At 42.9% G+C, this 72089-nt stretch overlaps 2 protein-coding genes across 2 annotated transcripts; one reads left to right on the top strand and one right to left on the bottom strand.

Moving 5' to 3' along the window:
* Nucleotides 1-45204: 45204 nt before the first annotated feature.
* On the bottom strand, nt 45205-48152 carry FOXD1 (forkhead box D1). Its single transcript, XM_021531799.3, has one exon. The coding sequence runs from the start codon at nt 48150-48152 to the stop codon at nt 46890-46892; it is 1263 nt and encodes a 420-aa protein (XP_021387474.1). The 3' UTR covers nt 45205-46889.
* Nucleotides 48153-57731: 9579 nt separating this feature from the next.
* BTF3 (basic transcription factor 3) lies at nt 57732-65050 on the top strand. The gene is made up of 6 exons (XM_021531803.2): nt 57732-57844; nt 58084-58152; nt 61272-61385; nt 61585-61786; nt 64188-64244; nt 64695-65050. Exons 2-6 carry the CDS (start codon nt 58084-58086, stop codon nt 64739-64741), a joined length of 489 nt encoding a protein of 162 aa, XP_021387478.1. The 5' UTR covers nt 57732-57844; the 3' UTR covers nt 64742-65050.
* The last annotated feature ends 7039 nt before the right edge of the window (nt 65051-72089 follow it).

Here is a 72089-nt window from a genome sequence, read left to right as displayed (position 1 = left end):
GTTCAAAGCACAGGGAGCCAGGCTCCAAGCCTGGCAGTCACACTCCTTTTTCAGAGAAGATAAAAGCAGCAGAGGAGAGTTACAGCACAACCACAGCATCTCAGCTGTTAAACAGTACTCAAACAAAATGTGTTTCTGGTTAGTTTAAGGAAGGATAAACAAGATTTAATATCTGGCAATGAACACAAGTTGGTTTTTTTCTTGCCCTATTAATGATATTTGGATTCATTCAGATTCATGTAGCTCCCACTCACGTAAGACTCTGTTCCATTTCCTAATTTTCCATCTTTTTTATTTCCTAAAACATGAGTTGTTGAGCTAATGAATTAAAACACTCTGAGGTTTGGTTTTGGCTCTGTGTGCATCTGTGCTCTTTTACTACCATAATTCAATGTGACAAGTTTATTGTCCAAACAAACACTAGCACCTATTGTAGAACTATAATAAAAAAAGAAAGATTGCCTTAAGCAGCACATTTTCTTCAGAGAAGACCAAATACTACCTATTGACATTTTGTTTTCCTCACATCATGCTCTTCTTTTCATTCCATAGTGGTCACTAAACATGCAAGTCTGTAGGCAAAGTGGGCTAGATTAGTCTTTAAGGATCAGCCTCTGCAATGAGCTGGATCAGATGGAATTCATTCTTCTTATTAGCTTTCAGCTGATACTTATGAGCCTGAACTCAGGACTTCGTTTGTGCAAGGCACATTAAACACTATGAATGCAACCCCTGCCCCAAGGAGCTTGCAGCTCAAAAAGACAAATATGCAAAGATAAGACAGATAAAAAAAGAGCCCAGGACTTTGCAAAAACCAAAGTCAAGACCAGCCTTTGCTAAATCAATGTGCAAAAAGCCAACTCAAATGAGAGGTCGATTTGTCCACAAGAACCAACTTAAATGTTTCTATACAAATCAGCCACATCCAGTACAAGGCTAGCCCTCCAGATGAATGCCTGTCCAGAAAAACACAAACCCCCACAGATCTACAGCTAAGTAAATAAACTACAGTGACTGAAAATAAAATGTGAAACACTCTGTTTTTCAGGGCTCACAAAACAAGATTTTAATGATGCATATGGTCCTTATTTTACCCATAATGGTTCTTTGATATATAGTGGCAAGACTTTAATTCATTGATGGAATAACATGTTCATGTAACCCATTCTATTGCTAATGAAATAATCAAGCCTTCTCTCCTTGTATCTCTTTGAAAGACTATATACAATAGCAGGTCTTGGAATATTTTACCAGCAGAGGAATGACACAAGAGTAACACACGCAGAAATTAGAGGCGTCTGTCACAACTTGTTCCCTGCTTAAAAAAAATAATTTACAAAATTGGTATTTCTGCAGAGAAATGGTAATTAATTGTGGGTCTGAGTCAGCACAGGTAACAAGGCAGTTACCCACAACAGATGACTCCTTTAGGAAAAAAAGTTCTCTCTTGTAAGCTATTCACACTGGTAGTGCAAGTGCCCTGTCAAGGCAGGCTTCCTGCTGAAGCAGGGATGTTTGGCATGGGCCAGGGCTGGTGCTAAGTGCTTTGAAAAAGCATTTGCTCCTGCTCCCTTCAGTCCTCTCCTTCCTGAAGCACAGCAAAGGTGTGAATTGAGGTCTCCAGGACTTGCTTCCCTTGCTCTCCTCCTCAGTCTTGCTGTGGCAGAACCAACCTGAGCCTAGTCAGGTCCTGTCCTTCACCTGTGGCCTCAATTTTGCCTGCACTACTGAGAAGCGTCAGGCTGCCTTTCAAGGATGAGCAGGGGAAAATCTAGATGGGGTGGAAACACCAGTCTCTTTCAAAATAGTTATTTCCATGCAGAGGAGTGTTCAAGAATCTGACTGAGAGGAATTAGTGCATTTCACCCTATTATTAAGGACTCTCAAATTTCTGTTACTTTTTACTTTTGTGAAAAAGCCCTGTGTCATCAAGTGGCAATTTTCTTAAAATATTAGATACAATTTATTACATTCATCAATGCCTAGTGAATAGGTGAATGTAAGAAATTTTATTGCCTTCAGCATCCAAGCAGGCTGCATTAAGCACTGGAGGAACCAATCTGACACTAATGTCATGTTTTATGATATTTTGTTCAAAATGGTTACACAAATACAGCAGGCCTCTGTTCAGGGCATCTTTGGCACTGTTCAAAGAATCTATATTTCACTCAGCTTTCATGCCTGATTTAAATTAATTACTGCTCAGGCAAGGGACAGGAAACAGACACAGGTATACACAATGCATGTGTTACATATGCATAATTTCCCCAATGGAAATAGAGTGGTGAGGGTTGCAATTTTCAAAGCTGCCCACTTAGCCTACTTTTTCTGCCCCAATCTAACTAAAGAGGCTGCACAACCACAGCTGTTTGTTACAGTGAGATACTTGTGTAATCAGAGCAGGAGGAGGCAAGCCCCCTCTCACATCCCTAGAAAATTCATACTCATCCCATGCTCCAGCAGACAGACCAAGAGATTCCACTTCCAGCCCTCCAGGACACTGTGGTGGAGCAGACCCCCACCTGCAGCATGCAAATGATGGGGATCCAGGGCCTGGAAGGGAGCAGTAGCTAATTAAATTTTTCAGCAGGAATAAAATTTGGCAGATCTACATACAAGGCTAAAATGCCTGATTAAGTTTAGGAGTGCAAGGGAAGTAAAAGCCTAATCTTGTCTGCATTGGTAAGGACCAGCATGGCACTCAGCTCAGTGTTTATTTACTGTATGTGAAATAAAAAACAACTAAAAAGATAAATTATTCTTATTTTGTTTTGCTACTAGATTAAAAAAAAGAAAGTCATTAAATATGAGGTGTTTATTAAATTTGTCAATCACTAAGAGAAACAAAAGCATACCTTTCCCTAATAAAACGCCTTAGCTGAAGCATTTAGCATTGTGTTTTAGTAGACCTATGTATACCTCCTTATTTCCAGGCATTGAGTGAGGACAAAGACAAATTTTTCAAATGCAGCAATTTCCCTAGTGGAAGTTTGCTATCAAGACTTACAGCTAACATGTTGAAATATATTAATAGGGTTTAAGGCTTCCATTTATCTTCATTAAAACCAGTTTGAGTCTGATAGCTGACTTGAGGATAATTTTTCATATCAGGAATGAGAAGACAGAGGTTTCACCCCAGCTCTTCAGCTGATTTAAACAGTGATTTCAGACAATTCCCATCAGTTTGGAACACAAAAAGCAAACTTAATAGCACATATCTCTCTCCAAAGTAGCCTGATGTATCTTTAAGAAAACCTGTGAAGGAATAAGAGTATTGTAGGTGAGCTAATTTCTCTTGTCTGATGATTAAGAATCTGAGCAGATGGACTTTCATATCATTAATTCCATCCTGTAAGTTTTGAACTCTGTGAAACTTTCTGCAGCTCTTTAAAATATAAATATTTTTGTAAAAAAATTGTATATTGCTGTTTTTAATAAAATAAATGCTTTTCAAAACATATGTAAGTCAGTACAATAATGAAAAATTTAATTCCAAAAACTGCCTTGCAAATCATACCTTTCCTGTGTGAAAATAAATTAATTATATATCCTCACAGTGTTATGCATACAGGCAGAACAGTGCAGCGTAATCCTGCTGGATAAAGGTGTAGAAGAGGAATGATGTCCTTGTGGCTCCATCTTTTCCCCTTCATTCCCTGCTGTGTTCCTGGGACCATTTGGAATGTCTAGGTGGGAAAGCAGCCAGAAGAAAAACACAGCACAGGACACCACAAAGCCCTGGGATCAAGCTGAGCTGCCACAGGTAGTGGTGTGGGTTTGGGGGCCGTGCTGGGAGAAAGTTGCCTCCATGACCAGCTTTAAGCACTGCAGTTCTCTGCTTGGTCCTTAACAAAGTGGAAAGACCATGCAGTTCTTTTTTCAGCTCACAAATAGTCCATGGATAAATGAGGCTGGGAAACAGGCACCCAGCAGAGATCATAAATAAATACCTTGTCCTAAAACTCTGAATTTGTGATCTTTTTTGGAAGAGGGAAACAGGATATTGCATTTTGTTCTTCAAGTACTCTGCCAGAGTACCACAGTGCACACAAACACTGCACAATCCTGCTGTAATTTCTGTGCTGTAGATAACACCCCAACTGCAGACTTTACTGTTTCAACGCCGTTTTTGTGCTCAGCAAATCCTGCAAGACTTATTACATCTTACAGGAACATCAAGCAAATTAAGACTGGGATAAAAGTGTCTTGAAATGGTTGAAGTGAAAGGGATTTAAATTTTCTTTCTCCAGTTGGAAGGGAGCTCTTGGAACAATACACTTCTTAGGGTCTTGAAAATTTTCAGGGTCTCTGTTTTTTCTCCATAAAATGGATATAATGATACATACTTCCCTTGGTAAATGTTGTGAAATCAACACATGAAAATGCCATATGGAACTTGGGTGTTTTTATTGGTAGTATTACTGCTGTTGTTCATGCATTTGCTCTGAAACTAAAGTTACTGTGGAAGGACATCAACCAAAAAAATCTTACTACAAAAACACAAATGTGTGAATAAACACCATAAAGAAAATTCACATGCTCTCAGTTAAGCAAAATACCTCACAGAATTAGGTCAGATGCCTCAGACAACACTTGCAAAATTCAGGCCCCAATTTTTATTAATTAACCCTTTAAACAAAAGTTGATTTTGATTTCAAATTTTTTCAGTAAAACTGTGAAAGAAGCCAAAACATCTTCCCAGGGATTATGTCAAGCAGTAGTTTTGAACAGGTTTGGGGCAATATTCAATGAACTGTGACTAATCATTTTCATCTTATCGCCTACAGAGTCATTGCATTGGAATGATGTTTGGCTAATTTTCCAAAGGACACGTTTACTATGGATTGTTCTACATCGCTGTCAGGAATGACAGTGAGCCAAAACATACTCTGCCAAGGGAAGTGTTTGGTTGATGAAATTATAAATAAGTCATCAAACAAAAGTCTGTTAAAATGAATCATCATTAAATGTTTCTCTAAATACAGTGTTTAATATCAAACTCCAAAATAGGAACTGCAAGACTGTCTTTCCCTACCTCATTCACAGATCTCCTCTTTGAACACATAATGAGAATATTAAGTTAGTTAATTTAAGCTATATGTGCATGCAAGCACATGCAGAGAAGCAAAGACTGTGATATGTTTTACATAAAGCAGGCCATTGTGCACTGATTATAATGTGTAAAGAGGAAATATGTTTATACCACAATCTATTCTAAACTCAAATAGGCAGCAGTACACTGTGTTTATAAATACAAATGCAAAACCTATGTTAAGATAATGTTAAGGGTCTGGATTCTAACCACAAAACCCAGGAAATTCAGAGCAAACCTTGAAAGTTTGGGTCTGATTCTGATTTCCATGTAACCCCAGTACCTTTAGCAAAGTATCTACAGGAGAAAACAAAAATTTCAGTCTGAGGCTCTGTAAGGATGGCAGGGCTTGTGCAAGGTATTATGAGATTTAAGACTGAAGGCCAGGCACAAGAAAACATAGCTAGCTGTGACAGTGTCCCCCAGGGCCTCTGTTAGCCTAATGAAGTGTGTTTATGCATATTGAGTGTGTGTGCAAGAGGGGAAAGATAGAAATGTGCAGTTTTGACAAGCACATCCTCAAAACTCTCTTTTAAGAGAGTTGTTGAAGACACAAGACACATATCAATTTTACAGTAAGCTTGGAGCAAGCTGAATATTATCAGTCTTTTGTTATGCATAATTTACAGCATTACATTACCACAGTTTAAGGGTACTATAACAAAGGAGCACAGCCAGGGATGTCCCCATTGAGACACACAACTGAAATATTAATCAAAAGACTTCAGTGAGGAAGGAGGAGGAAATCATCTAAGTCTGTGTGGTCCTGTGTGATGTTCCTGTGCACAGCCAATAAAAGAAAATCTGATAAGGGCTGGAACAAGGTTGGATTATTCCAGGTAGATAAGGAAGGGACATGGCAATGAAAAACGGTTGATCTGGTGTTAACCTCTAACAACTGGAGCAGATGCTGAGTCTTCCTTATCAGCAGAAGTGAACTAACACTTTGGATGGTAATGCTGGGATAATAAGGATCTCCTGTTGTTACAGCATATTTCATATTTTACCTTTCTGCAGCTTTCCATATATACAAATTTTGATGTATACATTCTTTAGTAAAAATGGCTTTGAGTATCTTATTTTCCCTAGCAATAAGGCTGGTGTTTTGATAAATATAGCAAAGCCTTCCCTGAAACATAATCTTCCATGAGTGTCTTCTAGAAAATTAATTGTGGAGTTCATGGACACCTGTAGAGCAATCCACTTATTTAGAGGGGACTGGTGGGTGGTTAAAAAAGTCACCATGTTACAGTGTGTTATGTCTCTCCGTAAATGCTCACCCCAGACTTGGGCCAAACTTGGAAGTCACAATGAGGTTCCTGAGAGAGCCCTGAGAGGGTTGTTAGGTGGAATTTAGGCACTAAAATGAGCAAGCCACAAAAGCATATCCAACTGCTTTGCTCTTAAGAACCTACAGATATCTGTAAATGGAGCAGCTATGTAGCACAGACCCTGTAAGCTCTGCTCACATGGTGTCAAAAGCCTCCACTTTGAATGGCCTTAATCTGCCTAAAAGTAAAAATAGACCTCCACCTTTCTTATAACAGCTGATGTTTGGTGAACCTCCTAAGGAAGAAGAGAGACAGGCTGCACAGTGTCCATGCCCTGCAAGGCATCCAGTGCTCTCCTACCAACTGCCCCAGAGACTCACAGCCATTCCTTGGATTGGAGCTTCCTTGTGGGCTGGAACACAAACAGCACCATCAGAGAGAAACAAAACAGTGCCCATATCCAACGTCTTATTAGTAACAGTGGCAAAACTGACTCCCAGATCACACACAGGAAGGACAAGGTGGCTAACGTGGAAATAGATATGCACTAATAGACCCAGAGAGAAGAACTGACAGTCTTCATAAAAAGGCTGTCCATCTCACTTGAAACAAAAGAAAAGGAAGTCCAATGCACAGACTCCTCAGAGAAAGTGAGGAAAGAAAGTATGATAAAATAATGGCGGATGCTGGTAGAGTCACAAAAAACATCAAGAAGAGTGGAATATACCTAGAGGAAATGTTTCAATAATGGTTAAGTTTGCTTAGATGTATAACATTTTCAAGGGAAGTACAAAAGGGGACTCATGTTAATGAGTTTCTGTTCCCAGTTAATGAAAATTATACTTCTGATGTTTCCCCTGGTTTTCCATACTATTCATTGAATGATTTTTAATGAGGCACCACTTCAGCTGCAAGAACATTGATCATCTTTCCATGAACATTGACACACTTAATGCAATCAAGGATCATTGCTTTACTAGCTAGTACTAAAGCTCATTACTGTAAAAAGCCAGAAAAAATATGTGTGTGTGTTGTTTGCTGTTAATTCATAGTTTATTTAAACCAGTACTTTTTTTCAGATTAGCTTATTCATGACCTCTGTATCATAAGTTAAAACAGTAAGCACTTTAAAAAAAGCTCTAAAAGTCATCTTAAATATGTAAGGAGATGAAAATAATCTGACTCTAGTCCCAGTTGACATATTCTATTGAAAAACAGGCATCAACTCTACTAAAGAAGTCTTCCATGGGCAAAAAGACTGAGAGAAAACTCAGGATCAGACCATTGTTCCTACTCCAAAGGCAACAAAGAAAATTCCAGGAAACTTGTTCTTTATTAAAAAGCCATAAAGAAACATACTGTACAAATAAATGTGCCAGATGAGAGCACTTCTATATATGGCTGGATCTAGAAGACAAATTCAGAGATAAATCCTGCCTCCAGCTAAAAACACCAGCACAGACCATCACAAAAGCAAAGCGAAGATCTCCAGTAAATTATATCGTCCTTTGCCAGCCAACTTGAGACACTAACACAAATTTGAACCTCAGTAAGACAGAAATCATCCCAAAGGAATAATATTTTTGTTGTCCTGTGAGAACAACATATTGAACAGTTGCATACTGCAACTGTTGTTAACGTGTTTTGGGGGCTCCATACAGAATTTCTGTTGCATCTAGATGGAGTTGTCTCCTAAAGTGTGTACTCAAGTATTGAATTTTTGTAATATTCTCCTCCTACAGAGGACATGGAACCAAATCCAAGGAATTCTTCATCTCTTTCAATTCTTGATCCTCTTGAAAGAGGTCTTGATGTTAATTATAAATTTTTATTTCTCTTAGCAGCTTTTTTCTGACAAAGATTAGATAAACAGGGTTAGGCTAACAGATTAGTAGATGGGTTCAACCCAGAGATGAGCAAGTCAGACATTCATCACAATGTTCATCATCCTGTGCTGAAAGGTGCCCTCAAGGCCACAGTCCACAAGTTATGGAGATGGCTGCCTGACATCATGTTGGTTGTGATTTTCAGACTTTATTCCATTTGTTGCCATGCTGATAGAAATCTTTAATAACTCTATTAGGGTTTGCTATGTTAGTGGGACTGCCTAGATTTGCATCTCTGGAAAGTGAGCTCTGCTCCTGTTCCATGGGGCCTTACTTGCTAGACAGTGAGAGAGCATGTTCAGACTCCTCATCTATTTACTGTCTGCTCCTGATAAAAAAGTGGCAACTAGTCAACTACACATAGAAAAAGCAAGATAATTTAAAATAATTAATAAAATTGTTTGCATAAGAAATTATTACACCTTAAAATCAGACTCAAAACTTCTAAAAAAAGTATTTATTATGAGTTTGGAGTTTTGATGGACTTTTGTTAGTATTACAGCCACATAACAAAACATCTAAATCCTTATCAACTCTATATTTTTTTGTTTGCTTCATAGTAATTGTTTAAAGCATGTCTCACAAACTGTTTGAGGAGAATTAAGTTTTTTGTATATATAATTTTATGGTAAAACTGCTTTGGAGTTTCTGTGTGATATCCTAGACTGCCTTTCTGAAGAGAAATATCATGGATTTTCTTCACTGATAATCCACCTGGTGATTTATATTTTATGATTATAGGTCATAATACACTTTTGTTGCAAGTGTCAGGCATTTCAGAATGCATGAATGCCATCAAGGCAGCTTATGAACCAAAGGACATAGAGGTACCATGGTGTTAAAATCCTAGTTTAGGTTCAAGATAAACTCATACTGTTTAAATTGGATAAAAAAATCAGAAATTAACACATGAATCTCACTGGAATCACCAAGACAGAGGAACAACGTGGAACTGAGACAGCATTGAAGGAATATTAGATGCATTTAAAAAAAAAGAACAACTACAGGGCCTTGTCTCTTCCTGAAACCAAAAATAATCCACAATAGATTCAAGCCTATCTGAATCAGGGAACTAGACTAAGGACAGAAAGCAAGAAGGGGCAAAGACCACATAACCATATGGATAAATCTGGAAAATACGTTCAGAAAGAAGAAATTAAAGAAGAAGTAGAAAATAAAGAAAAAATAAGAGAATTAAAGAGAAAAAGAGAGAGATGTATCTGTAGGACTTCAGAGGTCTGGGAGACTGAGAAAAAGAGGGTAAGATTTTTCTCCCAGGGAACAAGACAAATTTTAAAGGTATGTTTTGTCCAAGGGGATAGGAAGCATGCCTTAGTTTTTGCATAGCATTTTGCTCAGAACTTGTAGCATCTCCCACAAAATCCTGCAGATATTTCTAAAATCCCAGAGTTCTATTTGTTCTCTGGGCTTATCTAAACTTTGAACTTTGCCCAGGCTAATCACTATAGTGCCACTTGCAGGTTATGACTCATAGGTATCGTTCCATGAGCAGCTAGTGGGTGACTATGAAACCTTTGCTGTGATACATCAAAATTCTATTACACTGAGTGACAGGAAGTCTGAGAGTTCAAAACGTCACTCACAGTCAATGATACAAGCAGCCATTCTCAAGATACTGATGTGCTTAAAATAATTGTAGATGTAAGACCAGCTGCCAGATGTTGTGCTTTGAATTATAATTTTATACAGAAATTGCTCATATCAAGCCATATATTATTCATAATTTGAAATATTTTTTTTACAAATTTGTGTGGTTAATTTTTTTTCTGTCTTTCAAAGGAAGACTGAGAGGCTCGTTTTTATATCTGAAAACATACCCAAAGCTTGTGAAGGAAGTCCCTGTCTTCAAGCAATATAGTGTTGTATTCTCTCCCATTTTCCACAGTGGTTCAGTCTTTTCTTTTTGATGTGGTCTCTGGCACCTGAAAAGCAAGTAAGCCCAGCCCAAATGTTCCAGCATTTCAATACCTCCAGGCACCATCTTAGTACCTACAGCTGAAAGTGGGTCTGGGGAATAGGCAGGGGAGTATGAGGGACACCCCGAATTACATTCCTGCACATCCTGACTTCCAATTCTGAAACCAACAACAGAGCAGTTAACCAGAAATCTTTACCACCAGAGTCAAATAACATCCAAAAAACTAGGATTTACGCACATGTCAGAGACTGATTGCAGCTTGTCAGACACTCCAAGCTAAGTGATTTTAGAGCAATTTCTTCAATTACCAGTCTTTTTGTTTGTGTGGACCACCATGAGGAGACACTCAAAAATCTCATGACTCCAGTAAGGACTTGGCAAACCATACATACTTGCATATATACATATATGAGCAGGCACAAACATGCACAAGAGAAAAACTACTATAATGCCTGAAATTTCCTGCTTTATTGACTGAATTACTTTTTTCAGACTGGTTAAACAGACACTGTGCTGGGTGGTTAGTGATTATCATTTTTCTGCAGTGTTAGGGTACTTGACATTTTCATTCCCCAGTGACTTCAGTTAAAAACAAATAGGTCTACCTGCAGTCCACATCTGATTGCCAGATGGTCTTTTTGCCTATGGAGCTCCCATCTCCAAGTGAATTCAAATGACCTCACGCATACATCTTCAAACATTGCTATCTGACCACAAAAATGTATGGAAAACGCAACATCTGTACATGTCCACATCTTAAATCCCTGTTGTTTTAGAAAATATATTGCTTGTCACCCTAAAGTCTAAAGCCCGTTAATGATCTTCAGGAGGAGATGTAAATGGTAGCCTATGAATTTAGTGGTTGTTTGTTGTATTAAAATGTTTAATTTCAAGTAAAGGTCAAAAGATAGAAAGCTACTCATATGAGTCTACTGAAGCAAACAAATATATCCCCATTAAGTACTTCAAATGATCCCCAATGCACAGCAGTGTCACTGTATATCTTTACATTTTGCGTATTATTATGCAGTTGATGTGTCCAAACAGTTAAAATAAACTTGAGATATTATGAAACCATCACTAAAATTTCAGAGCTGTTTTTACCTGTGTAACAAAGGTTTACCAAGCCACACAACCTGTAAGATTCAAATTGGTTCAAGGGGATACCTTGTCATATCAACATCACTGTACACGTAAACCCAACGAGAGGGTAAACACAGGTCCACTCAAATGACTGGATGAAAAAACAGATGGAATATCACAACCATTTTCCAAACTGCAACAGACTTCTAGGCCAATTAAATATGGTTAGCTTTGAATAGGAGAGTAAATAGTTTTCTTTGCTGTTACATGTAAAAAAAAATTTCCTTGGGGCATAAAAACCCAGTTCATTTTTGGAAACTTGCTAAAATTAATCAACCCTGTGTGAACTTTTAACCAAAACTAAACAACACATTAAAAAAATAGAAATATATAGCAGAATATCAGAAAACAGAAGTTAGACAAAAGAGATTTTGAGTTGTATGGTACTCCTACATTAGTAAGAGCTTTTTCTCAAGATGACTTAACTAATCAATATGGGAAAACATTTGCATTTTTTGCATAGCAGAGTATGAAGTTGAGGATAAAAAGGGTTGTTTTATTATTACTACACTCTTTTAAGCTTAAATACAGTCATGAGAAAACAGGCTGAGGTATTTTTTTATTGCATAGCCAGTGTGCAGCATTTAGATTTTTTTTTTTTTTTTTTTTTTTTTTTTTTTTAGTTTTAAAAGGGAGGAAATCACATTTGAAATCCTTCAAATAGCAAACCACCCCAAAGCTCAGGCATCCCAAGTTTCCAGCACTGATACATAGTTAGCTCCTTTGAAGGGAGAGCCTTCATCACACAGCAAAGTCAATAATGGCCATCAGGACATAAAGAAAACATTGGAGAAATTCAGTTAATCTATCCTAGTAGACGAGGTCATGACAGGACCACGTGCATAAATAGCAGAGGTATTATTTTCAGATGTAGATGTTCTAAACAGGAATGGAACAGCTGGGAAAAGGTTTCCTTCTAAGTCCCCCAAATAAATGGCAGTTTTTGGCTAGGGAGAGTGTGAGCTGGGATGCCATCCTTTTCTATCACTGTCAGCTCAAGGGAAAGTGGGAGCAAACCTCACACCAAAAACACAAAGAAAATCTCTTCTACTACACCTGAGGGGCAGTAGTGCATAATGGCAGAAAGAAATGAGAGAAACTGTTTTTGTACTCGTATTTGTTTTCATTCTTACTCACTTTTTTGCCCTGAAGAAGACTTATTGAATATTCAGCCTGCAGTTTGCAGTGTGGCTTTGTGATACTGAATTTAGATGGGTTCCTTCAGCCTGTGCAAATGAGAACTGACCGTTTGTCCTGCACTTTAAATCCTTGATAGTAGGGATTAACCACTTACTCTCTAAGTAATAAATGCAGTCAGACTAATGTCCCAGAGGGTTTTTCAGTCATTCTGTGTCATCTGACATTTAAAAGTGATTGGGCTTAAATTCCCTTCATATTCTGGACTTGTAGCAGTAACCCACAACCAAAGCATTTCCGTTCCCTTGAAGCCACTATTGCAAACACTTTTTGCACCGCTTGTCACATGTGAAAAGAGGATGATATAATTGAGCCTGCTTTTAAAAAAAATCAAACTGACATAATATTGCTAGTAACTTGACAGCTTTATATAAAGCCTTCCCCTGAAAACCCAAGCTGATCACACTGTTGAAGACAAGCAAAGGTTAGGGAGAAGGTTTAGGCTCTAGGACTCCTAGACTCAGCCTTTCAGAGGTTTGGTCATATTTAGCTTGCCCTTTGACATGACCCTGGCTTAAACAATAGCTTTGTGGATATGCTAAATGGCCACATCTTGCCAGTTGCTGCCAAATTAATGAGCCCATGTCATTTTTAGTTTACAGTTCAGTCATAAAGCAGCCAAGTGGAAAATGAGGCAGGGACCGTTAAGGAGTGTCACGCAAATTTTCAAAGGGTATAGTCCCTAATTCCTCACTGCCCCTTTTAGAAGTCTCTAATCATTGTTCACTTTTCTCCCCTTGATTTTTTCAGATCCTCTAAAGATCCCCCTTACTGGACAAAAGAAGCTGGTCAGGGAAACTAGGTACTGGTGACTCCATGCAGAAGAGTTGAGGTGGAGTAAAATGAGACCTGCACTCATGATTTGCACGAAAGTTTAACCAATCTGAGTGGTCACCTGAATTCACCAGCTCCCACCGGAGGCATACATGCATGAGTGTTGCATAGTTATGCAGAGCATAAGTGTTTAATAGCTTGAAGGGACAGAAGCAAAAGGAAGCTTTCACGTTAAAAGAGATTGTTTTAAAAATGCCAGAAAAATGCTTGGAGAGAAGAAAAAAACCATAATTTTCTACTGTCTTACATTATTTACAGGCAGGGAAATTTAAACCAATGAAACCTAACATCTCATCTGCACTTCTAGAGCTCTTTTCTTATTCTCTGGCTTAATCAAAAACGCAAAACTCAGTTCAGAATTGCAAAGCTTTCTGCCTCAATCCTACGAGGATGCATATGTTGTACAAGTGGTTTTACATGCTTTCAACCTGAAATCACACAAATCTTGCCAGCTTTCTAGTATGACTTTAGAATTTTGAGCAGCTCCTCCCTGTCTCACTTAGCTCCTAGCTGTGGTTTACCTCCTCATGACAGCTGTAACCGGCAAATTTCCTCATTCTTAATCCGTCTTCTTCCATATCTTTTGTCCCTGTTTCTCACTAGCTGTGGACTTCATTCTTCTATTCCACAGCCTGGGCTTCGACCTTGGAAGTGTCTCAGCTTCTCAAAACTCAACTGTTGTATTTTCTTATATGTGGCCTTGCCTGGATGCACGGGATTCTCTCCTTTGCAATTGTCAGGGATCAACGTTCATATTATCCCCAGGCAGCCTCCATGGTTCCCTATTCAACTCAAATTTGTCTTTGTTGTTTTAAAATCCTGCCTCAGACATGCCTCAGGATTTTTCATACAATTTGTCTCCCTCTCTTCCTCTTCTTGCTCTTCCTGATTGCCTAGCACTTGGTTTCCTGTGTCCCTCCAGGAGCTATGTGTATTCCTTGAAATTTTTACTAGGACTATTCAATTGAACAAAAAATGGTTTGGTTTCATGCTGCATCCACACCCTTTTGGTTCAAGTATAGAGGGTGAATTTGCTAGCAAGAGTATTTGCAGACACAGCAAATTTGAAGAATAGGTCAGAATATTCTTGGAGTATGAATGGAAGTATTTGCAAAGAAAGTCAGTTCTTCCAATTGGGAAGCAGAGCGATTGTCACATGACCTCTGTGCCCATCCAAAATTTGAAACACATTTCACATTTTAAAGACAGAATTTTCTCACGGAACCTCTTGCAAACCATTTACAGACCCTTGGTTAGATTGTGGTGCTGCACCACATGCCCTAAATAGAGAGCAGTTCAAGGCCACACAGGAAGAGCCAAAGAGATTGAGCCTGTCTAAGAAATAGTTCTTCCCCACAGTTGCTCTCTATGCGTGGAGGTGAACAGTTGATAATAGCTGGTAGGAACAGAAATATTTAGGAATACAAAAATCAGTCCTCAGAATACCCCTAGTTGTCTTGGGGTACATTTCAAGTCATCCTTCTCTCAACCTGAGCAAGCTTGTCCCAAAGGCAGGTATGATCTTGCTCTCCTGCTCCATCCAGAAGCCTGTTCCAGCACCACACCCATCTTAATTTAAGGAAACCTCTCCAAGTTCCCAGCCTAGCCTTGCTCCTAGCTATTTCAGACACCTGTGTTTTTCTGATAAGAACACCATTAAGCTGTCATTAAGCTATTTTTTCTCTTAAATGCTAGCCCATGTGGTTGCTTAAGCAGCATGCAGAGCCTGTCTCAGACTGAGTCATTGGACTAAATGCTGTTGAGCAATTTTAGTTTTCTCTTGTAAAATCAGCTCTTGTTCCCCTAAATGCATTCCAGGTCAGCCCTTCTTCATTTCTATTCCTATTTGAATCCTCTTGTCTGAAACATGGGTGCTCAGATAGGAACATTTTATTTCAAGAATCTCACAGGTATCTGAGAGATTAGCATCAGTTCCTTTTTACCTAGTGAAAATGCCTCTTTTGTCACACACAGTAACCACACTTGACTTATTCATTTTTATACCATGACCATATCTATTTTGTATTCCTGTTATTTTCAAATGAAAATCTTATTTTTTATAGCAAAATCCATGATAACTAGCAGTAAATGCATGATCTCAAAATTTGCAGTAATGACTGTTAATTTCTATTCCTTCAAACCCAATGTAATTCAGGTTTTCATGTTACAAATTCTGGCTCACTGCCATACCCTCTCCTTTTGTGCTGATAACAAAACATTTCTATGCTTTCTAGGAAGTCACCTTCTCTACCATTAATTAAATTCTTAAAAAGTTTTAACTCTAGATTAATCTTTTAAGAGCTCTTTCAGTAACTCTTAGCCAATGAAATGTTCCTTCAGTTGTCTTGTTGATCTTACACAAGTTCCAGTATCTTCTTTACATAAACTGCTAATTTCTCATGTAAGACTATGTGATATGTTTTACCAAAACTGAGATAAAAGAGATCATTCTTATTTCTTTGTTTAACAATGTAGTTAACAAGGAAAAAGTCATTATCTTAGTCTTGTTTGTTTCACCTTTTTCTAACTCAAATCCTATTTTTCACTAACTTTCATGTGTGTAACTCATTTTTGTCCTAGAACTGGCACAGTACTGAGGTCAGACCAAAAGGACTAGCTTTCCTGGTTAGCACTTTCCTGTTTCCTAAAACAGTATGTACAACATTTACTGTCTTCTAAGCAAATGCTAGCAGATTTGATTTAACTCATTTATTCAGGATCCCATCACCACAAATTGCAGTTTCATCTTTCAGTTCATTAAGGACTCAGGAAAAAGTTATCCCTTTCCAAACACGTTGTGCTCTCTATATCATGCTACTTCTCAGAGATTGCAAATTTCCATGTCCATTCCCTCATTCTTAATTGTCTGCCCTGTTCCCCTGTCAAGAAAAAGATTCCACAGAAATGAAGGGAAAACTTGTAGTTTCTCAGACCCCATTTAGACTATTTGGAGGATCCACACCCCTTACTCCTTAGCCATACATGGTCATCTATTTTTTTTTCTTTCTCATCTTATTTGCTCCCCTTTCACTTTCTTTTACATTGTCATTTACCTCAGCTGTTTTTCTCCACCCCTGTACTTCTGGTGCTGGTACTTACCTCCTCACTGCCTCTTTAAAGCTGGCACAGGACCTGAGCACAATGTGCCAACCTCATTCGATAAAATGTGTCCCAATATCTGTGACCTGGCACTATCCTCTCATCTTCCTGGTTTTTCCAACACTTTCAGGCACTGGTAAAGTAGAGCATAACTCCTGCAAGCCCATGCTCTTCAAGGAAGAGACCTTTGATTATTTAACAATATTGCACAACTGTGAACACAATCACAAGCTTCCTTCAGTGGCTGCCTTCAAAAGATGCCTAAGCAATGCACAAACTTGAGACAAATTAGATTGGCTGCATGAGCTATATCCTGAGAGAAGAAGAGAGACAAACAATTTGTATGAATAAAACAGTAGTTAGTTATTCACTCTGGTGTGCAAGAGGTCTTTTTCTCCCTTTACCTTTCTTTCTTCTTCTTTCTAGCTTCATTTTTCTTCAGCTCCACATTTCTCCATCACTATTAATGTTCCCTAGATTTTCCTACAGCTTTTACAAAGTATCTTAGAACACCAACTCAGATGCTTCATTCTGAAGTCATGAAGCTGTAAGGCTCTGCCACTTGCTGCAAGATATCAGTCCAAAGCCATGACAGGAAAGTGCTGGTACTGGCTTCAGTTAACCTCTCCAGTGAGGTGCAGGGAATAGTGGTCTCACTTGAATCCTTCACAGCAGTTAATTTCTCCAGACCTGTCATAGTCCATAGAGAGAAATGGGGGCAAGGAAGATCAGAGTTGGGCTGCTCAGAAGACAGACAAACTGGCTTTAGAAAGGTGTCCAGGAACAACAAAAGAGGTACTGTGATAGTATCTACCCCAAATAATTTTGATTTTATTTGGAGCAGGGGAATTTAGATCTACTACTGAGGTACCAGCTTTCTGTGTACTGCTACTGCTGTCGTGTCCTACAGAGAAACCTTCTCCCATCAGTGGCTAAACTTGTTAAAGGGATGAGCACATGTTCTGTTGGCTCTTCCTGCACCACAGCAGAAAGAGCAGTGGAGAGCTGTAACTCCTTAAACAGCTTGAGAGTCGCCAGAAGAGGAAAAGAAAACCACAAACCCAAAAATACAACCAGATCTGTGTTACAAAATCCTTAGTGAAAGACTGACATTTGTTTCATTTGAAGCCATAGACCTCGCTCCTACTGAAGACATTATTCACAATACAGGCCTGTAACCCTGACCAAACTCTTCTTTCTGTGCAGCTGAATTTTTAGATTATGCTGATATCCAGTAGGATGCAAAACTTGGTTTAAGCAGTTACAGATTAAGTATTTGAAAGGCGGATGCATTTCTAATGGCAAAAGCTCATATGCAAAGTCACTGAAGAACTGTTTATTATATTCTAATCTCTCATTTGGTGGGTCTTTTATCCCTTACCTTCTGACCTTGAGCACTCTGCACAGCAGTTCTGAAGCAGCCCCAATTAGTTACTTAGAACATAGGCTGACATTGTCAAATGTCTTGGCATTTACAGACATTCAGCCATAACTTGAGCAGCTAGATTTGCTTTAATCCCATAAAAAGTAGTCAGGAACAACTGTGCCAGATTATCAACTGAAACAAACTAGCTCTGCATCACTGGGCTCAGTGATGTTGTGCTCATTGAATCCTTTGAAGCATTTGTCCTCAATATATCCTAGAGAAACAGTCTTTCATAAAAATAATCAATGCAAAACAGTGTTGTCATTGGAAAGCCTGGAACTGATGCACATTAGAATTACTCAAGTTCTTTGGTGTGATATTTAAATACCAGTGTTTGAATGCCAGGGAACTACAGGCCAAAGAAACTGTTTCAAGTTGGCTTTGGTAAGCACGGGGTTTTTCTGTAAAGTACATTAGTCAGAAAAATTCAGTCAAGAGTAATATGTAAGATTATTAGCTCTTGTGCAGGGATTTTCTCATTTGTGTTGGCTCTTCAAACACTTTGGAAGCTGTATTGAGCAAAATGCTAAACAGCTAAAGATGGTTGTGCTGGAGGCAGGCTTTTTTCCATGCCTTCTTCACTGTGCATCCGCTTGCTATTGGAATCCCACAAGAAACAAATTCCATTCTTACAATCATAGTTTTGGGAAAGCAGTTCTGCAAAAGGGAGGGAAAATATTATGATGAAGCCTCCTTTTTCCAGCTTTCTTAGTATTAGAGACAATGGACCCCGTGGTGTCTCATATAGTTAAACAAGGGAAGGGACACAGCAGTAATGAATAGCATTGTCATGCTAAAATAATGTTTCTAATGCTAGGATTCCAAGTTGTGAAATGGTCACAGCCTTAAGTTTGCCTCTTGAATATATTGTGAGAAAGCCCCTAATTCCCTGCTTATTAATCCTGTCACTGAAACACATTCATTGATGAATTAGAACATTATGAAAGCAAAAAAAAATCAGTATGTGAGGCCAAATAGGTAGCCCTTACAAAACTAATACCTTGGGCTCATGTAAGTGTGAGCAACCTGCAGGAGCCAGACAGCTCAGGGACCAGCAGAGGTTCTTCAGCATCCTGAGGCTCCCAGTGACCAAAGGACCCACAGCTGGACTGCTTGTAAAAACCACAGAGACTGGAGGACCTTTTGAATACAGAGCAACCTGTGTAGCCTAGCAGGTGAATTATCTAGTTGAGTGCCTCACAGATGAGTCTAGTTCACATTAGGTCCTCCACAAATAACCTGGTGGCTGGAGCTTCACATGGGAGTATTGTTTTGTTCCCATATCCTTCCCTAAGAACAAGTTGTAAGATACAAAACTGTGTGGACACTTTAGTCTGACTTGGTAAACCTTGTATTCTTGTGTTCTCATGACTTTATCAGACAGATGGGTTGGAGACTAACTTACTTCAAGTATAACAGGCACACTAGGAAAGACAAGCTATGGCAGACATGTTCTTCCAGGCAGTGAAAGCAAAATTGGGCTAAATTCATCTTCCTGCCTCTGATACTATGGCTCTTCTGCTCTTTCCATTTCATTTTCACACCTCATATCCCAAGTAACTTTGAAATCAAATTCATGCTCACATATGATGAATATATTTAATTGATATTTCCTCTATTTCGGCCCAAGGCCAAACTGCTATTCATAAGCACTTCAACAAATGGGAAGAGGCAACAAATACTTCTCAGTTTGAGCTCCCTCTCCCTCCTTCTACTCCACTGGCAGTCAGCTTTCAGCTTCATTGAACTCCTGAATGGCCTGTAGGTGTCTTTCAGAAGGAAGCTCAAGCAACCACTTTGAACATGGTTTAGGCATAGCAGTGTCTGTGAATTTATTCTCTCCATTACAAGCATTATTTGGCTCTAAACACAAAAGAACTTGGAAGTTACTTTCATCATATTAACTTTATTTCAAATCATTTAGCTCTAGAACTGGATTTATGCCTTCTATACATCAATGTCTCTTGAAGTACAGCTGAAGCCAAAGCTACACTTCAAAGCAAAGTTAAATGTGAATGTGGATGCATAAAAATGTGTGTGGTTTGCCTTTTTTCCCCAACTTTCTCAGCTTACTGTGATGACAACACTAGCACTCCAGTGGCAGGTCGGCATGCTGCAAAGCAGTGGTTCAGAGCAGATATTCTCACCGGGTGTACAGTGAGATTGTACCATCCACTTGCAATATCTGCAGAAAATTCCCCTCCCATCCTGAATAGGAAGCTACATCCTCCTTCAGTACCTTCAGTCTGTGGCTTAGACCTCTGCCTTGCCTTGTTATATTTTTAACCTACCCTCTAGCCTGCTGATGAATTAATGAGTTTTCCAATGAATATTGGACAATTCTGAGCAAGATGCCTTCTGTCATGATTTCACAAACTGCTGGCCAGTCTAACACAGAAATGGAGACTGGAAGTGAAACTGTTGGTGTAAGAGCCTATAAGAAATACAGAGAGAAAGAGATAGAGGGAGACAGAGGGAGAAAGAGTAGATCCTCTCTCCCTGTTTTACTAAGGTCTTCTTTTCCTTTATTTTCATGGATTAAGGAAAAAGAACAGCTGAAAGGTGTTGTTTAAAATTTGTGTTCTATAAACATGAAAAAATCCCTATTTTCTGCACTCTTTCTCTATAGTGACCAGTCCTAGTTACAGATCTGAAATTACTGATTAATATCTTCAACTTGTACAAATGCGCAGTGCACAAATAAGACTGTCAGTGTATTCTGAGCAGAGGAAAGTTAATGATTATCATGTTTATAGCTTGAGTTAAAATGAGAAAGCCATAAAGACAAACTTGTGATAAGGTAGTACCCCTATCTGGTGAACTGTGAGTTTTCTACTGGACCAAGGTCTCCAGTCTCATTACTGAGTCACTTGCACAAACTGCTCATGCTGTTGTTTAACTTAGTAGGACTACATTTGAAAAGTGTCTGTAGGAACACTAGCATAACTCCTTGCTTTGTTCAGCTGCTAATGTGGTAGACCTCCTCTTGGGTGTAACTCTAAAGGAGTGTTATTTTTTCCCTTTTTTCCCTTTGAAAATCCAACTGAATTTATCCAACAAGAAGGCAGCATCTCTAAATTGCAGTATGCAGCAATATATGCACACTGGTGCAAACCAAGTGTTTACTTTGGCTGTGTCATGTTGGAATATATGAGTCTTTCATGAACAGTATGAGAAATGGAAGAACTGCCATAGTCAGAAAGGGACCTTTGTCTTCAGATCCCAGACCTACAACTCTACAACTGCAGTTGTAGTACTCATCTGCTTTGTACTGTCTTACCACAGGTGTAGACTGCTGTTGTTTCTGACCTTTTACATATGCTTATCTAAACAACTGGACAAGTGTATTTTGTTTCAGTAATGTTGTCAAGCCTGTTATTTACCCTGCAGATAGAGCTTCATATAGCAAGAATCTCATGTAAAGCATTTCTGAAGTATAAAAAAGGTTATCCAAAACTTAGCATGATCACTATCCAATTCAAGCCTTGAAACACAGAAGACATTGAAGAGGTAAGATCCATTTTGCCTGCAAGAAAGGAAAGCAGCAGTAAGCTGGATTGTATCTCCTCTATTGCCCTCAACATTATGGCTAACTGATATAGGATGAATGGTTACAGACAGTAAAAGAAAAGAGTGATGAATAGATGTGAAGTTCAGATAAAAGGCGTAATTGCATCACACTTTAGGCAGAAATTAAACCCTGTGGTATTTTTGCAAACATTGGCCTGTGTACAGCAAAAGGATGAAAGTTCTAAACTCTAATTTAGATACTTGAGAGGTCTCAGAATATTGCCAATAGCCAAGAGTTGCTGGTGGAATATTCAGTCTATTTCTGTATGTTAAATCTGGAAAGGAAAAAAATCTCAAGTAGCCTGGAGATAAAATGGAATAAGCAAGCATAACTCTTCATTCAGTAAAACTCTGTAAAACAAAAGGACTGCTTTGGGAGATTATGGATAAGGAGATAGATTAAGCTTTTACATTTTATAAGATAATAAAACAACTATAAAAAATATTTTCTAGTGCTACTTATCACAGTTCTGAGAAACAATAATATATTGACTGCATGAGCACTGTATGGGACTGCACATCGAGCTTGTGCTTTGCTGGTCAACACATTGCAATGAATGTCTGGGTTTAATTACTTTGTTCATGTGTTTATTTGATATTAAGCTACAAGTAAGGCTTGCACTTTAAAATAGGTTTCACACAAAAACTGAGTAGAACTGCATCTATAATTAGAGGATTCCCAATGGTATTGTATTTTTTTTGCTTTTGGCGCAGCTGGGAACTAAAAGTATTTTAATTGGCAGAAGTATCTTAAGTATCTCCAAATGTGAAAGGGTTTATTACCAATTATTATTTTTCAGTTTCTAACTAACTAATGACTCTCCAAAAATAATCAGAAAGATAAATGCTGTCCCCATATTACAAAATCAGCAAAAGTAGAAAGAACAATCCTTGGACTCAACAAACAAGTATGTTTCTCATGATTTGATGAGTAAAACATGACATCAAGCAGCAGTCCAACAAACTCCAGGCATGTGACTCCCAGCCACCTGCTAGGAGCTGGTGTGGGGCTAGTGAATATGCAATTCTTGCTGCCTTTTGTGTTTTGGATTGTCATCGTTGCAGAGATAAATTTGGAGCTCTGCAGAATCCTGTGTGTTGGGTATTGCTAACGCTCAGAAGTGGAATGAGCTTTTAGAAGTGGCGTCACCAGAGTGGCTAAATATCACAGAAAAAGGCCTGTCATAGGGAGAATAAGAAAGTCCACAAGGTAGGCATGAGACATGCACAGTAACCAAATTAGCCAATCCTAAAGCAGCAAATTAAGAAACAAAGAAAAATAAATTGCAAGAAAACATGCTGTGATGGTTCATCTTCCCCCCACAACCCCCACCCCATCCCAGTGCCACATTATAATCTGAGAAATGTCTATTAGACTTTAGCCTTGATGAGCAGTGTGTGGGCTGAGGTTCTCTTGAGTTTATTAGGAACACTGTTCCCAGAAACTTGTGTTTTCTAACAAGCTTCTGGCTTTTTAATGAATAATTTTGGAGACTTATTTTTTCTTGCCTGAATAACAACCCAAGTGGAATAATGTTTTTGTTATCAAACTTTCAAAGTTACCAGCCTGAATTGTGGCCAGGATGGAAAATTACTCTGACTGAAGACCACTGTCATGCAATGCTATAAACAACATTCCAGCATGAGATCCTTTGAGCTTTTCTGGATCACAGCAGATCGCAGAGCAGGGACTCTCAGAGCCAGCAAACTCTTAACTTTGCCATACTCAGAGGACAGCTGAATGACAACGATGGATGACACCAGGAGGCCTCAGGATATCCTTCAGAAAAATGTGAAGATGGGGCAGAAAGATTCCCCAGGGAAAGTTTTGGTATTACACTCTGCAAGGGATGCTCTCAGGACCCTGAGATCTACTTTGATGACCTACCTTGCATGACCTCCTCTTTCTAGTTATCTTTCCAAATTGTGACACATATTTGTTGCTTTACAACTCATAATGGAAGGTAGCTAGCTTGCTGGCAGTAATTTCAGAGGAAATGAGTTCTAACATCAGTGGCATTAACACTGTGTAATCTTCTGATCTCAATAAATTTGGCTCCTTTTGATATGTCCTGTTGCCAGGAAGTTGATCCATCACAGTTCCAAATTTATAAATCTTATTACCAAGATATGCTACTAAATACATATTCATATTTATACATGCAATTATATATTGTTAATTTATATATTAAAAAATATATAAAGTTAGCATAAACTCATATATACAGCAAAGGACAATATACAGCAACACTCAGCCACAGGCATTTGTAAATGTCTGTCTGAACTAATCTCTCTCTCTACATTGCTGTTTCTCTGCCTATGGAGCTAGAGACTGTCTGAAGGAATTATGGAAGAGCCCTGTAATACAAATAATTATCAAAGCAATCTGGCTGAGTAAAACTGTTTAACGGATGGAAAGCTGCTTCACACTGTGCTACATTATGCTTTACCAGTCAAATGCCTCAGTAGTTAATTCATTGAGCTCCACATGGATTAAATAGGCTAGAGTGCACTCATCCTCTCCTTATGCAAAGGGAGAAGATTTGGTTCAAATGTTGATTTGCAACATGTCAAGGAATGTTTTCTTCAATTAAATAATCTCATATTAAAGAGAGGTCCATGCCAGAAAAATAAACAGTACAAATTTTCTACATACACACAGCAGTTACATGCAGGATACAATCTTATGATTTCTGTGAGGCAGCTCTTGAAAGCCAGATATTAATATTTATATCAGAATCACAGGTACAAAAGTATTAGGCAAATTTTGGGTTCAATTACACCTGTATACATTATAGCCAATTCATTTCTAGCTGCTCTACACAAGTTTAGTAATCATAATAGAGAGAAAACCTGTCTTTCAAATTGATGCTCCTTAGTGAAGAAGAACTAATCCACAGACTTTGTTCCACACAAACTTCACTATTAGTACTCCTTTTATGCTGCTGAATTCCTCACAAAAGGTTTTTTTCCCTCTGGTCTGAAACTAATTTATTGGAATAAAAATTGGTAATTACTACTAAAAATAATAGCAAGCATGTCTTCTCTGGTCATTACTACTAAGGAGATCAGAGATACAAAGATAATCACACTCCTAAAATGGATTAAACAAAGCAAGAACTCCATCATTGTCAGACAAAAGAAAGGTACAGAAGAATAAATGTACTGTGTGGTGTTATCCCATCTTCAAGCCCAATAACTAGGGGCTGACCACACACACCCTGAAGTCTGTGTAGTTATGGCAGAGGTGATTTTTGGCCCTCTGACAGGTAGTTTGCTTTAGATAAGCTAGACCTAAGGAATATATTTTCCCAGAGCTTTGTGATGGCATAGCTGAATTATGAATAATTACTGACATCCCATCTGAGAGCCCAAGCAGCACACCATTATGCAGCTCATTGGATCTCCTGGGAAATTGGCATTAAGGCAGCTTTGCTTCTCTCTGCAGTTTTGCTCACCCAGCTGCAGTAGCTGGCATGAAGTGGAAGAAGGCTAGGTTCCTTGCTCTGCTATGACACATGCAGCAATGGAATAGAATAGAGTGACCTAGAGGTGAGAGGACCCAAGAAAGTGGAGAAGCCCACAAAAACTTATGGTCCAGGTTGTCATTTGGTCCCTTCATCAAGCTTTTAGAGAGCACAAGCTATGGTGGAGTTGCTGGATTTTTTCAGAAGGAGGAAATTTTATTTTTGTGGGGACACATTTAAGACTTGAGATAGTGAATCAGCACCTTGTTTCATACTTTTTCTAGGAATAAAGCCATCTATGATTTTCTGTTACTTATAATAAATACAACAAAATAAACAATTCTTAAAAATGTAAACAACCTAAATATCAACTATACCTATTGATTTGTCCTCAATGTCAAAACAGGGGAAAAACATGCCAGAAAAACTGATAATCTACCAGGTACTAGATGTCCACCAACCAAATCTAATAAACTCTGTTGGAAGCTTTAGAAGATGGTAGTCTGACTCACACCCTATTGCTCTGAGCAGAAACTCGAATGTGCTGCAATGTCCTTTGCAGAGTCAGTGACGAGGAAGGCCTGTGATACACTGTGATTTTCTGCTGCTAGCCTTACACCACCTCATCCTTGGTGTGATCCCACTGAGTCCAGATGTCCTGACAGAATAGTATGGCCCTGCTGATCTGATTAGAGACCTCACTCATACCCACTCAGTAAACACAGCCTAGGAAGCAGGCTCAGATATGGTCCCTGATCCATCCATGCATGCATTGACACCAGCTTTGCAGATGTGTTCTAGCACACAGCAAATATTCTCTAGGAAAAAGCCTGATGGTGATGCCCATATGGAGGATGATATATTGTGGCCAGCACTGACATACTGTAGAAATTGATGCTTTACTCCCATATACCCCAGTTCTGGAGTTTGTACTGATGCTTAAATATGGATGGGTAATAAAATACCTTGGACATGGAGTGCAGGAAGAGGCTTACATTCATATGACTAGCTAGAAGTAGTGAAGTGGCCAGGCCATTCTCCAGCAATGAACACAAGTATTAGTGAGAACATCTAATCAATTAAATGACGGCATAATAAAAAATTACTTAATTACAAAATTACAATGGATTTTTAAATTTGGGCTAAAAATCATTTCTAGATGATTTATCTTTTCCTGGCACTGTGAATTTTTTTGTGTTTTAAAAAGGTGTAGAAACTTCTTCATGAGAGAAAACCAAATCCCTGTTGGTGACTGGACTCAAGTAGGTACCACTGTCCTGCACAAGTAATATGTCTGAAGTAATATCTCTCCTTGATTCTGCTTTGCCTCCTATCAGAGGAGGCTTAGCAAAGTCAGTAGGTTTTCTTCTTGTCTTTGATTGGCTGGGGATAAATCTTTACTTTGCCTTCTGTGAACAGGCTTTAATTTGCTCCAGCCTTTGCCACAGAGATTCTGCAAGGACTAAGTGCAGCCTCACATGTAAGATCTAAATAGGATCCCATTAACCCAACTGTGAGTGCAGGCACAGTGAGTGAGATCTTTCACATTAAATTCCTGTTTCACTCCAGATGAGCTGTTGGGTGCAGTAGGTACAGTCCTATGAAGTTCACCACATGTACACACATACACTTTCCGTTTCATTTGCAATGCTGACACTCTGTTCCTACAGTTTGCAGAGACTGGGATTTGTTTCAATGGTTTTAACTGGGCCACTGCTTGTTCTCAGTTTCCTGTTGCTTTGATCATGGTTTTCCAGCTCTCCTCAAGTAAGTTGTATCCTCCAAGGTGGATTTTCTCCTTTCCTGTGCTGGGCCAAAGCATCTAAGTGACCTTTGATTTTTTTTCTTCTTCCCTTTTTTTTTCCCCCTTTGGCTTTTTTTTGTTTTGTTTCTGACTTGCCATATGTGAGATGATTGTGCCCACAGGAATTCCTTTCAGAGTACCTAAGCACAAAAGAAAAACACCCGGCCAGTTCTTTTTCTAGAGCAGTACAAACATTTCCTTAAACCTAAGTGTCTCAGGAGGGGCATTGACAGAAGGCTCCTTTCACCCAGAAAGCTAGCTCTGCGCTGGGCTGCCGGTGAACCCTCAGCCGCCTCCTGCATTTTGACGTCACTGATGGAGCAAAACTTTTGCCAATAAAAGCAGTCAAGTTCTTTGATTCCAACTTTATGACAATAGAAAGGAGGCCAGGGCCAATCATGCTATGGTGGGGTTTATTAATGGAAAAGGGCAGTGGGAGCCAGTAACTCTTTGGCAACTTTGTTCCTTTGACTACTGTCCCCCTGCCTTGCACTTGATGGATGGAAAGCTGCATGCTCTCCTCTTCAGCAATAGCTTTCCCATGCTAATAATCTCCCCAGTAAGATGGCCTGGACTAACAATAGGAACTTGCACAGCTTGGGAAGGGCGAAACAGATCTTAAAACCACCCATGTGATTTGACGGCTGCAAGGAACCATGCTAAGAAAATATCCCTCTACTCTGAACTCATCTTATTAAGGGAATAAATCTGATTTCTTCTTTGAGCTCTCCTCCCCTGTGGTCTGAACTGCTAACCCCTTGGTTTTAATAGATGAGTTATGTCCCTGGACAATGACACAAAAATTTTAGTCCTATTTTCAGCATATCCAAATAAAATGAATTGTGATCTCTCCTCAGAACTATTTCAGAACGCTTCCGTCTGTCACTGCACTAACAAAAGATGGGGTTGGCAGTTTGCTTATCAGGGGCTCATTTTTCCCAGGTTCAGCACAGTTGTGTGCTGAGGAAAGGGATTCTGTCCCTAAATCCCAATTTGTGGAAAGCACAGATAGGCATTGCTTTTCCCGCCTTCCTGTTCTGTCACTAAAATTGCCAGTAAATGCCTGGAACTTGTCCTCCAAAGCAAGAACAATCCCCATTCCACAGACCACTGAAGAGCAACAGGGATAAGGGGACATTTGCTTTAGTGGCCAAGCCACCTTCACAGAGGACAAAAATCAAAGAAGCAAGAGAGGCCAGAGCTCAGCTAGAAGGTAAGAAAGAAGGGGGAAATGCCACTTCACTGGGAAAGAAACTGTGGGGGCCTAAGTGCCTCTTTCTGGTTTCACCAACCACATCACAGAATAAGTTACAGCATGGAAGTTTTAGGAGTTCCTTTCCTCTCCACTTTGTGATCCAAAGCACTCTCAGTGCAGTCAGAACTCACCCAGTCTGAATGGTTATTCATGGACCTTTGCTGGGCACCAACAAGAAATCAAGCACATAAATTATATCCTGAGCAGTGTGCACTTGAACACAGCTCCCAGGGAAGCAATAGCCACAGAGGATATGGCTGAAGAATAATGCAGCACAGTCTAAGATAATGTCAATAAAAATTCTGAAAGAGCACAACTCCATTGGAGCCCATGCTTTAGGACATATTTTGGGTCTGATGATTTTATTGCTGTTCGTAGGGGAAATAAAAAAAAAAAAAAAGGAAGTATTTAATTTGAGCTAAACCTCTCCAACATATGTAGTTATAGAATACATATTTCACAATAATCCTTGCTGAGAGACTTTACAGATAAGAACAGAAAGATTTATTCCTCTCTTTGTCTGACAACTAATGAAACTTCTCTTTCCCCAAAAGTGTACAACTTTAGATAACTAAGTCTCCTCAAAAGTGCATAGAAAATAAAAAAACCTGCTTTGAAATACAATTTATTAATTGGCAGTTGTGAGGGGTGAGGATACTAAGTGTCTAGAGATTTGGAATTTTTATGACCTGGACCCAAATTCATAAGAAAAGTTTGATATATGTATGTTGGGGCAGGGGGTTTACAAAATATGTGAGTGCTAGTGTTCACAATATGTTGTCCAAGTTTTTTATAGTAACTTGAAACCAGAATTTATAGAGTGCTATTAAAATGTCTTGGTTGTATGTGTTAGACCTTGATAGCAGCTGGATTAGCCTTAATTTTTTGTATTTTTTTATAGGATGAAGAAGAATGTGGCTGTGCATCTCAGCATGTGACTGAGTTTATCAAATACAAGTCAGCAGCCAGAACAACAGGAAATTGCATAAGAAAGCCCTACTCCTGGTTTGCAGAAGCACATTGACCTCTCCTTCATGTCACTGGGTTTAATATTCCAACTTCACTGTAAAAGCTTCTTCCTCGAGCCTGGGTTCATAAACGTGTTAGTGGTCCTTGATGTTCCCAGCAGAGGACAGTAAGGAAAACACAGCCCTGAATAGCTCACATTGATTGCAGCAAATACAGAGCAGGAGGGTCAGAACCATTTCCCAGCCCAGAGCCAGTGCTGTAGAACTGAGCAGCTATTCATAGCCACTGGATCCTCTCCAAGCCGTGAGTGTAGACTTTCTTGTATCATCTTTGCAGACAGGAATTGTAGTCCCCAATGCCTCCCGCTTGATTTGGATAGACGGTTTATTTGTTTAGTCCTGTAATGATATTATCCACAGGGCTAGAGCCACACAGGGAGGATTAGGAATTCCTGGGGGAGAAGCCGTGTGTTTATTGCCCTGACAGCCCCGTGTGACACAAGCCAACAGTTATTCGTAGTTGTTCTTTCCGTCTGAAAACTTGGAGCATGCAGCCATGGGGCGAAGGTGTGGATCGATCTCGATCTCGCAAAGGTACAAGGAGAAGAGGCTGCCACAGGGAAAGTGGTAGGATTAGCATGCTAAAAAGTGCTCGACTACCTACAAACAGCTCTACTTATGGATGTATTTAAATGTAAATGACGGCGGGGGGGGGGGGGGGGGACGGACATCAGAGACCTCAAACATCGATAACACTCCCAAACCTGTGCATTTTACTTGCCTTTAAAGAGCATTTATTAAGCCATGCAACTCAGATGCATGCCAGGCAGGCTTTTTTTTTTTTTTTTTTTTTTTTTCTTTAAAGCCCTGCGTTTTTAAAACAAATAAAATAGCATCGGCACAAAAAACTCTTGCAAGAATGTGCATAAACCCAGGGAAAGGGGAAGAGGCGCCAAGGGAAGAAGGTTGTTGGTTTGGGGTTTTCTTCCTATTATTTTTCTTTATAAAAAAATCGTTTCCTATTTTAATAAATATTTAATCATGGAAAGGGAGGGGAAAGGCCAAAAGTAACAAAGAACTGTAGGTTGTTTAGATTGCCTGGGAACTCCCTCTTTGCAGCTGACCATTGCTACATGTAGGTTAATTTCCACATGGAGCTGGAGAAACTCTATCCCCGGTTTGTGAAGTATGGGTCAGCCGAAGCATGTTAATCTGTTTAGCATGTGTGCTTCGTGGAGGTGCCAGACCACCGCCGTGCAAGAGCAGAAGCAGCAGCAACCATAGTCCTTAGGGGTAGTTAATAAAGACTTAAAGGGAAACAAGTTTATAAAGGTTTCAGTTCGTGCATTGTGCCAGCTTTGGACATTACAGGCTTCCAGCCCTGAGGATCAGAAAGCTGAGAAATCCCAGGACTATTTATCGCAGCCCTAGAAGGCAAAGTGCCGGTGACACAGCCTGCGCAGCCGGGGGAAGAGCGGGTAGAGGCGTAGTGCTACTTCTCCCCGTGAAAAAGAGGGCACCAGCTGAGTCTCCCCAACACTCCAGGGGCACCCCGAGCTCCCGTAGCCCTGCATACAAGTGAATTATCACTGCTTTGGTTAGATGGAGATGGTTTTGGAACCTCTGTTTTAATCTGCGCCCTTCCCGATGCAGAGCCTCACACTCAGCTGGAGACTTGAAGAGTCGTACGAGCCACTGAATGAGATAATAGCAAATAAAGCTCCATAGGCTTATTCCTACAACCCCTCACAATGCAGACTAATCAACGTCTCGTCTCTCGCTCGGGGATGAACTGTGAGACATGTGGCGTTGGGGCTGACACGCCGCTTCTCTCTCATCATTTTTTTTTTCCTTAATTTCCTTTGAAATTCTAGACATTTATTAAAGCATTTTTAAATTATCAAAATATTTGCTGATGAGTATTTATTTTGACAAGGGTTTTGGTTTGACTTTCGACTTTCCGTTCAACTATATAGACTGCAGTATTGATTTACTGTAAAACCAAATGTGGTTGAGATTATTCTGCCTCGGAGCTGGATCTCAGTCATTCGGGAGTTTTCCTAGTAGATTAAATGAACAGTCACAGATAGATCTCGTTCCATTTTCCAGCGTGCTATGCCATGTGTTCTTCAGAGCCAAAGGAAGTCGAGTACTGATCGACAGGAAAAATATCCCGCGAACACATACCGTGGTCGTATCCTGGAAACAAGGGCGTTCGTGCAGTCCCGTGGCGTCGCTGTCCTCGCCGTATTTAAAGCGGCCGAGTGGGCGCTGCACGTCGAAGATCAGAAGAAGCCACAGACTAGGACGGGGTTAGTCCCAGCAATCCGGTACCGAATTACTCACCCTGGAAGAGATCTGGAGGGTGCCCTTTCACTGCTGGGTACTCTCGGACCCCAGCTGGAGGAAGGAACCCCCTGTTTGGACAATCTCCGCCCGACAGCGCTTTTCTTGTCTCCAGGCCTTGAGCGCTCGTTTCTGTTGCATATTGCATTGACGGCGAGAAGATCACAAATAAGGGGACAGAGCCAGAAGCAGCTGTGATATAAATGCAGCTGCCTGCAGAAGCGTCTGCCCGCTCTCCCGCTGCCTGGCAGACCGGCTCCCAGCCATCCCTCCAGTAATAACACGCACGTGCACCTTTTCCCTGGTTTTCTTCTTCACTTGTAGGGAACAGTGGCATTGTCACCCTGTGGTGTCTGCTGGCACCGGCTCACCATCGGGTTGGGGTCGGGCTCCTCTCAGTGGATGCTTCTCCCTCCAAGAGATGACACCAAAAGAGCCTTCTGTTAGGTTTTCTGGCCTTTCGTGACGGCTTCAGTAGTTTACTTTCCCCTGAAAGGTGGGGTTTTTTCACTTTCACAATTTGGCGATTTTGTTGGTTGGTTGGTGCGCGGCATTGTTTGTTGTTTTACAGCCCTGCATGCACTTTTCTCATTACGTTTTTTATTAATGCTGGAATAATTGGTCGAAATTTACATCTTCTATGCTGCTACTCCTTGCCCTCGCTGTTACGTGTACCGACGGAAGACACTATGGTCATTTTCACGGGAGGCAGCTCCATGCCTTGAGGTCGCTTCTGAAACCAATCTAACACGTCAATAAAACACACTGACACTGACATCAAGCGTACTTAGGCTGAGATGTGCAGGGGGAAAGTGTCAATTATTTCAGAACAGGACATCCCCTCACAGTTAGTTCTTGTGAACACACGCACGCACAGAGGTGTTTTAAAATTTTTCTAGGGAAAAAAACCTGTGTTCTCTGCTTTCCCCCCTGAAATCTTTTACAGTATGTTATCTGCTTGAGGAGCGCCGGGGGGGTGAGGGGGGGGCGGGAAGTGGGGTAGTACTCCTGGCTTAGCACCGTCGAGTAACGTGAGAAGCCCATCTCTGCTTAGGGTGTTTAATGCTCTGAAGCCCTGTCCTCCTCGAGGGGAAGCAGAGCTCCCCTCAACCATTGCCGCTTGTCCTGAGCAGGCCTGTTCTGGCTCCTCCACGGAGCACGTGGGGAGATTATATTGTCATTTCAAGCCACTAAAATCCTTCTTACTGCTCTAATGACCTACAACCTATTTTCTTTCTCTAAAGGATCCAGTAAAACCTATTCTGTTTGAAGGAGTCGCTGCACATTCTGATCACAGGCCAAGTAAGAGTCCCGCCAGAGGAAGTTTAACAATGAGTTTCAGATAAATGTGTGTATTTTGTTCTTGATATATGCTCCTGGTTGGAAACCCAGGCGTTCCTCGCGCGGCAGCTCTGCTCCTGGTCATCTCTGCTTCTTTTGGAGCAAGGAACTATCACTTTCACTTCGGTCAGTAGTGCCAAACCAGGATAATCGCGATAATTTAATGGCATCTGTTACTCTCAGTAACAGCATCCAGTCGGTCTTGTCAGAGACCAGAAACATGGCATAATTGTGTGCAGATACCAGGCTGGCTTTCCAGTAATAAGGAAAGCTCAGCCGCCTTCGAGCCTTCACTGGCGCGGTCGCAGCTGCAGCGGCGCTGGGACTGTGCGGACCGGGAAGGTCCAAATTCAGAGCCGGGAGGGACAGGCAAAGGGTGACGACGGCTTCTTTGTGCAGAGTGTGTGCTAGGTCGGGGAACTCCGCAGACACGACGGCAGGAGGCCCGGCGCACCCCCACGCCGACGGGAGGGTGCCGTGGGCACGGCCACCCACTCGCGGAGAGTGAGGGGAGAGGGGCACGGAGCCACTTAGCGCTGAAAAGAGTAATTCCGCGGCTGCGAATCTGACGGGGAGGGTTGATGCATTTCAGAGGCGGGGCAGAAGTGCCAGTGCTGGGAGATCCTCCTCCGCCCGTGCTGAGACGAGAGGACGGGAGCCTGGCTCATATGGAAGATACCCGGATCTCTGGGCTTTCGGAACAGCCCGGCAACACCGAAATTTCAAGTGGGAGCACCCGCACGGTGACCATCCCGCTGAGACGCTCCACTCCCTGGCCAACAAGGCTGAAGAAAAAACAAAGAAATCGCAACAAAGCAAACAAAAAATCTGCACAACCCAAAACAGCTATACAAAAGACAAAAAAAAAAAAAAAAAAAAAAAAAAAAAAAAAAAGCCCTGCCAAATAACCCACCTACTTCAAGATCTAGGATTTCTCAGGAAGCAACCTTCCCGAGCCGCTGGAAAGCCATGGCCCGCGGGGCTCCTTGCGGCTGACCCCGCACGGGCGCTACAGGCGGGTCCCACCTCCTCAGATTTACCTGCCGCGGGCAGAGGATTTCCATGGCAGGACGTCGCTGGCTCCATTCCCTCGGCCGGCACGGAGGTGGGGCACGCATGGACCCTGTGGACACGCGTGGGAGCAGGCGATGCCCTCCCGCCGCACTGCCGGCACCAGGCCCACTTGCCGCGGTTTCTGCACGTCTCGGGCCGAAAGGCAGTACAAAATGCAGTACCGCGGGCCAATAACTTCCCCCAGCTCGACGCAGAGCAGGCTTCCCCCTTTAGAAGCTCTCCACGTGTAAAGAGGTATTTCGGTTGTCTCCGAAATAATAAATCCTAACAGCAGACAATAAAATTTACTATCACAGGAGTAACAGAAGCCTAAAATATTCCGAACATATTCCCTGAACAAATAACATAATCCCTGGCACACTAGAACACATGGTTTGCTTCAAACATGTTTCATTTTGTCATCGCATTTAGTGTACAGTATTTCTCTTTGGGTGCAAGAGTGATTGATATCTTTGGAAGAATTGTTTGCAAGAACATGAAAGTTGCCAAAGCAAACACGTTGGAGGGAAGTGTGCAGAAGGGGGAGCAGAAGTATTTGGAGTAGATTTGGATATGGGGAGTTCACACAGAGGTGAGACAGCTAAAACTAGAACAAATAAAAACATTCTGCACACTTCATCTAAATAAATTATATACAAAAATTGCCCTTTTGTAGCCGGCAACAGCACAGTTACCACGCTTCCCTCATGCCCCTATAGAATGTGGGCTGGAAGCCAACTTTCTTCAGCTAATGATTTGTAACTTTTGCTCCACTTGAATGAGTCTATTAATATTTAGATCTCTCCAATTCTGCTCCATACAAGCTGTCAGTATTGTTAAAAAAAATAATCTATTTACCTTCTGTTGTACGGGTCCAGCAGTGACTTGCGTGGCTCCATGATGTACAGTAATATGTTTTTCTTACGCTCCACTGCTCTGGCCAAAGGCAGAACTTCACATATTCTGTCCTGTCTTTTTAAGAAATAATGTTTGACAAAACTCCTTAGATAGCGCAAACTTTGGGGTGTTAATTTAATAACTTCCATTCCTGAAGGACAAATATTTAACTCAATTCTCTTTTTATCTCTTTCTGGCATCAACATCTGGGGAAAGCTGTTGTTCTGACTGGTTGAGATGGCCAGATCACAAGGGTACTTTGGCGGGAGATGACGAGGAGTGCGTGCTTTCCGACATGCAGATCGCTGTCCCTCTGAAATCTCCCTTAGTAAAGCCCCTGACCCTTCGCGCCCCATCATCACCGCGGCAGCGGCCTCCGGGGCCCTGGGAAAGGCCGTCCCGCAGCGGGGCGGGGTGGTGTGGGGCCCCTTGCATCAACCTGCTTCTACCCGAAGCACCCTCTGGAAAAGAAAAAAAAAAAAAAAAAAAAAAAAAAAAAAAAAAAAAGAGAGAGAGAGAGAGAGAGAGAGAAATGTCCACATCTTCCCCGCGGGCGGCTAAGACTATGTACACTTACTTTCCTGCGTGGAATTTTCATTGAGGTCTGGATTTTAGAGAAGCCTAATCCACCTTCTACCCTCAGCCTTCCCTTCTCTCTTCCTCGTTCCCTCCTCAAAAACATCTAATCTTCCACCACTTGCTTTCTTGACCAGCCTGAGGTGAATGGTACGACTGCACAAAATATTTCTGAGGCAAAGGCATAGAGCCCAGAGTAGAAGGAATAGAGGAGTGGATCAGTGTCAGAGCACAGGTTTCAGCTAAACCTCTCATCCCAGAGCTCTGCATCTCTGCTGCTTTTCCACACGTGAATTTATTAAACAAACAAGAAAAAAAGAGAGAAAATCCCAGGGCTAACAAGGAAACTTGCTTCCCACGAGGAAAATAATGTGAAACATGCAAAGACAAACAGCTCAGCCACCTGCTGATTGCAATGGACTACCAGGCACACAGCTGCAGCTACCCTGGGCTCGGACACGAAGCTCTGTCCTCATCTGCTTGTTTTTCAAAAGAGAGAGGTCAGCAGCATCCTTGGGCTCTAGAAATGTGGAGACTGGTCCTGGGAAGATCCTGTACGCTAAAATTAAGAAACTCTAAAACTCAGTGTAACTCAGCAAACTTTCTACTACCTTTCATGCAGTTCTTTGATCCTTGAAGTCTGGGCACTCTTCCTGACTGCATCTTGGGCACCTCTGGACTTGCATTTCGTGATGAAATTCCCTAGATTCTGTGCGTGCTGGAAGGGTGTAGGCAGGGGCACAGCCCATGAGCAGGGGCAAGAGACAAGCCTGCCTTTTGGAGGGAGTGTGTGAGTGCTCTCTTTTGCATCCTCAGTAAGGGGTGAGCGCGGCCCAGCAGCCACGAGAAAGTCTCCTGGTCGTTCCCCAGGGGCAAATTCCTCCCTCTGACGGGGAGCTCTTCCCTCTCAATCCCGCAGGTGGGTCCCAAGGGAGTGTCTCAACCCGCGATCCCCAGTGGAGCACGGGTGAAGTCCTCCGAGAACATTTTATGAAAAGATGCGCTCTCTGCAGCCGAAAAAAATCTATCCTCTGAGATGGACTCACTTTGGAGGGGAAAATAAATAAATAAATAAAGTAGATTCTGTGTCCCTAAGGGGAGTATTTGATCGATTTTGTCCTTGGGACTCGTCCTGTTGAGTTCACTGGAATTAGACATGATACAGCGTGAACAACTCCCCGTATGTTCCTAAGGGAAATATTTGATCAGTTTTGTCCTTGGGACTCGTCCTGTTGAGTTCACTGGAATTAGACATGATACAGCGTGAGCAGCCCCCCGCCTGGCCGAGGAAGAGCGCGGCAGAGCCGGGACACTGCGGGAATTTCCCGCTTCCCACCGGCCGGCTCATCCGGGTCTCGAGCTAGCCCTTCCCCCGCTAGTAACGTCGCCTAACTACCGGGACGAAGAGGAGCAGATCTCCTCAATTTTCTTCTGTTCCCCTCCCCTGCAGAGGGTTTCAGGATAAGGTGACTCTGGAGGCTTGAAAGAAAAGGAAGATGTCAACTGGATTTCTCTGCCTGCCACCCCGTATATCTTTCTCTCAGGAGGTCCCACCTGCCAGAGGCTCAGAGGGCCCTCTCCCGGGGCAATGCGAGGAGAATAGGATGCGGATATGTTTCCCGGGTAAATTGAACAGTTTACCCAGAACACCCACAGCATCATTCTTAACAACAACAAGAAGAATAACAACATAATAATAAAAAATTCATTTAATCCCAACTTTATTCTCCTCTGTGGATACTTAGCGCGCTGTAATCACCAAAGGCCAAGGGGTGAAATCCGCAACACCAACCCCGGCACCGATCCCATGGCACCCTCCTTTGCTGCCGCAAGGACGGTGAGCTCCCGCGGGTCAGAGCCGGCCGTCGCGGGCTCGTCGCCTGCCAGTCACGCGTGTCAGCTCTTTCTAGGCACTTTTGGTCATATCTATCCTGTAAATTAAGCCATCTGTGTAACAGGCTTGTGTTAACGAAGATAACATTTTCCTCATGCCTTCCCCCGCCAACACCAATCGTTGACTCGCCTTTCTGAGGACAAAATGTATCTCTGCCGTACGGGGAAGAAACGGCGCCGCAAATTCGCGAGGTGCCCGGCGCTGAAGTGCTCGGCTGAGAGGATTCCTTTCCCGGGAATGGGGCGACCCGAGGGCTATCCGGCTGTCCGCGCCCCTCCACACACCCCGCGGGCGCACAGAAATGTGTGTGTGCGTATTTAGGTGAGCGGCTGTGTTCTCAGATTAGAGATGGAGGCAGAAGATATCCCAGGGAGGGATTTCAGACAGCCCTTCCTTCACTCAGCCTGCTGGAAACTGCTGCTCTGAGTTGGGCTTCCTGCAAGCAATGTTTGGGAGACAGGAGCCGTCAGTTCCGTGGGTGACTTTTCCTCACTCTCCATCCTCCCCTTTTTTACTGCACTAGTTTTTTCTGGACAAGGCCGGCGGGGCACAGCGAGGAAGGCAGCGAGGCAAGAAGGGAGCCGGGCTATGCGCTCCTCACCTGTGCGTGCTAGGGGAGGAGTACGACGGCCTTTCCCTTTCCCCAAGACTGACTGGCTTGCAGCAGCAGCGGAGAAGGAGCTGCCCAACCTTAACCTATCCTGACCGCTGAAGAGGAATCCAGGAATAAGAGCCTGCTGTCAGGAAAACCAGGACCAAACAAAACACTTTGGGAGAAAGATTTTTGCCTAGCGCCATTTCTCTGCCCCCGTTTTTATAGCTCCGTTATCTTCTTCTCTCCCTTCCAACCCGTCCCCCCCCCCCCAACCCTTCTTTCTCTTTTGGAGGGGGGCGGGGGGGGGGGAGGGGGTTGTGAGGAGAGAAGAAATTCTGCTGAACAGAAAAACCAAGCCCTGGAAGGAGTTCCCTTTGACTGCTCAGGGTGATCTATCCAGGCCCTCTAATTAGAGAGGGATCCAGGGTGGCATTAGTTTCCAAACATTTTAATCGAGCTTTAAGCAGAGCTCTTTTCAATAGCAGGAGATAAATGTAGCAACTGTTACCGTACCCCTGAATGGCCACCTCCCATGGTGGGCATTCAGCTTTCCTTTCAGAAACCCTAAGCAGTTTAGTCTATGGACCCGGCAACACTCCGCATATCTTCTAATTAGTCTAATTAGAAAGGTGGATTGATAGATATTAGGAAGACACAGTTAAGTTAGGAAGATGCTCAATGCTAGCAGTCTGTGCTGAGGAGACGCCTGTTCTCAGTGTGAGGAAAAAAAGAGATAAAGGAGAAAAATAAAGAAAAAAAAAAAGGAAGCAAGAGAGGGACAGAAAAAAAGGAAGAGAGAAGAAAGAAGAAAGCAGAAGAAAGAAGAAGGAAGAAAGAAGAAAGAAGAAAGAAGAAAGAAGAAAGAAGAAAGAAGAAAGAAGAAAGAAGAAAGAAGAAAGAAGAAAGAAAGAAGAAAGAAAGAAGAAAGAAAGAAGAAAGAAAGAAGAAAGAAAGAAGAAAGAAAGAAGAAAGAGTCCTGGAGTGTGACAGGAAGAACAAGTCCAGAGAAATCCGACGGGAAGGAGTTGCTGCCTCTTAATTGAAGGGGAGCCATAACTGAGGTGCTTCCCCTAGCTGAGTTTTCCCCTGATCCGGGTTGGAAACATGCCTCGCTGCCCGGCAGAGCCCCGGGTCGGGACGCGCCCTTGGACACCGCTCCGGCCCCCGCCGGTTTTTTCCTGGGACACGGGGCCCTGGGTTCACACAGATACGGAGGGGAAGGAAGAGAAACAGAAGGGGCCGAAAAAAGGCCACCTCGACCCATCACCTCCCGTGCTGTCGCCGAGGAGACGTCACCCGCGGAGACCCGTCGAGGGGAGGCAGCACGGGTGGCTCGAGGGAGGCTGAACCTTTAATTGGACGATAAATCAGTGAGAGGAGCATGAGGCAATGCGCGCAGGTGTCAAAACAGAGGAAAAGTCGGCCGGTCAGCATGACAGGGCAGGGCCCCCTCTCTCCCTCCCCCATTAATGTCTCCGCGTTAACTCTCCTGCCCTCAGACAGGAGGGGAAGAGGAGGAGAAAGGGACAAAGCAAAGCCCGCGGATTTTGAGTCATCTCGGGCCACGATGGGGAACGGGGCCGTACGTGTGTATTCTACGCTCTGTGTTCCGAGCAGGCTTGTGCACCTGTGGGCCTTCTCTTTCTCTTTCTTCTGCCAGGCCGGTACAAAAGCCAGCAAGTGAAGCTTGGGAAATTTCCCCACCTCTCATTTCACCATTCTGTGGCGCTCCTCTCCGTCCGGCTCTCCTGGCTACTTCTTCCCCTACCTGCGTTCCTCCGCGCTTGCTCGATTTCTGGCAGAATGAGATTACGGAGCAAATGATGAACTATTTAAAATTAAATACTTACCTCGGGAAAACGGGGTGTGTGTGTGTGTGTGTGTGTGTGTCTGTGATTGCAATCTAGCCTGTCAAAGTCCCTAATCAAACTGCTGGCGATAGGGGATTCGTAGACAAAAGGAAACAATGGAAGTCTCGTTAGATCATTTTTCTGGACATTGTTTATGGTCTGGAAGGGATCAATCGTTTCAAAATGTTACGAGTAAAAATGATCCTGTGTGGAATGTAGCTAATCCTTTTAAGTTCCTGTCAACTGTTTCCACTCAAAGAATCCGATTTTCCAAATCAAAGGTGCAGAACTCAATTGCCGAGGGATTTATAGCGTCGGCACCGGGCTCCCCTCACCCCACACGCCCCGCGCGCCCCACGGTGGGTGTGGACGGCAGGACGGGGCTGGGCCGAAGGTTGTCCTCCTCGAGGGGAGTTGGGAACCCAGAGCGCTCCGTCACCGGCAGCAGTGGGCTGCCCTACCCTGCTGGGACGGCAGCGTACCTGGGGCCAGGAAGAGGCACAGAGCACGGTCCCTCCTGCCGGGCTGCCGGCAGCGCCCCCAGCTCCGCCCTGCACGGCCGCGGGGGCTTGTGCCGCTTAACCGGGGGAACCGCGCCGTCCTGCAGCCGCAGCAGCATCTCCGGGACGGGACTCAAAATCTCTTGTGGAAACGCTACGTTTGGCATGCCCATGTGTGTTAGCAAGTTGTTGCGGAATCCTTCTGGGCAGGGAGGAGGCTGGGGAGGAAGAGAGTCTTTTTAAAACAAAAAACATCCACTCCACACCTCTTGTCGGTAGCCCTGCTCCTGTGCGCGGGCATCTGCCTTAGAGGCGGACGGGCGGAACTGGGGATTCCACCGAAAATCATGTCCCGGCCGGCAGATGTCTGAGCACCAGGAGGAAAGATGTCGGGATGGAAGTAGGGCTGAAAACTATTTAAAGCGGTTAATTCTCAGAGAAAGGCAACACTTCGGCTTCTCATACAGAAGTGAAAAGCAGAGGGGAAGAGGTCTGCGGTGTGGTGTTAGCGGGGCCTCCGGCTGCCTAGCGCTTGCGAACAGTGCAAGAGTACACACTTGCGTGCGCTGCCCCATAGGCAGCGCCGTCTGCACGGAGAAAGACAGGTTAAGGACTTCCATGAAGGAGGAAGGGATGCTTGACAGAGCCCAGCGAGCACCCCTAGACGGCATTTTTGCAAGCAAAGGCAGGCGGAAAATAAAGTATAAATTATTTTTCTATGGTCTGTAATTTCTGATCCCTCCACTTTTGAGCAAAGTCACCTGATACATTTGCTCCTCCTCGCTCGGCACTGGACATATTTTGTCTCTCTCTTTTTTTTTTTTTTTTTTTTTTTTTTTCCCACCAATGATTCTTTTAATCGTCTATTTATTCGAAGAGGCTGTTCTTCTCTGGGGCCTCCCCCCCACCCCACCCCACCCCACCCCACCCCACCCCACCCCACCGCCCTTGTGCAGCCGACAGGTGGAATTTCACTGTATACTCGTATATTAGAAAGCTATCTGTTTCGTCTAGTTGTTGCTGAATAAGCAGACGTGACAGTGTTTAATTAACGAAAAGAAAACTCAAGGAAGTCACCTCATTAATCTTGATTGTGTGTATTTAATATATCTCGTGTATACAGGTGTGCATGTACTCTTCTGCAATGAAACTAGAGAAGCAGTCCTACGACCCTGCGGTACGAAGAGACATTCACAGGTTTTAAAAGGACTTGACAGAACCTGGGCATTAGCAGGAGCGATGCAGTGCTACAGTTGTAGGGGCACTGGATGGCACTGGGTGGTGAGAGACAAACACTCCTAAATGTTCACACTCATTTCGATGCACTCACATGGTTTTCTATTGCACTCAAGGGACAGAAATACCTTCGGACTGACCGTAGATAAGACTTCCCCAGTCTTAAGAAACTAATTGATGCAACGACGGAATTATCCAATTATCCTTTTTCTTCTAACATAAATCGCATAATCTATCATCTAAATATGGGGGCCCGTAGATTGCTGCATGCCATTTTATAGCATCAGCGAAAGGGAAACAATCAATTCAACAGGTCTCCTGTGGTTTGGAGGAAGGGAAAGCTTAATTATTTTGATTAGAAAAATAAAAATCCCACAACCACAAATTTCCTTCTGAATTCAGTTCAGCGGAAGATTTCTGAAATTGACGAGACACCGTACTAAAAAAAAAAAAAAAAAAAAAAAGAAAAAATAAAAAATAAAAAAGGAAAAAAAAAAAGCCCCTTTCGTCCAGCCCAGTCCATATGTTTTTGTACATTTGGGCACTAGGGTGCCTGGCCGATAGGTCTCTCCATGGCGCAGAGCTCAGCGGGTGCCTCTGTGTCTCTCACTGCGACAGCTGGTGGAGCAGGAGCGCTGCGCTAAGGGCACATCTCCGTACGCTGTGCATCTTCCGTGGGCTTCCTGCGGCGATTCCCGCCGGGACGGCCCCGGTTGCCTCCCTGCTCCCACGCGCGGGCGCGGCGGAGCGCGGCTGTGTGCAGCCCTCGGTGCCACCCGCGCTGCGGCAGACGGGCTGTCGCGAATTTGGCCGAGGCGCTCCCGTGCTCGCCTTCCCAACCCCGCAGCCTTTGCCTTTGCTCTTTTCCGTCGTGCCGGTAACTGAGTGCGAGTCGAGCCAGGCGGCTGGGAAGGCGCCGGCTGTTTCCAGGGCCGGCTGCCCGCAGTACACCTCCAGGCGGGGACTGGCGGCGGGGAACAGAGTTCTTCCTCGAGTGAAAAACAAGAGGAAGAGGTTTACCGACTTGGAACTCGCGTTCATTTCTCGTCTCTCGTCAAAATCGGCGGGCACCCATCTGCGCAATGAGGTCCCGAGCAAGATTGTTGCCGCAGCGGGGCTCGGCAGCAGCTTACCTTCTCAGGTGCCATCCTCCTTCACACACGTACACACACTTCTGCGTAAATGCCTCCTCCGCATCTTGGTCGTGCTTTGCAGCGTAGGAGGGGGCAATGAACAGAGACCCAACGGCCACTGATAGACGTGACTCTCACGGTGAGGGTTGCAAAGGAGAAAGGACTTTTGGAGAAGGGTGGAGGGGCCTTGCAGTCACCTGCAGCAGGTTACTGAGACTTGGAGGTGAGAAACGGTGGAGGCGGATACCTACCTGATCAGGATACGCCCAGCTGCGGGCACAGGGCAGCAGGTCCCCGCCGGTGCTCGGGTTCCGATGGCGTGTGTGGCCGGCCGCCGCCGAGGAAGCAGGGGAAATACCACTGCAGGTGGGGGAGCCACTGTGAACAAGCTGAAAAACGGATCTGCATTGGTTAGCAAGTTCCAGAGCAGAGAGGGCTTGGCCAAGATCATAATTTCAATTATTTCTGTCAAATACAATATTATCAGAGACTACAGCAGTACTTACTGTAAGTACTGAGGGGAAGTATTACATACGGAATGGAGTCTCCGGGCCGGGTCAAGGGACAGTTAAACCAGATCCACTTTTCCACAGATCCCCCGAACAGGCCTCTGTTTCTACGGGGGCGACCGTGCTCTCTGCCCTTGCCACGAGCACTGCAAGAAAGGGAGCAGCTGAGAGCAGGTGAGGGCCTCGCTCCCCTCTTTCATCTTCCGGACTTGGTGATGGGGCCGGTCCTGGGTATTTGAAACCAGCCTGCAAGCACGGGATGTGCACCCCGCTGACCCCAGGAGTGCTGCTCACTGCACCTAAAATACAAACTAGATCGAAGGTATGGTCCAAAGGAGGTTTAGGTGGGGATAGTCTGGGTTGAGACCAGCTTCAGGGCCGAGGAGCTGTGCACGGGAGCCACGGAGCTCGGCCGGACCCCCGGGCTGTGCAGCCCGTCGCAGCCCACGACAGTGTCGACAGAACGGGCATGATGTCCAGCTCCTCTGCACAAGGCAGCAGGAGCGCTCCAGCGGGAAGGGCACAGTGTATGGATGTGCAAACTAACCATCTTCGAAAACAGGGAGGGAAGGGGAAACCTCTTTTATAGGGGATGTGGGAAGGGACCTAACACAGTTCTGCTTAAGAGAAACGTTATACAAGATACTTGAAAAGAAATAATTTTTTAAAAACCTAATTAAAAGTATATAAATCACCCATCAGAAACAAAGAACTATGTGGAAGGAAACGTTTCTGGATAGAGACACTGTGTGTGGCATAAAAGACGATTGAATACATAAGGGCTTCATTAAATTCCCAATAGATAACATTTGGCTAAATCTATCCCTAGATTAAAACTCCGCATAATAGCACCATAAACGAAAAAGTTTCTTTTTGTGTGGTCCTTCAGGATGAACTGATTGAAACATTAGCCCCCTCATAGAGCAATCCCCTCCCAATTCAGATCCAGTAATTCGTCTCTCATCCCTACGGGGATACGATGAGCAAGTAGACTGGTTAATGAATCCACACTTTGTCTCTGGGAGGAGAAGGAGGCGACACTATACTGCGTGTCTTACCAGATTGTTTATTAGGGCCCAGACTATTTTGGAAGGATTGTTCGTCCGGGCTCGGTCCTTGTGAGGACTATACTGTTGGCTTCTCTGTTAGTCTTGGAAGCCGCGGAGAGCACGGCGGGCCATTAGCATGCGAATGAGGCGCTGCGGCCCGGCGGTGCTGCGAGCTCATCAAAGGGTTGTGGGGCCGGCTCCTTTTCTGGCAGCACCTGCTCTGGGGCAGCAGCGGGGAAACAGGGACCCTAGGGACCGGGACCGAGGCTAGGCGGATTCCCCGCGGACTCGAGGAGAACAAGCAAAAAGGTCCTTCATCAGGACCCTAGACCTCTTACTCTATTACTTTTTACTTACAGGGAAAAAAAAAAATCTATACCACCTACTGAAATTTGCTCCTGTAACCTTCCCTAGAAATCCCAAGAGAAGGTCTTGTCCGCAGGGGATGGACGCAACCGGCGAAAAACGTGGAAGGAACGAGTGGCCAAGCAGTTTGCTTGCTATATACCTCGGAGGAGACCCGAGGGACGGGCAGTGGGCACACTCAGACCTCACTGATCACCGGCATGGGCCAGGCTAGACTCTGCGTGGGGGAGGTCGCCGGGCTCCCCGGGATCTACTGCGGAGATTCCAAGAGAAACAAACACAGGGTGGGTCGCCGGAATATATCCTTCTAATGTAACTGGTCGTGGAGATCTCTAGGACTCGAGCAGGCAGAACCCAAACTCAGGGCCAGCAGCATCCCTCCTCGGGGAACCTCGCACTGCCGCAAGGCCACAGCTGCTTTCTCTCCCGCAAAACATTTCCCTGCTTGATTTTATCTTCCTCTTCGAGGGGGGCCTCATCTTAACTCGGTACTCCGCACTGCACCGGCCCGTGTCGGCCCAGCGCATCCCTTGGCCAGTCCGGGGGAAAGTGAATTAATCGGTCTCTCGTGAAAAAGATTCACTCTCTCCGGAGAATGCGTACACAGTGCCTCGGGGGTTATTTTCCCTTTTGTTTTAGAAATTAGAATGGACTTTACTTCTTTTTCTGCTAAGAAACCCGGAATACCCAAAGAGGCCTTCCAGCTCCAGAGTGCAAATGGAGCCCAGCAAAGATCTTATGTCCAGTCTTTCTGTTTTTTGAAACCCATTATTTTAACACAGCATTGCTATAAACAAAACGGAGAAGCACCACTTTTCCATCTACGAGAATATTTAAAACCCAGGCGACAAAATACTTCTACATGTAAAACCCCTCCTCACTCCAAAGAGCACTAAAAGGCATCCCTCCCTTTTTATTATTACTTTTTTATTATGAAAATTCACATATTTGATCCCCGAGTCTCCTAAATTGTTATAAATACAGTCGTAGTTGAAAAGCGCCTCCCTGGTTTGAAAAACACGTATTCCTAGCCCACAACATTCACACGCCTACTCTTAAAACATGCAATTCTCCTTTCCATATATAAGGACTGAATATCTGAGGCCGGAGTTTTGGTTAAAATATTTTTTAGTCTATAAAATAGATATCTATGGACTTTATGCTGTTAAAAACGAGTGTTTGGAACGAGAAAAGCTGCTTTCATGGCTTGTTTTGTACATTTAAATATCCTTACTTCGACAGCTTATAAACTTAACTCGTCACACGAGGATATTACAAAGCGCATTTTATATTTTATGTATTGAAAAGTAGAAACACATGCCACTATTATCATCACAGAAACATAAGTGTCTAGAACAAATCTCTCTTAAGTTCAGTGTATGCCCTTTATTAGTAGTATTTTCCTTTGGGCCTCTTGGAAACAAAACTGTGATGCAGTTCTGATTTAAAACACACCCAAAAGTATAAAAATAGTTTTAAACCAGCTTTTTAATCAATCCCCTGATTGGTGCCTTACAGAACTGGGCTTTACTCCCTCCAGAGAGACCTATTTCTATTTATCCCCTCTTTCGTTCCTGCTGTTTTTGTAGAGTGTTTTTGTGTTTCGTTGGGGTTTTTTTGTTGGTGTTGTGGGGGTTTTTCTGTTTTGTTTTTGTTTGGGTTTTTGATTGTTTAGTTTGTTTGGGGTTTTTGTCATTCTTTATCTGTTAGGGTTAACAATGCATTGACTGTAAAGATCGTATTTTTATTTTCTTCTTTGCAGTCAAATTTGCACATAATAAATTTCAAGCTAGAATATTCCTTGACTATTGTGCTATAAATCCCAAAGAAAAAAAAAATATCCGTGTCCCAAAGAAAGGAGAAGTGCTAAGGAGGGAAGGATCCAAAGCCAATTGTTTGGCTGGGGTCCTTTGGTCTTTGGGTTTGGTTTTGATTTGTTTGTTTGGTTTTTTTTTTTTTTTTTTTTTTTGAAAATTATAAATTTTATTTTTGAAAATGTGTAAAAATTTTACATTAAAATGGTACAATAATACTTGCCAGTAATTTTAACAATATTCCTTGTAAAGAATACGCATAAAGTACAAAATAAAAAACTCCGTAAGTCTATTATAATACAAAACACAGGTTAAAATAAGAAATGATAATCTTGAATTTCTTCTGTGTAAACACGTTAATCTTTTCTTTTATAAAAGTACATGAGACAAGTGTACTAAATGAAAAAGTATTGCTCTGCTGTCCTCCCTCAAGCCTTTTTTTTTTATCCTGTACATTACTGTTTTCAAGCTCCTAGACCTGAGAATCTCTGAACTTTAGCGGTTTAGAGACATTATTCACCTTGTTTGTTTTTTTTAAGGAGTAGCGAGTAACTTTCCGATGTAGTGACCGCCTGCCCGTGCAGTATCTAGATCTACACCTGGCTTTGCACTAGTGAAGGTCACGGGAGGTCCGTCGCTCGCGGCGGACGGCCCCCGAGCCCCGTCACAATTATCCCCACGCAAAGACAGGCAGCCCCTGCGGGCAGCGTCCGCCGGGCGTCCGAGCGGCGGAGAAAGGAGATACCCCAGATCCTACCTTCGGAAAGACTCCCAAACACTTAACAGTTAGAGATCCGTGCCGCGAAGCCGGGGGTGGCGGGCAGGGCGGCGGCGGGGGGCAGGCCGCTCCCGGTGCTCCCCAGCGAGCGGGCCAGCCCCGGCCCCGCGGTCGACTGCGAGGCACAGCTGCTGCCCGCGCCGGGGCCGGGGCTTCCCCCGATGATGCTCTCGATGGAGAAGGGCGAGCGGGCCAGCGCCGCGCCGCTGCCGGGCTTGGCGGAGTGCAGCGAGGCCGCCAGCGCGGGGCCCAGCGGGTGCGCGTAGCCGAAGGGCGTCCGTGCCAGCTCCGCCGCCGGCAGCAAGGGGCCCGGCGGCGCGGCGGCGGCGGGGGGCAGCGCCGCACCGGGGGCGCTGCCGGGGGCGGCAGGGGGCTGGCGGGGCGGCGGAGAGGGGTGGTGGAAGGCGAAGAGGGCGGAGTGGGGGTGGTAAGGCTGGAGCTGGAGACCGTAGCCGCAGCCGTAGGGTCCGTAGGCGCAGGGCGGCTGCTGCGGGGGCTGCGGCGGAGGCTGCGGGAGAAAGGCGGCGGGGTCCACGGCGCGCAGCAGAAGCTCGGGCGCCGGGAGCTGCTGCCTCTTGAAGCGCTTTCGGCGGCGCAGGAAGCTTCCGTTGTCGAACATGTCGGCGGATTCGGGGTCAAGCGTCCAGTAGTTGCCCTTTCCAGGATTGCCGGGCTCCCGGGGGATCTTGACGAAGCAGTCGTTGAGGGAGAGGTTGTGGCGGATACTATTCTGCCACGCAGGGAACTTCTCCCGGTAGTAGGGAAAGCGCCCGCTGATGAACTCGCAGATCTCACTCAGCGTCAGCCTCTTCTTGGGGCTCTGCAGGATGGCCATGGTAATGAGAGCGATGTAGGAGTAGGGCGGCTTCACCAGGCTGTTCTTGCCGCCGCCGCTGCCCGCCCCGCCGCCGCCGCCGCCGCCCGCCCCGCCACCGCCCGCCGTCGCCTTCTGCGGGCCACCTCGCGAGGGGGGCCGAGAGCCACCGGCAGCGTCCCCGCCGCCCGCCCCGCCGCCGCCGCCACCTACGCCTCCGCCGTGCACGGGCGACCGCGGCAGCAGGGCGGCGGCGTGGAGGTCGCCCACATCCTCGTCGTCGTCCTCCTCGTCGTCGTCCTCGTCCTCCTCCTCGTCCTCGGCGTAGGAGCGGCGGCGGCGGGTCCGTGGCTCCTCGTCGTCCTCCTCGTCGTCTTCCTCGCCCACCACATCGATGTCGGTCTCTTCAGCCAGCGTCGATGCCTCGGACATCTCCGAGCTAAGGGTCATGGCGCGGCGGCGAGGCAGCGCATCGGTGGCGGCCGGCGCGGCGCGGCGGGCGAGCGGGAGCTTTCCCCGCCGCCGCCAGGCCTCCGCGCCGCTCCGCGGAGAGCCGCCCCACCGCCGCCACGGGCAGGCGGGCCGCTCCGAGCCGCGCCGGCCCCCAGCGCCGCTGCCGCGCCTCTGGAGCGCTCCCGCCGCCCGCTCGGAGGCGGCGGCTGGTCAGGGTTTTGTTTCGGGGTATTTTTTGCTGCCGTTTGGATTTCTCTCTTTTTTTCCCCCTTCCCTTCCACCCTCTTAGGAATCTTTTTCGTTTTTCTTTCGGTTGGGATCGGTTATTGTGGGCGCAGGGAGGTTGTGCCGTCTCTCCTGAAGTCGGTTTCCCCCTCTTTCTCCTCACCTCAGCCCCCAGACATTAATGGATGCGGGGCAGGAGGGAGCGCGCCTAGTCCTGGGAGGAGGAGAGGGGAGGAGGCTGGCGAGGAGGGAGGGCGTAGGGGATGGCTTGCTGGGCCTTAGGAAACACGGTGAAAAGGCTGGGGCTTAGTCCCAGGGAGGACAGCCTTCCTCCCCGCCTTAAAGCGAGGGGGCCATCACATGGCTCTCAGCGTCAGAACCTGGAGAGTCTTTCCCCACCCGCCCCAAGAAGGGTGCCTCGCCACAGTCCAGGCCCTCCCGGCCTCACCCCATCCAGAAGGGGCACTGGGGGGGGGCCGCAGGGAGACCGGTACCATATTTAGTGGAAAAGGGGGAAAATAAAGATAACACTTGTCCTCCCTGCGGGGAGGAAAAAAAAAAAAAAAAAAAAGAAAAAAAAGAAAAAAAATAACAAAGTGCAAGTCTGTCGCAAAGTGTAGGAACATCTTCCCAGAAACCCTCCGGAGGGTCTAGGAGCTTTGCACCTTCCGGGGTTGCCCTCAGAGACGGGGTGCTGCTTCCCGTAGGAAGGATGGGGGAAAATAAAATCAAACCGGAGGGGGAGATGGTGAGTTAATAAACTTCAGACTTCTGTACACAAAATGCTTGAAAGACATCCTTCCCTACCTCTCCCCATCACCCTCCAGAGTTTAATTTACTTTAGAATGAAATAAAATATCTCTTGCTGTCGAGCTCACAAACTCTAAAAGAATAGCCTCCAAAACACACCACTATTCTCAGTTTAATTGTAAGGCCATGGTTATTAAAGAGAAAGAAGCAGCTCCCTCCATTATGAGAAACACTAACAGAACTAGCGTTACCTCCTTTGTATGTAAAGGAAATAAATTCATTGGCTTTTAGAATGGGACTTTCGCTTTAAGTGGGAGCAACACCCCTGAGAAAGCGACAGAGGATTGCTTGCTAATTCAGGGGCACTCTTCCCCTTTTCAGGTGATCTATGATACGACAGAAGACCGGGGCCCCCTTTATGTAAGGGCTGGCAGGGAAAAAAAGAAGAGACAAAAACTCCACCAAAGAGCCCAAACAAAATACAACCCCTACAAATTTGCACAGAAATGTAATTACCATGGTCTTAAAAATAAAGGCTTTGAAAAATCCCATCGCTCCCAGTTCTGGCAGGATAAACCGCAATCAGGATCCGACTGGGATAGGAGTAAAGGAGCATTTCGTTCTTAGGCAGAAATCGTCGTGAGAAGGCAGACTGATGCATAAAGTCTCATTGATCAAATCTCGCTTTGCAAAAACCCTACACACCCAATTTCTTGAAATACGTTTCCGATTTACTGTTCTAACCCAAAGCTACAAGCCACCCTGTTTCAAACCCAGTTCCATGGATTTACAACACAATCCTTTCTACTATTTCCAAATAATCCTATTTACATTTTGTTCACTACTAAGGCGCCTGCAAGACAATACCACCAAAAGTTACAAAACAGGGGAAAAAAGGGAAAAAAAACCCCAAAAAACAAAACAAAAAACCCCCACCAAACCCTCTAGACCCAGCAAATGACTGTGGTTTTTTTTTTTTTTCCTGTAGGAAAATAGATATCACTCAGATTTACAGTTCATAAAGTTCATAAAGTCTCTCTTTGAATTAGTTTTAAGGTCCTCGGGAAGCTACTAACAGAAAGGTAGGCAGAATTTTTCGTCTTCAAGAGGCTTCTCGTCTTTACAAAGAGAATTTTAGCTTTCTGCTTCCTTTTCCCCTCCTTTTATTCTTTCTCTTCTCCCAGCCTAAACGTTTAAAACCGTCTTTAAAAAAATCATGCTCTAAGTATGAAGAACGGTGAAGTTTAAAAATGCACGGGGAAGAATCACTGTAGCGACGAACCAAAAGAGCCAGGGTCTGCCCCCGATCCTCCTCTAGCAGGACGCACGGGTGTTTCACTGCGCGTGCGACACCGGCGGGTCTTCACAGCACCGAGTTCCCGGGACCCTCGGCTGGGGTGCGGGTCTTTCTGGACGTAGCCGATCTGGGTGGCGGCGGGGTTGGCATTTCCCTTGGTAAAATCCGGGCAGCGGCGGGGCCGCGGGCTTTGCCCTGTCCCCCGCCTCGCGGTCAGAAACGCTCCGCTCCGGGCATTGCTCTGCGCGGACGGGGGATGCCATCTACCGGCAAGGAGCACCGGCGGTGGGCGGCCGTGTGCGGGGACAGGGGCCCGGCGTGGCCTCACTGCCCAAAGCAGCCCCCGAGAAAGGCAGGGTCGGGCACGTATCCCTCGCTCAGCGACTGAGACCCTAAAGAAAAGCAGAGTTTGGAGCTACTCCGCGAAACGGCTGGAACTTCCTGGACCCCCTTAACAGATCCGTGACGGGGCTCTCTGCCCACACACCCAGCCACCAAATGACCACCCCTGACCCAGGGTCTCGGGGGCTGTCTTCTAGGGTTTCCTGATAGTTGTGAATGATCTGATATATCATGCACCTAAAAATACGGTTGCACAGAAGTAGGATCAGAAATACAGTTACCCAGAGAGGGTTTATTTTTGTTTGGGCATATTAAAATTAATCATAAATTAAAAATTATTATGAATTGTAATTTTTTGTTATATATTATACACACAATTCACAATTCCTGTATGCATATACAGAACATCTACATTTTATCAGTGTGGCCCAGGCCCTTACTAAAAATTGAGGATTACCCTGGGCACTATGCAGGGCGTTTTCAAGTAGCCACAATGGTACACTGGCTGAGGTTCTCTGAGTTTTCTGGAGCTGCAGAACTGGACTTTTTCTAAATGTATAGAACAATTTCTTGAATACTTGACATTTTCTGTGAATGTTTTGTCTTGGGTCAAAGACTGGATGGAATTCTGAGCTGCTCGTGTCATAGAATGAATAAATGCTCCAGCAATGACCTTGCAAAAGGATGGTGGTGTCCATGACAGAGATAATAACAGTGACAGTGATGGCTGTGCTCTTCTTCACCCAGTATAACAGTGACTGCCATTTTATCTCCACTTTTCTGGGTGTTTATTTTCCTCTACTCTTGACATGTAGTTTTGGGGAAGGTAACGCTATCTTTAAGCCTTCTGCAGAGGCTGGGATTACAAAGCCTGTATCATCACAATGCATCGGAGAAGGCTGGCATCAGTTACCTGAAAAACTGAAGAAAAATCTGGGGTTCCAGCCATGTCTACTGCTGAAAAAGGGTTTACCATCCTTGGAGGTGATCTCCCTTATACTCTTGTCAAACATTTTTTTCTTCTTGACCAAGTTGGTTTGGTTTATTTGTTTGGTTGGGTTGGATTTTGTCAGGTTTTATTTTGTTTTGTTTTGTTTGTTGGTTTGGTTGGTTTGGCTTTTTTCCCCTCCTTGTTCTATAATTCTTGTGCAGCATGTACATTTATTCTGACAAGTGAAAGTCACTTCCTTAAGGTCCTTTGGGTTTTAATTTCTGTAAAATGTGATTTAATTTTCTCATGATATGATACTAAGAAGCATTTTTACTAGGTTAGACCAAGACTCATCTGGCAACATAAACTGACTTCAACATCAGCTAAGACCAGATGTTTAGGGAAGAATATAGAAAAAAACAAGTGTGTAAAATTAATACCTAGATGTCAGAAATCTAGGTTTCAAACTGTTTGTTTGTTTTAAAGCAGAGATAATACCTGAATTTAGTAGCCTGTGACAAAATGAAGCACTGGCTGCCAGAGCTGATTTGGCAGAGTGCTTTTCACATGAACAAGTCATGCTTGTTTAAATTACCTTTAATTTCATAACTTCACCAACTGCTGAAAACCTTTCTACTATTTTCCACATAAGCCCTTATTTGTTTGTTGTAAACAAGCTTTAGCAAACTAGGAGGGAGATCCCATAATTAGTGTCTCAACTAATTTGTGATATTTTCCATTTAATTCTGTAAAAATGGAAGTAAGCCCTTGAAGAGTACAAACTCATTTATAAATGCAGTGTGTATTGGCAGGTATAGTGTTTGTTCAATTAGAAGTCCTTGGAGATGAGCTGTATTGTGATCAAAGAAACAGAAGATCATTTTTTCCATCTAGAACTTAGTGGGTAATGGGTTCCTGCCTGGACTTGAACAGAAATAGCAGCCAGCTGTTGCAGAGAGATGAAGGCCCTTGCCTTGTTCAGCCTTTCCACCTCTTGCCATGTATACTCACCACTTACCTCCTGCTGAGCACCAGCTGGACCAGAAGGTCTAGAAAATCAAAGAAGTCAAATCCAGAATGAATAAAAAAATTTGCAGCAGCCAAGGCATTAGTCAAAGGTAGCATGATGGCACCTACACTTCTAAAGTGGGCCAACCTTAGTCCTGATTCAGCCTGGACTAAACGTGATACATTACATATTTACATGTTGATATTGCATCATGTTGTCTCAACAATGTTTTGACTGGTGTCAATTGTTTAAAGACAATACAAAGACTGCCTTAGCAGAGGTCAAAATATTTCTGTGATCATGGCCTGAAGGATTCAAGCCCTCTAGAATTCTGTGTATAGGGTGCTTTTAGGAATAAACAGTTTGTCTAAATCCCTAACATCCATGCATCTTACTTTCTAGCAAGGTATTTGTTATTGACTAACAGGCAAGCCTTTCTTGGTGAGCTTTTAGCAATCTTATTAACTCAAATTCCCAAATATCCTGCAAAGCCTGTTTGAACCATGTGCAGTGAAGGCAGGAGATTCTTGATGTAGCATTACTCCAACTACTCTCCAGTTGGAGTCTGCAGGGTGTTACAGAGAGAGACATCCTGGAGGTCATCAAAAGTTTGTGATATGGCTTGAAGCCCAGGTATTTTGGGTTGTTGAGTTTAAAAGCTACAGTTATGGCGAGACAAGGACACTGCTGGGCAGCAATATCTCTTCCTTGACACTAAAGTCTATTACAGATCAACTCTGTGGCACATGATACAACATGGTAATACATGAGATGAAAACAGCACCAGACTCAAGCTGAATCTTTCCGGGCTCCTATCAAAGTTTATATATTTTGTATCCCTTAATAACTTACTAATTCTTCAGTGAATCTAAAATCTAGATATCTGGAGATGGTTTATTTTCCATTCATCTGTCTCTCTCAACATTTTTGGTTCTCTACTCCATAATGCTGCTATTTTCTTCCATTAAATTGTTAACACACATGGGTATTTTCAAAATTACTTATTGCTTTTCCCCTTATGTCCTGAAGTTAAATACAGCATTCTTCTGAAAAAATGTTTCCAAATGAAATTTGAACGATCAGATTTCCTTCACTGCCTAAAACTATGTTTTTTCCCCTTGTTGTTTCTGATAATCAAGACAAATATTACTTCACTATAACCTGATCACTTATGTTTATGATCTGTGATCAGTTCCCTCAATATGATACTAGCACCTCTCTTCAACAACCCCTGTTATTACTTATGCAGCATTGGCCATGACTTTTAGGAGAGCTTTTCCACTCCCATTTCTGCCTTTAAACTTACATATAATTTAGGAAAACATTTTTCCAAGTAACCATTTTAATGCTCTTCCTCCGCTCCTATACTGTTTCTGTGTAGCTAATTAACTTTCCTTTAGCAATGTATATTCTTTAATGTTTTTGAGGTAATGACTTTCACACTTTTTCAGAACTGAAAAGGTGCTCACTGAGCTCAGGGTCCCTCTCAGTGGTACAGCCCTTGGATCTGCTTCATTTCTCAATATAAGTTCTTCAGCTACAAAGAAATACAGGTTTAGGTTTATGTTTTCCATTATGGAATTACAAAATAACAACTGAAGAAAACAAGCCAATACTATTTTAGCATGCTAAAATACTTTTTCTCATATGTAAAGTTTGTTTTTTGAAGGTCACCTGTTTGATCCATGAAATATAACCAAATGTTACAGCCCCTTGAACTTTTGAATCACTTCAGCTGAGTCCTGATACAACTCAGCGATGTGGTTTTCATCATAGTTTGTCTTCAAAAATCTCACATGAGGGCATATGACATCATATCTCTTGACCAATTGATCCTAAAATGCCAGCTGTAACAGCATTTTCTACAGTTTCTATCTTGGAATAATCTTTCTGTGATTCACTTTCACTTCAGTATTTTAGTCTAATAAAATACTTTACCTGATTGTAATCATGATTTGGCCTAGCAACTCTAGAATATTTCACATGTATTGATGGCAGACTGTGATAAGTCTGAAGCATATTGATTTTTACTTTCAATAGTTTCAGTGACTCAGTTTGTTCTGTGTTTTTTTCATCTCAGCTCTCTTCAGTTTTGCTGCAGGTACATTGGCAGTTTCATCCTGCAATAAATTTATAAGCTTTCTTTTTAATTTCTAAGAAACTCTGTCTTCCATAATCACCCTCTTCTCCTGCTTTTTTCCCTCCTTCTGAGTTATATACTGGGGTTGCTAGTTCAGATAAATAACATGGGCTTCCCCTGCCATCTTTTCCCCGCAAACTAATTCACTGTTCAAAATTTCCAGATACAGTGGACCAAATTTTTGGAGGGGATGATCAAACATCTTTTACAGTTGTTTGATCATCCCCTAATTTTCATCTGTGATTCACCTGGTGGGAACCACAGAGGCTGCTGCTCTTCAGCAGCGCCTTTTGAATCATCATCTCCCTGAAAATTTCTATCACTGCAAGATGGAGACATCTTGGGATCATCACTAATTTTCAATAATTACAAAGGCCTTGATTTTAACAGGATCAGTATCTTTTGTACAAATTATCACTCAGCTCTGATGCAGTGAAAAGATAACTTAAGAGCAAACTAAATGTACAGACATTAAAAGCAGTGCTTTGGCAAAACCTTGGCTCTGGGGATTGCTAACAAGGGAGACAATGTTAATGAATAAAGAAGGATAGATTAATTATTAACACAGTCTTACAGAAACAAGACCAAAGAGAATAGTTAACTGAGGATGTTCCAGAGAAGAACCAGTATAAAAGGCATAAAAATACAGGGTGAAAGGCAAGGTCAGCAGTATTTCTACTGGTGCCAGGAGGCTCATCAGGTTCAGTTAAGGTGGTGATTGGGACCACGAAGCAACAAGGCTCCTCCTGTCTTGCATCGCTCTGTGAGCACGTGCAGCATTGATGAGAATGCCAAGCTTCTTCCCCTGTAAATCTGCTCCTGCCCTCTGCTGTGCAACACAGCTCCTGCAACGACTGCCTTGCCTTCTGTTGGAGCCAGACATGTGCGTTCCCCATGGCTGTTAGATTAGTCACACTCGTCAGAGTAAACCCAAACACATTGGCAAACTTGTGGGGGATTGAAATCGTAGACTGTGAATGATCTCTGCCTCAGAACTGAAAACTGAGGAACAAGTTTACATATACTCAAAGGCAGCAGCAACTGCGTGAGTTAGGGCCTGGGTGGTTGTGTGTATTTGGCTTCGGAACAGGACACTGTGGAAAATGCAAAGACTGGCAAAACATACAAAGGGTAGATTAAGGCCTCAGTGAGGGAAAACATGGCTACAGAGGAACATCTTCGAGGAATCCAGCAAGGGCACACAGATGGTATCCAGTGACCAGCAGCAAGCAGCCACATGTGGGTAGCTTATAAATTACAATAACATAACAGAGGAGAAAAAGCCACAGTGAAAAACACACAAGGTAGAAGAAATAAAAAGAACAAGGACTGTTACACAGGCAGTGGTGTAACAGTAGTTTGGCTGGGTAGGGGCAGCTGGGGGCATTGGGGGTTGGTTCACTTAAGGAGCCCCACCACAGAGCTCTGCACTGGCCAGCTTGGGAGGAAGAAGACGAGTTGCTGGGGACAGCAGGGAGAAGCACAGCCATAGACTTAGAGAGGGGGCCTGCACTACAAAAGGGAGAAAGAAACATAATGCTCACATGTTTTCTAGCATGAAAAATAACAAACACATTATTAGTGAGGCCACATCTGGACTACCATGTCCAGTTCTGGACTTCTCAGTACAAGAAAGACAAGGAACTGCTGGAGGGGGTCCAGCCACACAAGCACAATTGCTGGGGCATCTCTCTTGTGACAGACTGTGGGAGCTGGCCTGTTTAGTCTAGAGAAGACTAAGAGGAGATCTTGTCAATATGCATAAATATCTCAAAGGCAGGTGTCAAGAGGATGCTGCCAGACTCTTTTCAGTCATATGCAGTGACAGGATGAGGAGCAATGGCCATAAGTAAAAACAAAAGAAATTCCACCCCAATTTGAGGGATAACTTCTTTATGTTGAGGGTGGCTGAGCACTGGCTGAGCACTGGAACAGGCTGCCCAGGGAGGCTGTAGAGTGTCTTTCTCTGGAACTGTTCAAAACCTACCTGGGTATGTTCCTGTGTCACCTGCTCTGGGTGACCCTGATTTAGCAGGGGTGTTGGACTGGATGACCTCCAGAGGTCCCTTCCAGCCCCAATGGTTCTGTGACCCTGTGATGCCAGACCATGGATGTCACACCTGTGGCAGGGAACTTTCCTGGCAAGGCTGCAGGTAGCTGTGTGGGTAAAATAGCAGCAAAGTGAGAAAGGCATGGTAATCTGAGGTGTGGTGAGGGCAGGCATGGTAAGTGCTGGGTCCTGCCCTTCATTGCAGCAGCCCCAGGCAGTGCCACAGGCTGGGGCAGAGTGGCTGCAAAGCTGCCCACAGGAAAAGGCCCTGGGGGCGCTGATCCAAACCAAACCTGAGCCAGCATGTGTCCAGGTAGGTGGCTGAGAGGGGAAATGGCATCCTGGCCTGGATCAGCAATAGTGCGGCCAGCAGGGCAGGGCAGGGACTGTGCCCTTGTACTTGGCGCTGATAAGGCTGCATCTCCAGTGCTGTGTCGTCCTTGGCCCCTGACAGGAGGAGGACACTGAGGTGCTGCAGAGACTCGAGGCAGTCAACAAAGCCGGTAAAGGGTCTGGAGAACAAGTCCTATAGGGAAGAGCTGCGGGAGCTGGGGTTGTTTAGCCTGGAGGAGGCTGAGAGGTCTCTACAATTACCAGAAAGGAGGAGCAGCAAGGGGAGGGTGGACATCAAGAGGAATTCCACAGCAAGGATAACGAGATATTAAAGTGGGCTGCCCAGGGAGATGCTGGAGTCACTGTCCGTGAAGCTGGCCGAGGAGAGCCTGCCCGCGGCACCGGGCGCCGCCGGCCCGGCTGAGGCGGGCGCTCACCGCGCCCCGCCCGCCCCGCGGCCCGCCCGGGGCGCCCCCTGCCGGGCGCGGCGCGGCGCAGGCGCGGCCCGCCGCAGCGCCCTCCCTCCTCCTTCCTTCCTTCCTTCCTTCCGGCCGCCATCTCGCAGTGCCCGCGTGCGGATCCCGGCCCGCTCCCGCCGCTCCGCCCGCCGAGGTACCGGGGGCGGCGGGGGGAGCGGGACTCGGCCGGGGCGGCGGCGGTGCTTGGAGGAAGGGACGGTGCTTTCGGGCTGGGCCCGCAGGGAGGCTCGGCGCGATCTGCGCCCGTCCCGGCGCTGTGGCGGGGCGGGGCTGCCTGCGTGCCGCGGGGACGCGGGTGGGGGGCGGCTGCGGAGCCCCCGGTGCCCACCTGTGCTCCGTGCCCGGCTGCTCCGGGCGGTCTTCTTTCCGCAGATGAAGGAGACCATCATGAACCAGGAGAAGCTGGCCAAGCTTCAGGCCCAAGTGCGCATCGGAGGCAAGGTAGGAGCCGCCGCCCTGCGCTGCCGTGGGGATTGCGCGTCCCTGTCGGGCCTGGCACAAGGGGTCCTGGAAACGCGGCCCTGAGTGCTCTCAGCTTTGCTGGACTGTTCTCGAGGGAATCTCTGCTCCTCCAGGGCCCCCTGAAGTCGCTTTTGTAGGTGCAGTGTGTAGTAGCTGAATCTCCAGACGTTTCTGTCTGTGTACGTTTCGTTACAGCAGACTTAATATTCTGTATTGGGGTGAATGGGAATCTCATCATCAGCGAGGTAAGGCGCAAGGTGCTGCAGCTGGGCCAGGGCAGGCCTGGTGCCAAGTGCCAGCACAGGCTGGGGATGAAGAGATGGAGAGCAGCCCTGCTGAGAAGGACTTGGGGGTGCTGGGGATGAGAGGCTGGACATGACCCAGCCATGGGCACTCCCAGCCCAGAGAGCCACACGTGTCCTGGGCTGCATCCAGAGCAGGGTGGGCAGCAGGGCCAGGGAGGGGATTCTGCCCCTCTGCTCTGCTCTGCTGAGAGCCCACCTGCAGTGCTGCACCAGCTCTGGGGTCCCAGCACAGGAAGGGCATGGAGATGTTGGAGCACGTCCAGAGAAGGGACAGCAAGTTGATTAGAGGGCTGGAGCTCCTCTCCTGATAGAACGGTCTGAGAGAATTGGGATTGGTCAGCCTACAAAAGAGGAGGCATTGGGGCCTAATTATGGCATTCTAGTACCTGGAGAGAGCCGACAGGAAAGATGCGTCAAGACTACAAGAATCATGTAGTAGTATGTCAGGGGGGAATGGGTTTAACGTGAAAATAGATTTAGATTGGATATTAAAAAAAATTCTTTACTGTGAGGATGGTCAAGCACTGGAACAGGTTGCGCAGCGAGGCTCCCATATCTGTGGGAGTGTTAAGGGCTAGGTAGGATGGGACTCTTGAGTAACCTGGTCTAGTTAGAGGTGTCTCTGCCCATAGCAGGGGGGTTGGAAGTAGATGGTCATTGTACTCCTCTTGCAGCCATCCCATGCTAATTCTGTGGAAGATGTGTGGGATTTGAAGTGTGTATACCTTACAGCAGGTGAGGTTGCGTATAGTTTTCATAACAGATTTTAGAGATCTTACGTTACTTACTGACTTGTCAAAAATACTTACGGTGCTCAAGGCAGTTTTTTGCCTTTCTGCACAAAGTTGAAAATTCTATACTTGTCATACTTCCGTAATTGCAGACTAATATAATCAGAAAGACTTTATTTTGTTACATCTGAATATCTGTATTTGTGTTGTGTGTTTACTTTTAAGGTGAGAAAAGTATGTTTAATACAGTCATATGACAGTAAACATTTTAATTACAGTCTTAATTCAGGAATATTTCAGAATCTTTCATACCTGAGGGAGTATACACAATGTTCTAGATTACAAATTATTCAACAGAACTCTTGTTGACAGAGTTTCCAGGAGCTTTCATTCCAGTGTGTGGTTTTTTTTTTTTTTTCCTTTTCTTTTTGCCATTTGCTGGAGATTCAGGCAGCCTTAAAACAGGGTATATGTAGTCATTAGCTACCTTGGTAATTTTTGCACGTTCTTGGAATATGTTAATGGTTAATTAGAGAACTCCTGTATTATATTACTGATTGTATGCATGTTAACCAGTTTATTGACTGTAGAGGCTTTTAATGTACATCATGTGAGAGCATGCATTCAGATTACAGTTCTTGCAGCTTGCTGGTCAATATAGGTCTTTTATAGACATTAAGCAAAGGTTAGAATGATAATTTAATTTTAAAATTGGCCTGAACCTGCCATACTGTTATTTTTTTATAATGGGAAATTATTCCTGATGTCTTCATTGCATTGTTGCCATGAGATGGGTGTGAAGGAGATACATATTCCTCCATATTCCTGATTCAAGACATCATGTTCTGAAATGTACTGAGAATTTTGTTGTCCAGAGGACTTAGCATATGCCTTATCTAACTCAATTCTTGGGTAAACAAGGCACGGAAATAAAGAATTTCTATTACTTTTAGTAATTTCCAAACCACTGTGTGTGCTAACCCAACAGTAGCAGGGTGTGAATATCAAGTTTTTTAGGCACAAACCTAAAAGTTTGAGTGGCAGTCTTCCAAGTGTTAGTTTCATATTAATTTGTCACTTATTTTCCTCATTGTTGGTAACAGAATTATTTTAGAGTTGTTACTGTTCAGCCAACTTTGAAACTTCTGACAGTAAACTGAAAAGGAATTGCAGCTATCTAGGCTAGGCAGCGACACATTCTCTTATTAGCAGGTGGTAGATAAGCAGCTGGAGTGGGAGGACTTAGATTCGTTGTTACATTATGTCAAAAAGTAGCTTAGTTTCACTTTTTTACAGACATTTTATGTCAGATTTTCCTGAACACTTGTGTAAGCAACTGGAGAATTACATTTTCTGCTTTTTCATATCAATGGATATACTCTAATGTGGGACATTTACTTACCTGGAGAAATCTAGAACTCTGGGTCTGTAGGACAACTGAACTTTGCTTGTTTGGTTTCTAAACAGTGTTGGTCTAGAACAGAAGTATTATTAAAAATGTATTTATGAAATATTTTGGAAAGTAGGCATTCTTCAAATATGTAAGTAGATCAGATAAAATATGGCTATTTAGAATAAAAAATGTAGTATTTTGACATTTCTCATATTAATTTGTTAATTATGTGTTCATAGCCTTATGGCCTCTGACTTTTACCAAAATTTGGCTACATAAGAAAGATAATCTTAAGAAAAAACTAATGACTTTTGGAAACTGCTTGAAACTGTTCATTCTTCAGTTTTATGTCTTGTGATGTCTTGGGTTAACAAGGGTGAATTTGCAACTTCCCTTTTCTAAGATGTTGCAGTAAACCATGACATTTGTGGAATAAATATTCTCTGATAGCATTGCTTCCTAAAACCTTTTGCTTCTGCATGTGCAAATCTTGCCTTGGTGCAAGAGAAAGACTGCTGCAGTGCAGTTGGGCATCAGGGTTACATGCACTGAAACACTCTTGCAGTATTTGATTTGTAGACATTGTAAAGTAGTTACACAGCCCTTAGGATTAGAGTTTGTGAGAGCTACTTAAGCTTTACCTTGTAATTTTTTTTTTTTTTTACTAAGGGTACTGCCCGCAGAAAGAAGAAGGTTGTTCACAGAACAGCTACAACAGATGATAAAAAACTTCAGTTTTCGTTGAAGAAACTGGGAGTCAACAATATTTCTGGAATTGAAGAGGTAATTGCTTCAAAGGAAAAAAATATATATTTAAATAGAAAATGTGTTTAAATCAATTTTCTGGTAAGTAATATAGGTCCTAAACTTGTCTGTAAATTATCAATAGGTCTTCCTGGAGCTTTAAGAATTTTAATTTCCTGTTAAATTGAAAAACCCTGTTAGACTGCTTCAAATACTGGATTTCTTTTTTTTCTTGCAGGTAAACATGTTTACCAATCAAGGAACAGTCATTCACTTCAATAACCCAAAAGTTCAGGCATCTCTGGCTGCTAATACTTTCACTATCACCGGCCATGCTGAGACAAAACAGCTGACAGAAATGCTGCCTAGTATCCTAAACCAGCTTGGAGCTGACAGTCTGACCAGCCTCAGGAGATTGGCAGAAGCCCTACCCAAACAATGTAGGTTGAAAGTTGAATGTGTTTCATGCTGGCAGCTGACATGAGGCTTATTTCTGTAGCAGCAGTGACATTCCATGCACTCTTGTTGTCTGAAAGCATGTTATAAAATGCTTATAAAGAAACCTAACTCTTTAAAATCAATTTTATTTATAGCTCAAACCCAATGGCAAGTATGACTCAGTAAAACGAAGTCACCTGTTAGTGTGTCTTACAGCTGGGTTAGCACTGGAAAACTGTAGACAGACTTGATTTTTTGGTACTTTGCTTCTTGATGTGGCTGCCATATTTTGACATACCTTGTTCATTATAGCTGGGTGGATTAATTACTCTGTTTTAAGTTTTAAAGAAGGATGAGCTTGAGTGTATCTCTTGACACTTTGAATGGAAATATAAGTAATAGGGAGAGGGATATAACAGATATCTTGCAATTGCTTTTGTCCCTCACAGGTCTGGTGAAGCTATTTCTCCATTGACTTTTTGGTAACTAGGAAGAAATTACAGGGTATTTATAAGGAAGTACATTTTAATTTCAGTATGTGTAAAACAATGTAGAAAACAGGGCTGATATGAGCATTAAGCTAGATACACCAGCTTCCTATTCCATACTTAAAATAGTAAAAAAGTATGAACATTTGTTCCTTCTAAAACTGGGAAGAGTATAGGAGGGACTTAAGTATGTATTGTTTGATAAAGGTGCTGCTGCTACCTTTATCACCTGGGAGTGAAAGACTTGTTGGCACAGGGAAGATTCCTTGTGTCCTGCATGTACAGTCTTCTACCTTCTGAAATATCTTAAGCCCATTCCTTTAAAGATATGGAACAGTCTAAAGATGGGGAAAAATGAGATCATCGTGTCCGGTCTTTGGCAGTTCTAATTTGATTGTTAATTTATGATTCTCCATCTGCTTTGTTGCCAACAAAGCAGCCTCTGTTTACATTCTTAAAATTTATGGTACCCTCCTGGCAATTTACCAATGAAAAAAATTTGCTAGAAGTAGTCCTCAAGATGTGGGGTAAAGTATTTTTTATCATGATCCTCATATCCTTTCTTCTAATGTCACATGTGTGACCTGTGATAGTAGAAGGGCTTGAAAGAAAAGAGTACTTGGAAGGATTTAGAACGATTGCTGAAGTTCAATTTTCTTGTAACAATGAGAAACTAGTTATAAGAGGTTATACTCTAAGCTCAGTTGTGGAGTTTTAGAGTGGATGTAGAGTTAAGAGTGGATGCCAGAACTAGTTGCACAAAACTTTATATTCAGCATTGTTGGCTAGAATTGGAAGCCTAACATCAGTGAGTGAAGCACCTGTGATGATTGCAGATGCTAAAGTAACTTTGGACTGATTTTGGGGATGACAGAGAATGCTGGTAATTGAGGATGAAATGACATGGTTTGCTTTTCAAATGTTGTTTTTAACGCTGAGATGCCCTTGAGCTTTAACAACTTTCTGCTGCTTAAAAAAACAAATGAAGGTCAGTGATATCCTTGTCCCAAGTCCTTTCAAAACAAAGTTTATTTGTCAGTTCTGATTTCTGTGTACAGATCTAGTAAGAACCCATCTTTGTCCTCACACTTTTTTTAAAAACTGAGAAGGATTAATTGGAGTAAAGCTAAGGTAGTAGACAGTAAGAGAACTTGACAGTACAGCTAAGAATAGTTGTAGAGTAGTGGCACAGGCACCCAGACACTTGAGATAACCTGTTTTTAACATTATACTTCTGCTCAGTTCAGCAGATGCTCACTGGTCTGCTACAATGGAGGTGGTTAAATCTCACTACCTCTGTCAAATGCAACAGGAATGGTTAAAGAAATTCCTGAGTCAACAAACATGTGGATCAGAACACTAGGTCACCTCAACCACCTAAGGAGTGTAAAACTGTGCATCCAGTTCCATATTCCTCTAGCTTTGCCAGGGAACAGTAATAGCTTTTAAGTACTTCTAGTTGTGTCTTCCTGCAACTTCACAATTACACCTTAGCTTTCCTTGGATGTGTAGGATAAGATCCTTTCTAGTCCCTAAAACTTGGTGATGTAAAACATGTACATTTATGGTAGTCCATAAACTAAACTACTTTTAGGAAAACCTGGTAAAATCAATCTCCACTTGTATTTGGAAATTTTTGTTGTGCAGAGCACTCAGTATCTATGTACAAGATGGTGACTAGTATGCTGTTTAGCATGCATCTTCTAATTTTACTACTCGACTGTTTGACCATTATCAGTAAAAAGGGAATGTAAACTTCCTGCATTAGATAAAGAATTTTATTTACAGAACTGGATAGAGCACTGTAGCTTAGCCCAGAATCTTTGATAATGTTTTAAAAAACACAAAGCTAAACAATAAATCAAAATGCCTATGGTGACCTTGAATTAAGCTTTTGAACTATTTGCTCTTGCAGCTGTGGATGGAAAAGCACCACTTGCTACTGGTGAAGATGATGATGATGAAGTTCCAGGTAAGAACAAACATGTAGTGGAGGAAAAGGAAGTGAATTTTGCTGAATTTTTCTGCATAAGAGCAGACCAAAGATAGTAAGAGTGATGTCTAGTGACTTACTGTCACAGAATTTCTGTGGGCAGATTATTTCATTAATTTCAGATACCACAAGAGACTTCACAGTTTGAGCTATTTTGGTCCTGTGTTGAAGTGATATTTCATGAGAAACTACCTTGTCAGAATCACTGCCAGTTGTTACAGTGAAGTTAAATGCTTTTAGAATTATGCTTTTATAATGAACTGTTCAAAATTTCTTTGGTTGAGCAATATCGGCTCTGTATTTTACAAGCTGAAAGTTTTTATGGTGTAAAAAATTGGTATGAAGTAAGACTTCAGAAAAAAATCAAAACCCAAAATGCTCAGCAAAGGGGAAGTGGATCAGACTTTAATTCCAACAATCTTTTTCTAGATCTTGTTGAAAACTTCGATGAAGCTTCGAAGAATGAGGCAAACTGAACTGTCACCTCCTGAATAAAATTGAAACTTGAAAAAGCTACATGGAGCTGCTATTTTATATTGTGACTGCCTTGATTATTTCCTGATGAGATGTCAAGATCTGTGATATTTGGAAACTCCTTGAATCTACGGCTCCTTAATTACTGCTTGTACACTATTATTTTTGTGACCCAATTGAACAAACCTATGCTTTGAAATCAGTCAGATTGCTAACAAATTTCTGCCTAGACACATTTTTTCAGTAACTTCTATACAAGCAAACACTCATTCTTTAATGAACTTTGGCATACAATAAAAATATAAAGCAAAGTTTCTGGTGTGATTTTTTTTGTCAGAAAATCAGGGACAAAAATATTAAACAACAGGTCCTAAATATTAAACAATATTAAAATGTTTTGCTTTTATGCAGAGCATCCTCCTTTTGCTATATTAAAAAGCTGGCTCCTGAAAAAATAACTTTCTGTTGTAATGGAACCTTTTGGACTTAATTGGTGAATTTCTGCTGTCACATGTTAGAGCTAGGTAGGCTATAAGTCACTTTGTAACCTTCTGAATTTAAGAAATAGAATTGTATTTCAGCAGTAGTTAATGGTGGCTTAATCTAAAACAAAACATGCAAGTCAAGGAAGAGTTTTTACTTGCCAGCTGCTTGCTGCTGTTCTTCATGGCCTTGGGGATGAACACATGAGTGTTAAATTTTTATCTTCAGTGAGTTTTTAATAGATATTTGCATGGTTTAACTCTTTAATGGGTTAAACAATACCATTTTAATTTTACTTATCTAAAACCATCAGTTATATGGGGGAATAAAGCATAGAAAGGATGAAAAGAAAAAAGAAATTAAAAAAAAATAAAATTGCAGTGGCTCTTAACTAAGTGTATTTACCACCTTCAGATCTATTAACTAATAATTTGACTAATAATTTGAAAGTTTCAGGAATGTGGTTTTTTATTGCTTTTTGGTTTTGTTTTTTGTTTTTTTTTTTTTGTGTTTCAGAGAAGAAGATAACCTTTTAGGGCATAAGAAAGTAACTTTAAATTCCATTTTGACCTCTGTATAGCTGGAGTTTACAGGGGCGAGAGCTGAATTTCATGTTTGTGAGTCAATTGATATTATTGATAGATCAGAAGCTTGCATAACAGAAGAGCACCCAGTTTCTGGCCTTCTGAGGTTTTCTAGAGCAGATACTTCAGGAAGTGTAGCTATAACGTGACTTGCTGAGGATAAAATTCAGGGTAGGAGTTACTATACCATATAAAAGCTCTCCGTGTGCCTGGAAAAGGGTGAGTCTGTGTCTGACTTGCCAAGCATGTTTGTCATGATGTACATTGTGAAACAGTGGAGGAACTTGTTCAAGCCCTAAAACTCCTGTGGTTTGAGGTAAGACAGCAGACTTAAGGTGAGCATGACATGGCTGAAGTTGGGTGCAAGAACTTTGAGTAACAATTTTGGAGCACTTGTCTTGGTTTACAAGTACTTCAACAGTGAACTGTGCTTGTACCATTGAATTAACTTAAAAAGTGCATTCATTGAATTGTGGTGATAAAGTAGAAAAACTAAGCCTTTTGAATTAAGGATGGCAAGTATAATTGTTGTGTATAAGGGAAAAACCAAATCCTGCAGAGTAGCTTGCCAGAGTTCCTGTGACCTCTTGAATAAATAAATGACATGCTGGGTTTTTATGAATGTGTTACCTGTTTTGTGATTCAGATATACTAGTCCACATAAATTGTTTTAAGCCATTGTAGCCCTTACGAAATACTTTCTACTGGTTTCTGTCTTGTGAAGTATCTGTGGGCCTCACTTAGATGTTATAGACAGTGTCAGCCTTTTCTCCTCTAACAGACATACATTTAGTACTTAAAAAATAAGATCCTTTCTAAAGCAGTGTCTTTGAAGTGCAATGTAAATCTAGTGATCTACGGCCATGTGACATGCCTGTGGAAGTCTTTGTGGAAGGTATGCTCCCAGTACACTCCCAGTCAGGAAATATTGGCATAATTTGCATCTTCAGACTCAGACTGAGGATAAAGGTATGAGCAAAATATGTTCTTGACTACAGCAGAGTGTAAATGGAAGTAAAGTACCTATCTGGTTAGGTTATAGTATTATTCATGTTTAACTTACTGTTCAGTCCTGGACTCAATGGCATGATTATTTTTCTCTTGGTAAGGAGTTTGGTTCTGGTTTTCCTAGTCTGTCATTAATTACTAGAAACTGAGAATAGTTGCACTGATGTTTTTTGTCAGGTTGAACTTCTGGGTAACCATACTGTAATTTATGCTGTTATGTATTTGTATCTCTAGTTTTACTCAAGGAAGATGGCTCTCCGTTCCAAATATTTTGGACAATGGAGAAATGAAAACAAATGCCTGTGTCTACTGAGTTTTTTATTTTTAAAAGACTAAAGGTTCTATCACATTAAGCTCTCAAATAGTTTAACTCAATGCAGTGGTGGTTCATAACTTTTGGAACAGATTTTTGGAAATATTTTCATAATTGTTATTCTTATGCTTTAAGGGCATTGCATTGTTTTAAAATTACTGTATTCTAATATCAAAACCCAGACAACAGAAACCTTTTGGAAGATGGTGAAGTTGTGTGTTTTATTAAGCTAGTGGTGTACATATGAAAAGCTTCTAACTATGGTTTTAAAGTAATACTGGTTTTAAAGTTCTTGAAGCCACCTTACATTATTATTACATGTTTGTTCTTTTTTGTTAAAGTCTTGTGAGTCTGTGGTTTTGTCTCTTAGGAAAAGTAATCATTGAGAATTTAATGTAATTTGTAGTGCACATTTAACATGCATGACAAAGAAAAAACTTGTGTTTTAAAATGTTCACAGCTCAATACTTTAAATGTGAAATCAGTGCTTGTGTATCTTCTTGTATTGGTTTGTCTGGAGTGTGGGGGAAGTTAAGTATAGTTGCCACCTCTTTGAAATTTTGTGCTGATATTCTGTTTTGTGGATGAAACATCATACAGACAACAGTCAAGTTGTCTACTGTATCTGCTGAAAACCTAAATGGGTAATGGTTCAGCTGGAATAACAAGCTGTTCTCTCCTTTAAATGTGGGAATGGATTTCAGCAAGTCAGTAAGCTGGAGAGTTAATATTCAACAGAGATCTAAGGAAGTCCATGTTGATAATGACTAAATTATTACAGCTCTAAGTGACTGGCAAGATGGTGGCTTGTGTAAAAAGGACGGATTTCTAAGCTATGTATTTTAAAATATTAATAAGTACTCAGCATGTCTTGCACTTAACTAATACATGTAAAGTGGCTTCTAAGTTTTCTGAGCTATTCTTTCTTAGTTTTCTATAATTTCAGCCACATCTGTGAGAGTTGCTGAAAATGTTTTCTACTGGATATGATAGTTGTAAGATCCTGACCAGTAACAGAGATTGGACTCTGAGAGGAAGTCTTATTTTACATAAAAAGTTGCTTACAGTGCAGCTGAGCCAAGCTTACTTAGCTTGGCTTGAACTGTCTGTAGCATGAGGGAGTACCACAATCAGTTTGACTGTGAGATGAACTCAGTAACTTTAAAGATGGATGAAGGGTGGATGTATATGGAAGCTCTGAGAATCAGGAATATAACTATTTTTGTGTATTCTAATTGACTTTAAGCTGTGGTTTCTTGGTGACATGGTACCTACAGTTTCATCATGAAAGTTTTAAATGCTCTGCTAATACTCTGTGCATGGATTATCATTATAAAATATTACTGAATAGAAGGAAGACATTTTATGTAATGCTGTTACTATCCTGTAATCTGTTTTTTAAAATAAGACATTTAACAGATGTAATTTACATTACATTTACATTGCACCTAAGGTATCCTGGTACTGAAAAAAAGCCATTTGAACAACGTTTGTGTAAGGCAGGGATTAGTAATAGGTTACAGCCCAGTGTTTTGCATTGCTAGTGAATCCAAACAAGCCAGAACAATTGTTGGCCACTTAGTGTTGTAATGGTATAGGCACTAATGATTGTGGCTTATGTCTATAATTTCTTGCATGGGTGGAAGACAGAATTCCGGGATATCTTGCTGCTGTTCAGATTGGTTGAAGCTCAGTTTGATCATGCAAAGACTTTTAGTTTTGATACACAATAAGCAAGATTTGCAGCATGTCTTCACAGAAGAATTTGATGTGCATTGCAGGTTACTGGCAGATAAACATGGAAGTATCTGCTGCACTTGAGATCCTTGTTCTGCAATTCTATTGGACGGTGCTTTTTTTTTCCTTTTTCTGGAAAAATATAGTAATGGGTTGTATCCTACTCCAAATTTTTAGGGCACACGTGAAGTTGAGTTAACAATTTATGTAAGTTGTACCTGAGTTAATAATGTCTATAAGGATTGTGCTGGAATCTCAAAAACTTCAGCTTTGCACACCTGATAAGTATCCTCCTTCACAAGCAACATGTAACTTGTGGCAAGTTTTGGCACCTGCATGTTATCACTGCTTTAAAATGATGCAATAAGATTAAGCAAGGTTTGAAGTTGTCGAAAGAACAGAGGGGCTATGGATTTAAGCTGCCTCTTCATGGACTGTGACGGGTCCTGCTATTCTTTCCTGTTACTTCCCGTAGTGGCATCAGGCAAATGCAGATGTAACTGAGTATAATCAGATCTCTCAATAGTAGCATCTTGTGAGTTGCTGTTTTGTGATGGATTTCTAATAACTGTGTAAGCAAGACTACTGCTACCTTTGAGGACCCAGCTGATGTACAAGGGCTTCTTGCCCTCTTGTGCCTGTAAAAAGAAAGATGGTTGAGGGTGCCAAAATCTATGCTTGTGTGACATTGGTGGTTGGCATGAAGTCTGTAGTATTGCACAGAGACTGTCACTGGTAGTCACAGTAGAGTAGAATGATGTTAAAATCTATGGGGTGATTAATATCTTCCTTGTCTCTTCAGTATTGTAGCTTCTGCAGAACTAGGAGGAATTAAAAGTAATAATGCCTCACTAGAGTCATATAACATAGCTAAGATGCATGGTGAGCAGACTTAAGTGGTTAGGAGCCATTTTTATAACACTTATAATGAACAATTGCATCTTAAAGACTTCTGAATTTGTGCTAATTTCTAAAATTGTTTGGCTTCACCTGTCCAGGTCAGTCAGCTCATTCTGTGTTAGATTTGTGGCATTCATGTGCCCCCAACAAGCATGAGCCTTACATAAATATATGGTGAGGGTTATGTGAATGCAAGTGTTTGGAGGATTCAAACATGAACTAAAAATGAAATGAAGTTAAAAATTTGAAAATTATGTCAGCAGAGTGACAGGTTTATTGATTTGAGATGTTCATTACAAGTTTTTGTCCCAGGGACAGTTGGTATTCAAAGCAGTAGGGAGGAGTTAATTTGACAATTCCTTTTTTTCCCTCCCAGCTGCTTTGCACCAGTTAGTGTTAGGAATCAGTAGTTAGCACAGTTCTGTTTTAGGGAAGCTCCTAAACAGTGTGAAACCAGCATAGCCAGCTCATGTAGCTGGGGTTTGCCTTTAGCATATGTTGGGGGCAACATTTGGATAAACAATTCCCATGTACATCTGCAGCATTTCATGCTCCAGTAATTACTACCCGGGGGTGATGATCTTTAAGATTTTTTTTTTTGGGGGGGGGGCGTTGGGGGTGGGGATGTTTTTACTGTGTAGAAGCTAGACTAGCTTACAGGTCTCAGGATTCACTGAGTCATCGTCTTCCACCAGCATACAAAATTCAGACTTGCTCAGATGTGACCTTGTGCACGTATACACTGGTGTCTAGGCTGACCTCTGTCAGGATCTGTATTCTAGATGGATTGTCATTCTGCTTTAGTGCATCAGCCCCTGCATTTGTACAACAGACCGTTTATTCATGTTATATTTGCTCCTCATATTTTAGCATTGTCCTATTTTAATAATTTGTACCTTGGAAATAGGTGATTATTTATTTCAAAACCTGGTGTTGTTTTTACTCCTGATTATATTCCACCTTGGCAACTCTGTGGTTTCATCAAAATATACAATATATTTGACAGACAAACTATGTAAGCAGGCTGTAAATTAAATTCCAGTGGGGATGCAAGGCTTCAAGGATGCACCGATTCATTTTTTTGAGATGCTGTGGACCTTCTGGAAAACAGTTTTGTGTGAACAGAAGAATCATACTGCTTCTAAACAAAAGAAGAGACAATGGTGATGTTGTTATGCCTGTGATTTTACCATATATTTGGCATAGACATTATACCACAGTTGCAGAGTAGATAAGCAAACTATTTTTGTGATACATTTTCAGAAACAATTGTGTTGAATCCCATAGATTGTAACATTTAAGACAGACATTCTGTGGTGCTAGAAGCCTAAATAAGTTCTGGCACATCAAATGTGCCCGCAAACTACACATCATTCAGTGTCCTTTAGCGGACAGTAATACACAAGGTTGAATCAAACCATTGGATGATATGATAAGTCCTCCTAAAATACTTGGCAATGGTATATACTAGAACTGGTGTGAAACTGATGCTGTTCTGTAAGCTTCATTTTCTATTTATGAAATAGAACTGCTGATGTGCTAGAAGATTTTGTAGGCTGTGAAAAGCATGTGATGTGATTGTATTTGTTATGCTTTGATTTCAGTACTAAAGAGCATGTGCAATTGATTTACATAATGAATCGCAACAATATCTCCCACAATGGAGGTCAGGATTTTTTTTTTCAGAGGATTATTTAGGGATTACTCTAGGTTTATTCTTTCAGGAAAAGGATAAGCCATACAGTGCAGTCCCACAACTGTAATCCACCTTGTTGCTGTGTCCAGTTTACATCTTCCTTTCTGTTGGGGTTTGCAACCTTCCCTGCTGATTTCTGCGTACATGGTTGGCCTCATCACTGCTCATCTGCTGAAGATGGACTGACATGCTTTACAGTCGTGTATGCCTGGAGAGTTGCTAGCTTAATTTGGTGACAAATAACTCTCAACAGAAAGATCTATTCATACGTCATTCCTAGGACTATAATAATATATAACCCCTAACAATATCTTTGATCTTTAAAGTTCCAAGTGACTGGATTCCTAATTCACCCAGTTACACATTCATTGCCAGATGGAGCAGTGTACTTCCTGAAAGCATTATGTGCTGCACAGCAGGAGGTGCATGCGAGCGGAACTGCTATAACAATACTAATGATGATCATTCTAGTGATGGGCAGTGTCTGCACTCCAGTGATTTATACTGTTGTTGTAAAGGAAAAAGGTCTTGTCTACAGTGTTCAGGAAAAACTACTGGAATACCCCTGGCATTAAATTATTAGTTAAAAATGCAGAACATACTTGAGTCTTTGAGTAAATACAGCCTTC

This window comes from Lonchura striata, chromosome Z, assembly GCF_046129695.1.
Source record: "Lonchura striata isolate bLonStr1 chromosome Z, bLonStr1.mat, whole genome shotgun sequence".
NCBI lineage: Eukaryota > Metazoa > Chordata > Aves > Passeriformes > Estrildidae > Lonchura > Lonchura striata.
This window is presented reverse-complemented; position numbering and strand designations above follow the sequence as displayed.

Coding starts and splice junctions, on each gene's coding strand:
- FOXD1 (XM_021531799.3), bottom strand. CDS start 48,152: ATGACCCTTAGCTCGGAGATGTCCGAGGCATCGACGCTGGCTGAAGAG.
- BTF3 (XM_021531803.2), top strand. CDS start 58,084: ATGAAGGAGACCATCATGAACCAGGAGAAGCTGGCCAAGCTTCAGGCC. Junction 61,787..64,187: donor AGAAGCCCTACCCAAACAAT/GTAGGTTGAAAG, acceptor TTGCTCTTGCAG/CTGTGGATGGAAAAGCACCA. Junction 64,245..64,694: donor TGATGATGATGAAGTTCCAG/GTAAGAACAAAC, acceptor ATCTTTTTCTAG/ATCTTGTTGAAAACTTCGAT.